Below are 72,089 nucleotides of genomic sequence, written 5' to 3' on the forward strand. Positions count from 1 at the left end.
ATTCTGTTAGCCATTGTTACAGCGAAACCAGAAGTAAAAGGTTGAATAGAGGACAAGAGAAAGTCTTAGCGTACCTGAGCAATCCGGACCGAGGAATTGTAGAACAAAATCGCTGATAAGTCGACAAAGCCTATGATTGAAGGAGCATTTCTGGTCAGAGTCCACAGCAGACGAAGGGAGGATTAAATCAGGGAGAAGAGTAATTACCTGTGCGCAGTTGCCGAAGTTGTTTACCCTATCACGTGTGTTCATAATCACCAACAACAGAACCAGTTTGTAAATCGAACAGAGGACAGAAGCAGTGAGAACAACAATAAGGGGAAAACAGAGATGGGAGATCACATTCAAGAGATTAACGACTAAATGGAACCGAGGGACTTACATCCAAGAAAGAGCTCGTGCACATACATCTCCAGAACCGAGACAAGTTCATGCCACAGAAGAAAACTACAGACAACCACACTGTCAAGCTCAGGAGACCAGCAGGCGTTTCCAACTATAACCGGAAAAGGAACAGAGACCGCCATGTACATTTGAGGAGGAACCATACAAACCCTCACCGCACTGCACAGAAGCAGGGAAGAGTCGCAAATGATCAAACCACCAAAACATTTTGGCAAAGAGTGAACGGAGGGAACCAAGCTCGAGGCTTGTAGCTGGGCAATAAATGTTGCATTAAAAACATTCCCATTACCAACGTAAAATATCAATTGCCACACTACATACAACCGGACAACAGACCGAATTAGCGACGTCATAAAATCAGAACCTAAGTCTAAAGCCAAGCTTAGGTGTAAAGTGCGGGCCCGTGTGGGCTGGGTCACATCAGTAAAATTGATTTGTTGATACAAAAGACAGGTAGCAATTTCAAATCTAAAACCCCAACTAAATTTTGATGGTTTTTACAATTTGAATGCGCATTTTTAATCATTAAAACGAAAATATATTGATAGACTATTAGAGAAAAAATGGACTGAATTTGACGGTCATATCATCCGGGCAATGCCCGTTAAATTCTATCCCTGAGGATACTGATCTAGAATTCAATTGGTATTTAAATCTTTTGCTGACAATGTACTGGCCACCGAGCGTGAGGCATTAAACGTGAATAACATAATGTGTGCAGCCGATCAAAGGAACATTCATAACTTTCTGACTTTCAAACATGCGAGGCAAACTTTTGTCGCCATATTCCATCTCGCAACAGTCCACGCCGTTTAATGGGTAATATTCTTGGAATCTTGGAACAAACGCAACACAAAAGGATACAATCTTCGACATGAGTTTGATATTGACAGCAATTAGCTTCTACATTTCTTAACAGGATAGTAAACTCCGAAACTTCTTGAATTTTTGTAAATAAGCAGAAGGCATTACCAGGTTTCCATAACAAGGATTGCCATTTTCGCCACGAGTCTAGAAATGAAACCTAGACATTTAGTGATATAGAGGGATGTCATTGGGATATTATTTTGATAAAAAATCGAGAAAATAGAAAGTTATATATTAACTTTAGTAATATAGAGGGATGCTATCTACAGCAATAAATGCAAGTTAGACGAAGTAAAATTCATGTAGAGGAGCGGAAGGGAGCTGAAGGTGGATCAATCCAGGACGTAGTAGTATCCTCCCAATACTATAAGTTCATTCGTCCAACTAAATGGTGGAAATTCTTTTCATATTCGAGGGGAGTAGGTGAAAATGGTTGGTTGGTTAGATTAGGGTTTATAGAGGGATGCTATCTACAGCAATAAATGCAAGTTAGACGAAGTAAAATTCATGTAGAGGAGCGGAAGGGAGCTGAAGGTGGATCAATCCAGGACGTAGTAGTATCCTCCCAATACTTAAGTTCATTCGTCCAACTAAATGGTGGAAATTCTTTTCATATTCGAGGGGAGTAGGTGAAAATGGTTGGTTGGTTAGATTAGGGTTTGCAGAATGTTTATTTTGTACCGCACGCAAAGCCTTCTCACGGCGTGGCACGGGTTTCCTTTGGAATTCAGATAGCTGTCGATTTGCAGTAGTCCCACCCGTGTATGCAAATTGCAGGGACAGAGATATCCACAATATTTGGAATATAATCAACTGTGTCGTTAGCTATTGACTGTGGCAGGGTATAGCAGGTAGAACCAAATTGTTGTCTTTGTCAGGAGTTAAGAAAGTCTAACTTTGCAGTATGAAAAACAAATACTGGAAAGCAAATGAAAGCATCTTCAAGCACGACCAGGATGTCCTCATACCAGGCCTGTGGTTTCATCCTTCAAAAAAAGATAATAAAAAAAATAAAAAATAAAAGTGGCCTTTTATCTTCGCAAAGAAGTGGAGGGGAAGCACTTCAACATTGAGCTGATTACAGCTATCTCAATATACGAATCTTCGGAGCTTCCAGGTTCTATATAGACGTACACCCACTACCTCTTTTTAATTCCTCCATATAAAATTTTAAGCTTTGACGTAGACCCATATGTTTAATTCCTTAGCATAAAATTTTAAGTTTTGCTTTCCTTTTGGTGCATGAATGAAACTTTCTTCTCCTTTTTATCTTAGTATTTATCTTAACTTCACAGTTGTGGCTTGTACTGGACAGAATGAGTGGTTATTTTACTTGCAGAGAGATAGAAAGTATAGGAGTAGACATGGAAATAATGGAGTTAGAACATCTGGGTGATGCAAAGCTTCATGCTCCAAAGATTTAGAAGTCTCTTGTTACATTGGCTTGAAGAAAGAGCTGGTGTTTTACAAAGGGAAGGCGCAAAGGGAAGAAGGCACTCTACATCATGAACAAATATGGGCTGCCACTACTCGAAACCCAAAGTATTTAGAAAGTATTTTTTCTAAATGAGTTTCTAGTTGAATTATTTTTAAGTTAATCAAATCTACTTTTATGGATCCTCTAAATGAGTGAGTTTCTAGTTTAGTTATTTTTATTTTAATCAAATCTATTTTTATGGAATCTAGTTGGTCATCTATATGTGTAACTATTGTCTCATCAATAAATATATGGTAAGATTTGTGTTTAGTGTGTAGATGAATAAATAGTTGGTCATCTATTCCTATATATGTAACTAATGTCCCATTAATATATATGGTAATATTTGTGTTTAGTGTGTAGATCAATAAATATACACTAAGATTTGTGTTTGCTATGTAATTATGTTTTATTCTCTCATTTTTTTAAGTTGGTATAAGAGCATGCTCTAGCTTAACTTTCTCATGAGAGAGCCAGGAAAATGCGAGAACTATGATAATTGATTATCTATGAATAAATGAGTGCGTGCTAGTAAATTTCTTTACATTAGAGTAGGTATCTTGCATTTGTGAATATTTTTTTGTACAGTTATGTGGTGTTGTACCCATTCTAAACTATTGAACTACTACTATTATGAATCGTTGTCATGTGAGTGAAACCCTAGCACATGACATTGTGAGAGCCACCATTGCAGTTAGGGTCAGGTGTTGCAGTTATCTTCATCGCTAATGAAGACAAATACGATCTTCATAGTATTGTTCATGAACTAGTAGTTTGCCTTATTGATATTACTATAGTTGATGGAGAATGGTGCGTTGGAGCTACCTATGTGTTAAGAAATTACCCCGTGATTGCTAAATTGCCATGATCTATTACCAAAGGAAAATTGATAGCGTGCAAGGAAGTTGCATGGAAACATGGTTGTTATTTGAGAAATTAGTACATGTGACCTATTGTTTGTTGTAAGTGACCATCTTATCCATTTATTTGTGCTATTACGAGTGACGCATGAGTGAATCTTATAAGAGAAAGATCTAAGTTGAAAATCCACACCGGGCTACTATGACATGTTCTACGAGCAATGCAAATCATTATGGATAACAATGTGCAAAGGAAACGGTTTCAACAAGGTCATGAAGGTGATGTTAATCTAATCGGATGGTTTGATGAGATATTAGTGCTTGTGCACGAAACCAAGTGAAGACGCATTACTACTCTCCTGGATCTATTCATTGTGTGAGTATGTGTAGGCATGATTAAGAAAGTTGTTGTAGCAGGTAATGATAATGGCAGATCATGATCAAGTTAGAGATGTGTGATATCATACATCCTAGGTCTTTTGACTCGATAAGTTTCTTTTGTATGTAGATATGAGTATAAGATAGTTGCGTGAAAGTTGAATTCGTCGCGAGTCATAGGATCACTCATAGAATCACAGCCCAACGAAAAAATTCATTTTGATAATGCTGGCACATGATATTGGGTTGTGTTATATTCTTTCCACGACTAACCTACATAGTGAACCAGGGGGTTAAAGGGGGGCGCGAAACCCCCCTTCGTTGCACCGATTGTGCAGCAAGGGGGTCACAGGTGGGGCGGGTAGCCCCCCTCTCGAGGTCCAGGGCAGCACCCCGGGAAAAAAAAATTTGGACCCTATATTAAGTTGGGCAAACCTACCTATGGTTTTCGGTCCATGGTTTTGGACGCAATGGTTTTTGGTCCATGGTGTTGGATGCTTCGAAATGTATAAATATGTATTGTAACATTGAAAGGAATATAATGAAAAATCAAGCTGGTAGTCGCGGTTTTGGGATCCAGGGGAAAATCTCTGTGTATATGTGTTTTATGTGTTATGCTCTCGCATTGTTTATTTTCTGTGTTTAAGAATTCATATGCAGGTAATTTCTGTACGCAGTTAAAACCTACACATGAGGCACACTTAGCAGATTTTGCAACATCTATTTCCAAATTTATTATGTGGTGTGGGTTTGACTTTTATTGAGTGTGTGCAGAGTTCATGATTGTTGTTATAATCTTTTTATTTGTAATGGATTACAAAGACCAAAATTATAGAACAAAGTAGCATAATTAAAATTGGTGGTTCTTGATGCATACTATGACACAAGAATGCACCATTGATTTGATTATGTTTACAGTTTGGTGTAAGTTGGTGGCATTGTGTGGAGCTAGGAACATAAGCTTACTGGTTATTTTATTGGTGTGTTTAAGAGGTCACATTATATGATTGAATTCTAAATACATTCGGTATCTAGATTATATTCCTATATAATTGGTGACTACAACTAAAGGCCATGTATTCAGTAGATGGAGGTATGTCCCTAGAGAGATTCAGTTACTTGAATGTTTTTCTTGCAAAAGCCTTGAAGAGCTGAGTATGTCAATATTTTCAATTCTACAAGTAAGTCAATGATGGTTAGAAATGGTTGTATCTTAAACGAATCCAGTTGTAAGCTCGAAGTTGTGGTAAATAAAGAACACAACCCTAAGACTTCTGTGTGGGTAGAAGCATTGATAAAGATTAGATCAGACAAATATAAGTGTTGTTATTACAGTATTGTAATTTGTGATTTTAATATTTGTAATGTAAGCATTAAGGGAGCGAGTTAGAATTAATGCCTACATATGTGTTATAAGTTGGTAATTATTGTAAGTTTGTAGATTAGTTAGTTTAATTAATCATATCCACTTCTATCAAATCTAGTTAATAATCTATTCCTATAAATGTAACCATTGCCTCATTAATAAATATATATGATATTTTTGTTGAATGTGTAACTATGTTTTGCTCTTCATTTTATGTCATGCTAACTTAACTTTCTTACTTGGTTTCACTCCCTAATTGTTAAAAACTAGATGCTCTTTTAAGATTAAACAAATTATAAAAATTGTTTTTAAATTTTTATTTTGATGTTATAAAGCAATAAAAATATCAAATCATAAAAAGTTTAGAATTTTTTGAAAAAACCCCATCTTATGAATGAATGTGGCTTTAGCAAATTAATGGGAGATTCAATCGTGAAATCCTCTCACAACCATAGATAGTATCGTGATGCCGAGTCGACCGCCCATGGGGCCTGATGTGTAAACATAATGACGAAATGTGAATCACCATACTCTGCAAATTCAAAACTCAAGAATTTCTCATATAAATATATATTAAAAAAAAATAAAAATCTTTTAAATAAAGAAAAGGAATTTCATTAGAATACAATTTTATTAAATAGTTTTTTTTTTAATCAATTAGCATAAGATAATTTTTTAATAAGAATTTTTTTTAACACAAGGGGGATTTGGATTGCCATCCATTAACATCCTGTTGTAGCAGCTACAACCACCCTCCAAAATTTTGCCTTAACTTCATTTTGGAGCCTCCCTACCAACCTTTCATAGAAGCATGTCTTGCTTCATCAAGTACACAAGCTTCAGTGATTTTCTTGCTGAAAGGCAACCTGTCTATCAAATTTTGATGCATTACCCTCATAGGTTGTTGCTTCGGACTTGGTCCAGCTACACGCTGAGCAACTCCCTCAAGAAATTGTGCAATTCTGGATCGCAACCAGCCTTCCCTCCAGAAATTACGCAATTCTATTTGGCTGCCTGCTAGGCTCCAGAATTGCGCAATTCTGCTAGTCAAGCTTCATTTAGAAAATTGTGTAATCCCTCCAAGCAAGGCTTCTCAGCCTAATAATTGCACAATCTTGGGCAACAATCAGCTACTCTACTTAGAAATTGTATAAATCTCCTGGGTAGTCAACCCAGCTCCCTTCTAGAAATGTTCATTTTCTCTGAGCAGTTAACCAGGCTCTTGCATGTGCAATTGGTTTAACCAGTTCCACCCAGGACCAAGGAAACTTGACTTGCATGCATGGGCTACTTTTTCCCGTAATAGAAAAAGCAACATGTAAAAAGCATTGCTAGATTTTAGGGAGCTGGTTTTAGTAGCTAGAGGTTACATGCAAAGATCATTTCAGAATCTTTCCTCCAAGTGTCTCTTTTTCCTAAATTTTATGGCATGTGCGTCATGAGCTCCAAACTTATTTATTTGATGCTTCAGAGATCATTTCTCCACATCGATCTTGGAGCTCTGACATCCCACTGCACATCTAGGACTCTTTGAGGCATCAAGCAAAGTTATTCACGGGTAAGTGGTCTCAACTTGTCTTTTACAACGTTTTTGTCACTTTTTATGTTTTTACTTGTGTGAATGTTGTTTTATTGATTTCTTTGAATGCTTTTTGTCATTTACATGCATACTATCTTATACTAGCATTGTTTCAATTTTCATAGCTATCTCACTGTTGTCGCATGCATGAAACTATTTTACACGAATGGTCGTCAATTCGGCAACTCGCTTCACCCACATGCATCTTGTTACATTTTCTAAATCTTCATTCATTGCTTGCATGCATGATCATTTGCTTCTACTTACACTCAGTATTGCTATGCAATTACTTTCACATTTTCATTCAGTTGCCCGTTAGCGGGTCTAGGCAACCTTGACCCAGACTCTGCCTCACTAAGAAAGCATTGCGCAATCCTGAGCAGGAAGGCTCTACCTTCCCCTTTAGAAATGTGCATTTCTGCATAGCAATTGTTCCCCAGACCTTCTTCGCACAATTCTGAGGGATAGTGGTTGTTAGCCCAGAAAATTACGCAATGCAGTCATTGAGCTTGCAGTCATTGCCAGTTGAAATTATGCATTGCGCAATTTCAGCAGTCAGTAGTCAGCTTGCATTGCGAATTGCGCAATTCTAGCAGTCAATCATGCCTCCTAGATAGCCTAGACTGCCTTTTGTGCATATCTAGCAGCCAGTCACCCAGCCTCCCAGAAGTAATTGCACAATATTTGCCTATCAATCCCCAGGTATGTGTTATGTCATTCCCAAATTTGTTTCAGTTTTCGCTGACAGATTTCTTATCATGCATGTCGCTTTGTCTCTAGATCTAGTAGGTGTTCGTCTGCCTCTTGATAGTTCAAGATCAATGGCCTCCAAGAGAGCACGATCAAAGGACACTAATGGAAGTGCAACTGGAGCAGCGGTTGAGCGAGTGTCCGCAAGTCTACCAATCTATGAAGATACCAAGTTGATTCTAGACAAGGACATCAAGCTGAAATGGCAAGAGGTGAATGATGCATTTACAAGCACATTTGGGGAAGACCTCAAAGACTGCTAGGTATACGTTAACATTCACAAGTCTAGTTTGTACCATATTTCATGGAGATACATTGTGTTCCCATGCGTTGACATGATACATTGGATCATCTCACACATTGATCCCGAGACGATGACCTTGATCATTGTCAGCAGGACGAAGATTGAAACCTTTAGGGAACGGGATTATGATGAGATGTATCAGATGTCGAAGCCCGTGACTACCATGGAGACTATTTTTATCTTACCAAGCAACAATGTCGACTCGAGAGACATTCTGAAGAATTAGGTGAAGGAGTCAACTAGATTTAGGATGACACCCAACTAGATCTACAAGAGGAAGAAACCGCGGAAGGCATATCAATACTTGGTCATCTTTGCATGTTGATTGTATGGCCAAGAAAGCATGAAAACCTTCCCAAAAAGTTGGGTGATCGCGCTGGACCAACTAGCCTGAGAGGGAAAACCATGCAATTGGTCCGACATGTTGCCTCATCAGCTAAAGGAACATGTAACAAGAGTTCAATAACCACCCAAAGGTATGCAAGTAGAAATATACATGTCTGCCTACATCTTGGATGCAATCTATTCCCGACCGGAGTTCCCGGGCTTGAAGTGGGCATGGTCACCAACGGAGACTGCTGTGAACACTTATTGTAAGATGTTGTCTGAATGCAGCTTCAGAGGTGTTACACAGTAATTTGTCACTGTCTCTCTGTCAGTCTCCCTACTGTGTCATGAAATCAAATCCATCATGCTCATGCTCTCTAATCTGGCCAAATGACCCACTTTGCCAAAGTTTTTTCCATCATCGCGACTGTTATTAAAATAACCGCGCTGACTGGCGCCTCATAGTGCAACTAATGCGCTGCCAGCACGGAAGCACACGGGTTTTCCGCGCTGGTCGAATTTCATGAGCCAGCGCATCCTATGTTTGTATTGAGTCGCGCTGACACAACCTTCTTCGTTATTCAGATGCGATGTCAGCGCTCCAGTGCAGTTATACACCCACGTTGATCCAGTTTGGGCGAGTTTGTTCTAACATCCAGCCTTCCAGATGACTCCAGACCTAGTTGTTGGCCTTGTGAATGTCACCCTCCCTTCTATGGCATGTCTGTTCGTCATTTGAGCCACCTTCCTTGGAGATAAGCTCATCCTCCCACCATCCATGGAGACTCCTTCTCCTATTTAAGCCTCTACCATGACCATGAGCAGCTAGTTTGGATAGTGTGGAATTCATAGTGCTTAGAGTGCTGCTGCTAGTAGGTAGTTGGCGTGACAAGTGTGGATTTGCTAGAGTGGGCTTAAGGAAGGTTTTGAAGTATTGCTTGTGTGAGAGAGAGTTTTTGTCTTGGGAGATCTACCTCCAAGGGTGAATGCTTAAGAGACTTGCCGGTTGGACCCTCTTGAGAAGGACTCAACGTCAGAACTTTGGTTGTACCTTTCTCTGTTATTGATTAATAATAGATGACTACTATTATGGTTCCATTCTCATTTGTCTTTGTAATGGTTAATGTGAATTACATCCTTTCTGACTGATGTATAATTGCATTTATTAGATTTCACGCTTGTGTTTGTGTTTCTCTTCGTGTGTGCAGGTATCTATCTACGGGGATTGTGGAAGATCGTGACCGGCCAAAGCGAAGGAGCGAGAACGACATCTCTTCATCAAACAATAGCGTTGGAATCCAAGTAGGTGTTCATTGCTTATCTTTTACTTGCAATTAGGAACCTGCATAGTAGCATTGACTGATTGTTGCTAGACCCATTCTGGGCTAGTAGGGATCGCCTCTATCCGTAGAGGGGATTTACCTCTCCAACAATTTGGCAACTCCACTGGGGAGCTGGCCTTTGTCTCTTTTTGTTCGTTCTTGTTTTGAGTTTGATTATTACTCTCTTTTCAAAGATTGGGGATTAGTTCTCTGCTTTTAGACTTCCTGGTTCAATCTGGGAGGTGTTTTAATTGTCTAAAAGGCTATTGCCTTGGTTTGGGAGCTTTTGGCTTGATTCTGCCTCTTTTTTAGCCTCAGCGCGGTTTATATCAAAATAGTCGCGCTGACAGTGCATAGTTGTTTCTTTGATTTCGTGGTCATCGCTATTGTTCGTTAAATAGTTGCGACGGTTCTGAAATCGAACCAGCGTGCTTAAGCCGTGTACTTCCGCGCTGACAGCGCTTTGTTGCTACGCTTGGTTTCTGGTCAGTACTTTGTTGTTGCGGGTCACCCGCGCTGATCCTGTAGAATTGAATTTGTTTCAATTTTGCCTCCTGAGCCTGTTGGTTTGACTATCTCCTACTCTTTCCACCTGGTTTATGACTTGATTTTTATTGTTTGAACTTTGAACCACTTGCTTGCGAAGTCTTGTCGGACGAATCTTGTTTTGTGTCCTATGACCTGGTGTTATCATCCCGTTTTTGCTGGATTGACTTTGTTTGATCACTCGTTCACAAAGATTCGTTACTACTTGCCTTTGCCTTTGCGAAAACCTTCCTCTTTTTGCTTTCTTTGCTTGGTTGTTTAGGTGATTGTCATTGAACCAGTCCTCGGATTGTTTCGATTACTTCTCACTACCCAGACACGGATCACAGTTGCTTGGGTTCAATCGGCTCTTTTCACGCTTGTTGTGTTTTTCATTGAGTGATTTGATTTCTCTTTACTTGGTGTTGCTGTCTCTCAAAATTCATTTTAAGTGCATTGTGCCATTGGAAAAAGAAATCGAACTAATATCTTTTGCATTCAATAGTTAATGGGAAAAAGAGCATTTCATTGATTTGTGTTCTCAAAGAAAAAGTTTCATTTCTTTGCCATTAGCTACATCAGATTGTTTGATTGATTGAGTTCATTTTGTTTGGTTGAAAACTCTTAACCCTCTCATAGTTAGAATTCATCGAACGAAATGGTATTCTTTGGCATGTAGTTTGCATCTAGGTAATTGTGAGAGATCACACGATAGGGCCTGAAACCGAAACTTAATTCAAGATCAACCATAAAATAAACTGAATAAACCTAAAAACGCATTGGAACTTAACGCAAATATCTAGAGGTCTAGGCTAGAGACGTGTTCCGGCGTCTTTAAACATAGTCACTATTGTTTCACATTACGGTTGGGTGATTCCTCCTTCTATGACTCGATAGTGGTCTAACACGGATTGTGCTCCCACGTACCGTCATGTATATAGGGAGACCCCACTAGGCTTTTATCCTTGATCCATAGGAAGCTGAGTCTGCCGTCTTGCGAACCGTAACGCACCGAACATAGCATTCGGGAAGATTGACTGCAGTACGGAAAGTCCTTGGTTCTCATACGATTGCCAAGGTGTATAAGCAGTTTTACGGATTGCCTGGTAAACCCTTTGCCTAGAGTCTCCAGAGTAGTCACTTTTGATCCTTTTCGGAATCCTTAAAAGAAAAGGTGCCAGTGAGCATCTTGTCACTTCGTGCTCATTAAACATTCGAAGGGGACTAGAGTCATCTTTTCGTCCTTTTCTCGACTCTTGAAACATGAAAAGGTCAAGTTTAGTTCCTGTGTCTTAAAAATTTATTCGGCCACGTTAACATCACCTGGTTAGATTTTGTGTGCGTTAGTTTGTGTAAGGTCTTTATCGTTAGATTCCTTTAGGTCTTGTTTGGGGTTTAGTCATCCTGGCTGACCCGTCAACTCCCGTTCCAAGTGATAAAGGTTCTCCATCTTCTGCTGCTCCTGAGGTACCAGTTGTAAGTGATACTCTTCATGTTATCCAAAGTATTCAACCTATCAAATCTCGTGCCCCGGGTGACGAAGATTACGAAGAAGATTGGAACCCTATCTGGGAGCCTGATGAGGACGATATTCCTGTTACTCCCCCTAGTGTCTCGACTCCGATGTCTACCTCCCACATGGATGAGACATATTCTAGCACAGGTGAGACACATGTGATGTCGAATGTTGACACTCCTATCCCAGCTACTTCTCCACTCCCCCCGCATTATTCATCGTTGAGGGATAGAGTAGCTGCCAGGATTCCTGCTACGACTATGTGGGATCCTCAGATCACTCCCACCACAGGACCTTTTGTTTCACGACCCCATACTACACCTGTTACCTCAGTTCCCACAAATCCAACTGTTTGTGTAGCGTACTCGACTCCGGTCGTTAGTGCCGTAACAGCGTCATCATCTTCGAACACTGGTGCTGGTTCCCCTCACGGTCAAGTGAGTAGTGGCCAGCCGGAACTCTCGCCTAGAGTCATCCACCCTGCACAAAGTGCTCCATCCTCTTCTGGTCCTTTTCCAGGAGGGGGGCCATATGATGCCTATGGGCAACCTGTTCAGGATCCGAACGCGCAAGGTCCACTCTTTTATTATGATTCTACTGGTCAATACCTCCAATACTCTCAAACCTTGCCGCTTCAACCTTTCGTTGAGGTTTCGGTACCGTTATCCATTGCTTGGGACTCTAGTACTCACTCTTTTCATGGGGGCCAAGCAATCCCTACGAAGCTTCAAGGACCGCCTAATCAAGGCCAGCCACCTTATGTGCAAGCCCCCCAAGGGCAGCCACTTTATGGTCAGTCTTACCCAGGACAATCTGGGGGGCCACAAGGACAACCCTATCCGGGACAACCTTCGGCCACTGGTGGTCCGTCGTTTACCTATCAGAGTCAACCTTCTGGTTATCTGGGACAACCCGGTACCCAGCAAGGTTACCCATCTGGACAACCAGGACAGCCTTACATCCAATAGGGCCAACTTGGTCTCCAGCAGGGTTATCCCTCTGGACAAGCTGGACAAACATCTATTCCGCAAGCTCAACCGGCAGTCCAACAGGGGTATCCTTCTGGGCAAGGGGGGCAGCCTTACGTACAGTAGGGCCAACCCACTGCTCAGTCTATGCATCCTTCCGGGCAAATGGGCCAGCTTTCTACGCAACAAGGCCAACCCACTGCCCGTCTTAATCATCCTTCTGGACAGGCTGGCCAACCTCAAGGTCAACCAACCATCCAGCCTGCTCGACCATCTGTTCCGCAAGGACAACCCTTGGTTTCTCAAGGACAACCTGGCACCCAGCAAGCACATCCTTCTGGGCAAACAGGTCCATCCCAAACCCAACCAGGCCATACATCCGGCCAGATGGTCCCAGCCCAACCTGTTCAAGGACATCTTTCTGGGCCCCAAACTCAAATAGGTTATCAAATGCAAGGTGGGCCAAGGCCTTAACCTTCTTACAAGGCGCAGCCTTCTTATCAGGCTCAGTATGGAGCTCAGCAAGTGTATGGCTACCAGCAACCCCAGGGGCAAACTCAGTTTACCCCGTATCAAAATTATCAACAGATGCAGGTCACTCCTTACCAAAATTATCAGTACGCTGCACCTGCAGGTCAAGTTTCTAATCCATGGGGTGCTGGGGGGCAGACCCAGGGTCAACTGTCTGCATATGGACAAAATCCATATGGACAAAATCCGTATGGATAGAATACATATGGACAGAACCCCTACGGGCAAAGTCCCTATGGGCCAGGCCCCTTTGGGCCGGGCCCATCTGGACAGAGTCCATGGGGGCAACCACCACCTGGTTGGAACCCCGGTACTGCCTCTCTTCCACAGCCACAAATGTCCTTTAACCCTCAGTTACCTTTCTTAGCGACGTTGGAACTTCCAGATGTGTCCAAGTTAACGAATGACCCCATTCTGCATAATCCGTATTGGCCACCAGTTCCAACTAAAATACCCGGTGATTGTCCAAAATTTGATGGCAAAGCTGGTGAAGATCCTCAAGCCCATGTCATGACATATCACCTCTGGTGTTCATCGAATTCATGGCTTGATGTCTCTATCCGGCTCCGCCTCTTTCAGAGAACTCTCACCGGCTCAGCCGCTAAGTGGTATATTGAGCTGAATCGCGGCACGTTTCAAGATTTCAACTCGCTGGCTATGGCATTCTTAACTCATTTTCAGTTACCCATTCGGTACGAGACAGGGACACATCTCCTTACGTCTCTCAAACAGGATACGGCTACGCATATATCTGATCATATACATGAATGGAGAAGGCGTCACCGCTTGATCAAATTCTGGATTCCTGATCAACTCCTGACCGATTGGTTCACAACTTCCTTTGTCCCTGCGATTGCGCGAGACATCACCATGGGAACTTGTGTAACTAAAGAGCAAGCTATCACGCGTGCTCAGTACCTTGACTTAGTGTACTCTCAGTCGGGTACTTTATATGATTATTTGCCAGACGCCCCGAGGCCTGGACAATCCAAGGCTCCGCCAAAACCATCTGTTGACGGAGTCATTGGCTCTGTAAACGCGTCATCAAAGAAATCGGTCGCGAACCCTGGGAAGCAAAAACAGAACGCTTCTAATGGAAATGCTTCTCAGGGCCAATCTAATTCTGGAAGTACCTCCGAGGTAAACGCCGTTCAGTCCACCGTGGCGGATAAATCCTCAAAAGGGAAAAAGAAAGGGAAAGCTAAAGATAGATCCGGACAGCCCAAGCAGGATTCCCCTAAACCTCCACCCGAGGAAGGAGCTAAGCGAAAACCTAAGTATCCTTGTCTCATCCGTGAGGAGGATCACTACACTAAGGACTGCCCAAGGTGATCCAAAGTTAGTCGATTATTGAAAGGTGCTCCTGGGACTCCTGCCGTGCTTAAAGAATCTTTCCCTTCCCAACAGACTCAAATGGTGGCAGACCTGTCTCAACCCTCTTCCTCGTTCGGCTCTCAAGTGTTCATGGCTGGAACGATTCCCATCCATGTCTCCACTCGAGCAAAAGAATATCCATCTCATGTCGGGAAAGAGCCGGAGGTCCCCTCCAACGCTCCTCCGTCCAGTTCTGGTCCTCTCCACATCAAAAGGCCCAGCGCTTAAACGATCCCCCGACCCCCTCCAAAAGGTGTACTCTGGAAGTTGTCTTACAACCCTAATGCTCGTGCTGCCCAGCATTATAGCATTGTTGAGGAATTAGCTCAGGCTCCGTCTGCTATGTCCGCTCTAGAAGTCCTCCAGAGCTGCCCCTCCCAGAGGAAGTCCTTGCTATCAGCTATTGGTGTCATCGACTCGGCTGATTCAGATTTGATTTCTTTTGATCTCGAGGGTTTTACACAGAGACTGCCTCACCAAGTCGCTTTCCTTATACAAGTCATTATCAATGGCAAAACGATTCATCATACGGTCATTGATGAAGGTGCCTCAACTTGCATCATGTCTGTTGCTTGCCGGAAGGCTATTGGTTCTCCTACTTTGAGTCAGTCTCCTACCACGTTAGAAGCCTTCGATGGAAGAGAGTCTCATCCTTACGGTATCCTCCAACGCTTACCCATCTCTTCGGAAGGGAAGACGGTAGAAGTGGAGGTCGAAGTTGTTGACGCCAATCTTACCTACAACCTCCTCCTCGGACGGAGCTGGACATACGCCATGCAAGCGGTGGCTTCCTCCCTGTTCTGTGTCATTCGTTTCCCTCATCAGGGGAAGATTGTCACGGTGGACCAGCTCTCCTTCTTCGCCTCTTCTTCTGAAGGTAATGTGCCATTCGTGGAGCATACCTCTAAGTCCTTCGAGAGCGTGGGTGCCGGACTTTTCAAAGATCCCACTTTAATGGGAGTCTTTCCCCTCCCACCTCCGAATCTCGCCCCTATTAACATGATCTCTGTACGCTCTGATCCGTGGGTTCTTCCTCCCCCTAATCAGGAAGACTCTTGGGGTGATATGATGCCGTTGAGTTCCGCTGAGCTCAACTACGTCGAAATCGTCGCTGCATCGGCTCCCCCTGCTGAACCTGCTCTCCCGAGCAGTGTTCCCGATTCATATGTTCATTTCCCTTGGCTAGGAGATGAGGCTACTTCGGATCCATTGAAGGAAATATTTCCTTCCGATGAAGCCATCATAGAGACAATGTCTCTCGAAGAGCTCCCTTGGTCAGATCACCACCACCGCTCTTCGTTTCTCCCTCCCCATCCAGAAATGATCGCATGTCTCGAGTGGTTTGCTTCATGTGTCCCATCCCTGCCCCTCCAAACACCTATTCAACTTTATCAAGTGTCTTCTGAGGGAAATATGGGAAACATCACGCAAACCCAACCTATCGACATCTCTGTGAAACCAGGGATTGTCGAGCACATTCATATCGGAGTCACTTGCACTCCAGAGGAAGTTCAACTCTACACTGCTCTATTTCGCGAATTTCGTGATGTCTTCGCATGGTCCTATGAGGAAATGCCCGGCATCGACCCTAGTATAGTGGTGCACGAAATACCTACATATCCAGGTGCTAAGCCTGTCCGTCAGCGCTTACGCCCTGTGCACCCCCGAAAGGCCGTAGCTATCAAAGCAGAAGTCGAAAAGCTTCTCAAGGTTGGTTTCATTTACCCCACTCCATTGACGGATTGGGTTTCTAATATAGTCCCTGTGAATAAAAAGCAGGGTACTATCCGAGTCTGTGTTGATTATCGCGATATCAATTGTGCTTGTCCAAAGGATAACTTCCCTACACCCTTCATCGATCAGCTTATTGATGAGTGTGCAGGAAGCGAAATTTACTCGTTTATGGACAGCTTCTCTGGCTATAACCAGATCAACATTGCACCAACAGATCAACATAAGACGGCTTTTATCTGTCCTTGGGGCACTTTTACCTATAAAAATCTCCCTTTCGGTCTCAAGAATGCTGGCGCCACGTTCTAGCGTGCAATGTCTTATGCTTTTCATGATATTTTTCACATTGTACAGCCATACCTGGATGACCTCCCAGCTCATTCAGCCAAGCGTCAGGACCATCCCTCTCATCTTCGCGAAATTTTTCTCCGCTGTCGACACTACCGTATTAGGCTTAATCCTCATAAGTGTGTCTTTTGCGTAGAATCAGGCCGACTACTCGGGTTCATCGTCTCCTGAGAAGGCATCCGTTTGGATCCCCTCAAAGTTGAGGCCATCCTGAATCTTCCTCCCCTTGCCTCTTTGCAGCAGTTGCAGAGCTTGCAGGGCAAAGCGAATTTTCTTAGACGATTCATTCCGAATTATGTCGAGGTGGCTAAGGGTTTCACACGGTTATTGAAGCGAGACACACCCTTCCATTGGGATGCCATCGCTCAGGAGTCTTTTGAGCGACTCAAGGACCTCCTTGTCTCGGCTCCACTCTTAAGACCTCCGAACTACCACCGTGATTATACTCTCTATCTAGCTGCCGCTGACACCACCATTGGCATGGTTCTGGTGCAGGATGATGATGACGGCAATGAGCATGTTATCTATTACCTTAGTCGCAACCTCTTGGATACGGAAACTCGTTACGCTTATGTCGAGAAGTTGGCATTGGCTGTTGTTTGCGCCATCCAACGTTTCCGGCACTATATCCTGTTGCACACCACGACCGTGATTTCTGACTGCAACCCAATGACGTACATCTTGTCGCGTCAGTTGCTGGGGGGAAAATACTCGAAATGGATCGTAATCCTCCAAGAGTTTGACTTGGAATTTACTCCTGCCAAGTCTAAGAAGTCTTTGGTCTTCGTAGAATTGCTCTGTTCTTTTCCATCTCCTTCTGCACCATCTCGTTCGGAAGAGCATATCCCGGATGAAACGTTGTTTCTAATCAGTACCCTCGACCCTTGGTATGGGGACATCATCGTATACTTGCAGACGTCTTCCTTCCGTCCCAATGTATCGAAAGACGCTCAACGAAGGATTCGCCATCAATCTCAACCTTATCACATCCTTGGCGATACCGTGTACCGCTTCGGCGTTGATTCTGTTCTCCGCCGATGTTTGAATCTCGAGGAGGCTGAGCGGGTGTTGAATGACTGCCACTCCAGTGCTTGTGGCGGCCACATGTCCGGATATGCCACCGCCCAGAAAATCCTCCGTGCTGGTTATTTCTGGCCTTCTATCTTCAAGGATTGCATCCTTGCCGTCCGTGCATGCCATGAGTGCCAGATCTACCACCGGAAAATGCGTGCACCTCCTGCACCACTGCACCCTGTTGTTACCGTAGGTCCGTTTGCCAAATGGGGCATCGATTATACATCCTGTAACCCTCGTTCGGCCGGGGGGCATGGGTATATTATCGTTGCCGTGGATTATTTCACCAAATGGGCCGAAGCGATGCCTACATTGAACGAAGACGGTCACACAGCGGCGCAGTTTTTGTTTAATCATGTCATTACTCGGTTTGGAGTCCCCCAGGCTATCGTCATGGATCACGGAAAACATTTCCGTAATCACATGATGACGGAACTAACAACCCAACTAGGCTTGCGTCAAGATAGTTCGATGCCGTACTACCCTCAATCCAATGGCCAAGTTGAAGCCATGAACAAAGTTTTGATCACAATGCTCCAACGTACCGTTGGTACACACAAGTCTAATTGGCATCTGATGTTGTTCCCCGCCTTGTGGGCTTATCGGACCTCTGTGAAGGACGCCACCGGTTTCACCCCTTTTCAGCTAGTTTATGGACTGGAGGCCACCCTTCCTATTGAATGTGAGATTCCTTCATTAAAGTTAGCTGTCGAGTTGCTTCCCAAACCACTCCGGTGGAGGAACGGCTTCTTTATTTAGAACGGCTAGACGAGACCCATCGCTTAGCTTCTCTAGCTATTGAAGCACAGAAGAAGAGAGTTAAGGCTCACTTCGACAATACCATTCAACCTCATTCCTTTGTTGAGGGAGATCTAGTACTGCTCTATGATCAAGCTAAGGATAAGCTAGGGGCAGGTAAACTCAAATCCATGTGGCTAGGCCCCTATATTGTGAAGAGAGTTTTGCAAAAGGGGGCATATGAGCTGATCGACTACGAAGGAAATCCTCTCGATAAGCCCCGTAACGGGCTTTATTTGAAAAAATACTATGCATGATTTCGTGCACCTAGTTTGTACATACATGTGTTTTTAGCAAGTGTGTTATGTGTGCATGATTTCGCGTTTTGCTTTGGTGTGAAGGCGTGTTTGCCTCTTATTGTGTTTTCTGCTCCTTGTGCAGATGTCCAGTGCACCTTATGTTGGTTTCGCTGATGGCGCCTGCCGTAGCACTTGCAATTTGTCTTCTGTGGCATGGACGATCTATGATCCTCACGGAGATTTGATAGACCTTCAAGGTGTGTGCTTGGGTCGTACCACTAACAATGTGGCCGAATACAGTGCTGTAATTGAATTATTAGCCGAAGCAGTTGATCTCGGCATCTGTGCATTGGTGGTGAACCTGGACTCTCAACTTGTCGTCCATCAACTCAACGGGCGATATTCCGTCAAAGACCAACACATTCTAAGGTTGTATTTACGTGTAAGACTGTTAGAAAGGAATTTTGATTACATCACATATCAACACATTCTGAGACGATTAAACACGTTAACTGATGCATTGGCAAACCATGTATTAGACAGACATTTGCGAAATAGATAAACATCATACATGAAGACATAGAAAGCATAATAAGACCATAGAATAAGCATATGTAAATAAATCATTTTCCAAGCATAGTTTGCATGTGTGTTGTGTGTGCTTTTAAGCTTGCATTAAAAAATTAAAATATGTGGGTCGTGTGTTATGCAACTGATACATGAGATTACATTTGTATTAAACATTTTCATAGCATATAAAAAACATCATCATATGTAAAAGATCCATCCAAAATCGGTATATGTATATATATTGTGTGGCGCACTAAGGCACTCAGAAATAAGTGTATATGTCTAGATAAGGCCGATGTCCTCAGTACATCTGAGACGCATGTCTCTCAAAAACATCAGTGGAAATAAACCCTAGATGTCTACTGTGGTGGGTTATGCTCTCTATAGCATACAACTGCCCATGCCACCCGCCTCAAAAGGCGGTGCATCCTGGGTTCTACCCCCACTGTGTGAATCTGAGATGCTATGGGGACCTCCTCTATCCCCTGGTAATCTGGAACCCCCACCAGTAACCCCTCGAGGTTCTGTATCATAGTCTCCGTTGTATTGACTCCTGGAGGAGCTAGGGCCAGGACTCCAGCGCCCTGTCCCTCTCTCCGTGCCTCTGGGGCTAGACCAAGGGGTCTTGTGGGTCCCACATATGCATACCAAGCATTCATCATAAAGACATGTACATGAAAAATTAAAAAACATTACAAAATTAAAAAAATTAAAAAAAGAGATCAAGTGGCTTACCACCATCGTCCCAATGCTCTCCCGCAGGCAGTGGCATGTCTGGATCACCGCGGAAGTCTATGCCAGCATATGGCCAGTCCTCTACAAAAATAACCTGTCGATCCAGCCACTCTCGAAAATATACTCCCCATGCCACTGGGCGTCCGCCACCTCCGCGCGGCATGACATGGCCCCATCGACTAGCCCTCGTCTCTCGGGGACCTCTGGGTGGATCCACGACCATGTCCTGTAGCTGTAATGCCAGCACCCGCTCCAGCATGAGCGGGACCAAAATGGACCCGTAGCCAAACTGTTTCGACTCACCGCGTCGACAGTTGCTCAGTTGTCTCTTCATGCTGATTGTTACTGCTGCTGCCCAGTTGAATATGGTGGGCTGTAGACACTCGAGAGCTAATAGTAGATGGGTCTTTGAGGCCTCGTGATTGGCCAAGCAACCCACTGCCCAGGTCACCAGGAAGAGTATGGATCGAAGGACGATGTCCTCCACCATGGGAATACCTACCTTCCCACTCTGTGTTTTGCGTGCCTGTGGGCACACCCGAGCCATCAGCATATCGAGGGTCTCACCACTGGGTCGTTGCCCCTCCAGAATGGGCATCTCACCTCGGCGTGATAACCCGGTCAAAAAATAAACGTCCATGGAATCAAACTCGATATCTACGGCCTCGAATCGTAAAATTTCCATCAACAGGATTCCAGGCTCTGATTAGGAACTCAAGCAGATCAGGTTGTGCTCGCAGGCGTGGAGTAAGGAAAAATTTGAGCAACCCACATGCCCGCATTGCATTGCGGCACCCAGCATCGGCATAAGCCGCTATATCTTCGTTATCGTGAGCTCTCTCTTGCCAAACAAATGCCATTGTGTCCTGCATGACCACAAAAAAAATTAGAGCCCTGACTGTTGAAGTTTATATGTTCAAAATAATAAAAATATAATTTCACGGCGTCAGTGCAGCTGTTTTTAAAACAGTTGCGCTGATCATGGCGCCCCTTTGTTTTTTTCCTTGGGTCAGCGCGGAAGCACACGTGTTTTCCGCGTTGATTCGGAGGTGGTGTGTGTAAAAATTAATCGATCAGCGCGGACCCGATGAGGAAATATGCGCTGACCGAGAGCGCATTGAAGCTCCAAAAATTTGCCCAAATGGCCACTTCCCGCCGCGGAAATGCTGCAAAAAGGACTCAAAGTGAAGCGGAGGGAAAGGAGAACCTACCTGGAACAAGTTGCAGGATGGATGGTGTCCGCACGGGATGGAATTCGCTCTGTCAACCTCGCAGCTCCACAACGTTCTCCACGGCTCAAAATGGTAACAATGGTAAAAAATGTCTTTTACCCCCCTATTTATGGTAAAAATTTATAATTGACTATGGTTTTTTATAAATGTGGGTTTTTGTCATGTTTTTACCATGTATTTAGTGCTAATGTCGCTATATTATGCTTTTATGCATGTTTTACTATGTTTTTTAACATGTCGAACAGGTTTACACGTGCAGTATTCTTGTGCAGATTCTAGTAACCAGCAGGGTCACGACGGTCCTATACACACTTGATCCCAAAACGTCGTCTTTAAGCTCTTTTTTCGACGTAAAGCAAGAAATGATGGCCGAGCTCCCTTTCGGCTCGTTAAAAGGAACGAGAGGCGGTCGTTTTTAAAGCTCTTTTTTCGACTGTTTAACTTAAAAAGATTGTCGGGTGTTTGTCGTTTCGCACTCGTTATTGGCTCCAAAACGACATACTTCTGACCACTTTTTACTTTTTCGGGTCGAAGTTACTATTTACGAAAATTACTCCTCGATCATACTGGTCAGGCAGTTCTTTCGAGCATTGTTTTATACTTTTTTGGGCTCGAGAGACACAACTTTACGAAAAAGGACCCCCCTGGAGTTTTCTTTTCTGCTGTATTTTCAGACTCTCTAAACAGGAAAAGACGCCGAGTTCTTCCTTTGTCAGAATAATTAAAACTTAATGACATCGGACACCGTCGAAATGACGCTTCCCAAGCATATGCTATCCCCGTCAAGCTTGTCACCCAAAAATAATTGGGGTACCTGCCAGAAATGGTGGGGAAAATGGAACTGTAATAATGGTCGTGTCGGCAGTATGTCGCTCTTGAACATAGCACTAGTCTGCATTCGTGTCTGGGTGGGGATTTCTCATCTTGTTTTACACTGGCCTCCGTGGGTTTGGGTTATTCTATTTGACCTCTCATCTACTCATTGCCTTGTCACCATGACCTCTGCTCATTTGATGTCAGATACTGCCAAATCCGCTGTCGTGCCGCCGATATGTTCAAGAGAAGTTTACCTCTGCAAACTTACCACCTCCCTCTGACGTCTCACACAAAATATTTTATCCTTCTTGGTCTCGTGTCGATGATGTGGGAAACATTATGGCCCACCTTCGATCAAGGTTACTTCCTTTCGACTTCCGCTCATTATCCAGGAAAGTGACTTAGAGACCCCCTTCAAGTGCCTTAGAGCCTGCATGACTCAATGGCAGGTTCTTCGTGTTCGACGCGAGGTTTTCATCATTGGCCTCTGATCGAATGATTCTGTGGGTGTTCGACACCAGCTCATTGATTCACACGCCGCGGATTGTACCTATAAGTACCTTGAGGACCATTGTCATTATTGGTGGTACCTCTCGCGTCTGTTAACAGTTTTCATTATTGGCTGGTAATCAGACGATGTTCATGCATGTTCGACTTCGGCTCATGTATTCACATGCTTGGACTTGTACTTTGTTCGGGTCGGGATGGAGCGCAAGACCCTGGTTTGTTGTCTATTGCAAACCAAGTTGCGATTTTGTGGATTATTATTACATGACTCATTGATGGATGGCTACGCCCATACCTGAGTCTTTTGGGATGGCTGCGACCATACCTTATTATCATCACGGTCTCTTCCGCTGCGTGGCTGTGTCCATACCACAGACCTTCTTCATATGTCTTTTGGATGGCTGCGCCCATGCCTAGACTACATGTAATAGAGATATCAGTTGTACATACATGCAGGTTCTTCCTGGTGGTGTTCCAGTTCAGTGAGTTTTGTAAAGAATTTCACCCCTCCCACTCTCTCGGGCTTCATGCTTTAGGGGGCATCTGTTACACAGTAATTTGTCACTGTCTCTCTGTTAGTCTCCCTACTGTGTCATGAAATCAAATCCATCATGCTCATGCTCTCTAATCTGGCCAAATGACCCACTTTGCTTAAGTTTTTTCCATCATCGCGACTCTTATTAAAATAACCGCGCTGACTGGCGCCTCATAGTGCAACTAATTCACTGCCAGCGCGGAAGCACACGGGTTTTCCGTGCTAGTCGAATTTCATGAGCCAACGCATCCTATGTTTGTATTGAGTCATGCTGACACAACCTTCTCCGTTATTCTGATGCGATGTCAGCGCTCCAGTGCAGTTATACACCCGCGCTGATCCAGTTTGGGCGAGTTTGTTCTAACAACCAGCCTTCCAGATGACTCCAGACCTGGTTGTTGGCCTTGTGAATGTCGCCCTCCCTTCTATGGCATGTATGTTCGTCATTTGAACCACCTTCCTTGGAGATAAGCTCATCCTCCCACCATCCATGGAGACTCCTTCTCCTATTTAAGCCTCTACCATGACCATGAGCAGCTAGTTTGGATAGTGTGGAATTCATAGTGCTTAGAGTGCTGCTGCTAGTAGGTAGTTGGTGTGACAAGTGTGGATTTGCTAGAGTGGGCTTAAGGAAGGTTGTGAAGTATTGCTTGTGTGAGAGAGAGTTTTTGTCTTGGGAGATCTACCTCCAAGGGTGAATGCTTAAGAGACTTGCTGGCTGGACCCCCTTGAGAAGGACTCAACGTCAGAACTTTGGTTGTACCTTTCTCTATTATTGATTAATAATAGATGACTACTATCATGGTTCCATTCTCATTTGTCTTTGTAATGGTTAATGTGACTTACATCCTTTCTGACTGATGTATAATTGCATTTATTAGATTTCACGCTTGTGTTTGTGTTTCTCTTCGTGTGTGCAGGTATCTATCTACGGGGATCGTGGAAGATGGTGACCGGCCAAAGCGAAGGAGCGAGAACGACATCTCTTCATCAAACAATAGCGTTGGAATCCAAGTAGGTGTTCATTGACTATCTTTTACTTGCAATTAGGAACCTGCATAGTAGCATTGACTGATTGTTGCTAGACCCATTCTGGGCTAGTAGGGATCGCCTCTATCCGTAGAGGGGATTTACCTCTCCAACAAGAGGAGTCATCACACAGTTGTCTGATCGATTTGTCACCTCAGTTTACAAGATGATATTCGAACAAGATCCACCCTGCATGTCGATGGTAGCAATGGAGGCACTTATAGACATATCTAATTTGTATGCCTCACCATCTAACACCTTCATAGGGATGTATAGTGTGGAGAAGCATCCACATGTTCTACCCAAGTTTTCCTTGGATGTGCTCATCATGCAGGAAGTAGCATATCACATCTCAGAAGGATTCACATCTAGTTTGCACCGGAAGAAGAAGGCACCTTGACCCACTCTTCTGCTGTGCATTAGGTTATATGAGATTCGACGTTTCAAGCATGTAGATGTTGAAGCAGAGGAGATGAAGAATCCATTAGACCTCCAAAGTTACAATCCATATGATCCACATTGTCTTGTGAAATATCACTGCACGAGAGTATAGTTAAACTGGATCCACGGGGAATTTCCTTGGGTGAAGGAGGACCCATGGAGATATTGCTATAGTTTCTATAGACCCAATGAATAGGTCAGCTTCATAGTGGAGTGGTCAGCGAAGCAACGTGAGGCAGCATCCCGAAAAGTACCAGAAGCAGTAGCAGCAATAGAGGTAAACATATCAGTGCACGACAAGGGAAAGAGAAATATTGTCAATCGCACGGAAGAAGATAAAAGCTGCAAGTTCCGAGCAGATCCACTTGTAGAGAAAGTAGCTATGGCTATAGAGGCGAAGAGGAAACAACAAGATAAGTGAATCGCGCAAAGGCAGAGGGAGAAATGAGGAATAGAGGAAGAAAAGAAGGAGTTGCGTGAGTTGAAGGAGCAACTCCGAAAGGAACAATAGCTGCGCAAACAGGAGAGGGAAACACAACAACAATAGGTACAACAGGTAGTGCAACATGTGCAGATAGATGAAAAAATGCCCGTACAGGTAGTGAACTCATCAGAACAGCTGGCATTAGGGGAGCAGGGTGAACCATCATAGTAGCAAGACTTCGCTTAGGAGTTAGAGCGAGCAATTGAACAAATGAATATGGACATGGAGTAGCAGGAGCTAGAGTAGGACATCGACCTCGTGCCTCACTACTAAGAGGCCGACCCACCAGCTTCAACGCATCCATAATATGAACAAGTCCCAAGTGACCATGGAGACACTAAGATCCTTGGAGATCAGCTGGAAGGAGAGATGCACAACATCTCATTCGATGAGTCTTAGCATAAAGTTGTGCAGTCTCGTAGATGTGTCAACTCAAGAGGATCATACATCTCCCTTGTAGTATGAGGAATGAATGATTGTGTCTGGCATACGCAACCATCCAGTGGCCTTGGTCGATGCCAATAGAGTATATGTCGAAGCCACTAGCTCAAGTGTTCACTTTCTCATAGCTGAGAATGAGCAAATGGCTAAAGAGCTACAGATGACCAAGCAAGGAGGAGAGTTTGTCACAGCGTCTGCTCGAGATGAACTAAAGAAGGAAATACTGGATGAAGTATTGTCCCTTCACACAGTTATGTGAGTGTTGTATTCCAAGTTTGGTATCGTGCATAAGGCAGTTGTCCATCTCAACGGATGGCAGCAGTGATGTGTTAGAAGAGCATGTATCTTTTCGAATGTGCATGTTGTTGTTGATTACATGAAAATGAGGATGATAATATACAAGCGAACCCTACTTCGCTTACCTAAGACGATGAAGCCCAGAGTGGTGGAGATGAAATCACGCATCTGGAGTCAAATCTGGACTATGAAGAGCTCCCGCAGCTCATCACTAGTCTACAAGCTTCCCATGCACATGTATTCAAGAGTATGGATGTTGTGGTGCGCACACATGTGATCCCATCTATTGTGACTCTCACCCAGGTGAAGACAAAGGCACAGGTTTGATGAGATCTTGACTCGTACTTTGACGAGTTGATGCGCATTTCCACCAGCCCAAACTTGCCCATCAGGGAAGAGATCATGCACAAGTATGTTGCTAGTCCAGCCACATTAAAGACAATGATGCACATGCTTTCATACGAGTTGGACAGAGGAGCCCGAGAAGTGTACCCGGATGCTATGGAGGCAAGAGTCAGGTTCCAAAAAGATGTCACCTTGGAGCACAAGGACACCATCGTGGACTACTGATCTTGGCATCAGTTCACTGTTGTCAATCATAATGAAGATGTCGAAGAGTTGGTCTTCCAACAGTTGTCTGAATCATAGTGATAGCAAGGCTTGCTCAAGCCATTTTGTCTCACATAGGTACATGTGCATTGTAATGTAACATCTTGTCAAGTGTAAGTTCAAGTGTTGATAGTAAACGTAACAGTCATAGAGTAGATGAAGAGTCATGAAGGTAGATGAACTGTCACAAAGGGAAATTTCAAGGGTCACCCCACCCTTTGCTATAAATATTCCCTCATAACTCATTGTAAAGGCTTTTGGTCAGCCAAGCTTCCGTTAGGACTATCTTAGAGAGAGTTTGGATAGTATTGTAACGAGCCTTGGCTTCTCCATTGTGAAGAGCTAGTACATCTCTTTGGAGGAGCGGGCAATTGTGGCTATAATTTTCTGTTGTCGGAACTAGTGGTTGGACATGGATGTATTGTATGACTAGAACTTACACTTCTTAATATAACAAAAGCCATCACATTTCATGCATATGTTGTATTGTATTTCAGCTATCTATTTACTCGAAATGATATATGTATTTGTTTATTTACGCATGCATTTATAGCTATTTAGGTGTATGTATGTATGAATCTTTCTGAAATGTGTTGTTAGCCTTCCATGTTGTGATGCATCTTTGCTCGTGTGTTCCCTTCTTAACTCCGTGCTATCACAGGTTTCCAAGGGGTGCACTCATCTCAACCCCTGTGTGTTAGAACCTCTCATGCACCTTCCTTGGCTCACTGCATATGTCACACCCTTGCTACCAACAGAGTTATCTTACTTACCTCTGTGCAAAATTGTGGTCAAGTCATTACCATATGACCCACTGCTGGGACTCATTCACCAAACGGTCTGAGGTCTAATTGGTACTTCTTACCGGGGAGAATCCCTTACATGTTGGCGGGTCCAGCACTGTCAACACATCCTTATATTAGTCTAAAAGAATGAGATAATATTATAAATTTACATTTATTAAATGTTTTAATTACAAAGGTAACTCTATTTTATATCAATCTTAAAGGAGCCAATCCTTCCAATATCAACCATTTTTCCTCAAATATTTTAATTTTAAGAAAAATATAAATTTAAAATTATAATAAATTTAATTAACTTTATTTATTTATTTATTTATTTATTGGTACAGGTAGAGAGAAGGGTTATATCTTAACTTCATGTAATCAATCAGAGGGATTATTTAAACAATTCATCGCATATCATTGAAATGTGTGTGTTCTATGTTGTCTATGTCATATAGATCTCATAACATATCATTGAAATGTTTGTATCCTATGTTGTTTATGGCATACAGATCTTATATAGGATCGACAAGTTTGATATTTTAATATTTTATTTATGGTTTATATTAAAAAGAACTAACATTAATAGTTTTTAAATGTTATTTGTTTTTGTTTTTCAAATTAAATTTTATTATATTAGAAAAAAGTATATTATATTAGACAATGATACATTGTATATAATTTTTTCATCCTTTTTAATATTAAACGTAAAAATTATTTAAGGATTTTTCTTTTCTTTTTCTTCTACGAATATATATCCACCCTATAGAGTTATCAGATACAATTGAGCATAAAGATAAAATCTTCTTTTCCTCAGAGAGCTCCATCGCAAGCAGCTTAGCTAAGCATGATATCTCTTTGTCACTGTTTGAATGGTGAGACTTGTGTGAGCGCTTCTTCCCATTAGTTGCAGACACAATTAAGGTTGAAACTCTTGCATTCACTTTTGCCGAGGGATTCTCCTTAATAGAAGGATGAAATGAAACCACAGGATGTTGCACTTGTTATTGAGAGGACGATGTGTCAGAAGTGCTCTTCTGCTTCTGTGAGAAGTCATTTTTGTGGCTTGGTCTGTTCTTTCCAATGTATGTTTCCTTCTATTCCCTCCATCCACAGTTGGGTTTTCTCTTCTCCTAGGCATCGACAACCCTTCTGAGGAAGGAAATGCATTTTGGAGATGTCTTGGTTGTTGACAAACTTTGCATCTAAAATTAATGGTTGAAGATACTCGTTTCCATCCCATTTAAGAATGATTTTGTTTGGGAGCCCCTCACTTAAATCCAATTCCACTCAAATGTAGATGAAAGAGATGAACCCATTTACCAATCCTCCACTGTCAATTTTGACGAAACAACCTAGTGTGTTTCCAATAGCTTCGAGGAAGCCTAGTTGAATCCATTGGAGGGGTAAGTTTGGGTGCCTTACCCATACTCGAGTAGAGAAATACCTGATGGACATGGGGTTGAACTCCATAAACCATGACTAAACTAAAATACCTACACAACCCAAAAACTAGGGTCCTTAGTCAAACACCCTCTATCGATCTACAAGGTCATTGAAAAGAACCACAAAATAACCTTTGGAGCAGAATAATAGTTCTAGATTTTGTCTCCAATTTCGATGGATCCAAGCCTTGAGCGTAGAAGTCGAGGGCTAGAGTATATTGAAATGACCAATAACCACACATCATTGATAATCAAGAACATTGATCTTAGTAGAGACCTTATACAATTGAAGTGAAGGATTAACCCATGAATTCTTTTCTATGAACTCTTTCCTGGAACAACCTTTGAAGTCTCAAAGCTCGAACCTGACATAAGGGTGTCTTTAAATGAAAAGGGATTAGAATTTGAGGTTTCCCCCTTTCCTTTGGCACCACCAAAAAATACTACAATGAGAAAAATCGTTGAATCCTTCTTAATTCATTATTATTTAAGAGACTTTTTCCAATTTAATTACTTCCAAACAAAATGTATTCACTTCACTCATACTGGGACTCTAGTCTTGGAGTGAATACTAGCTGAGAGAGAGGAAACAACATCTCCATCCCTGACCAAGAAGCACAGAGTCAACCTGGACAAAGCTTTAACAAAAATTGGGAAAGAATCAAGATTTGAAGAATTAGATTCTTCTTCAAAGGGCCAACAACACTAACCATGATGCAAAGTAGCCCTAATAATGGTGCTAGTTGAGGAGTTATGACAAAAGCTTACATGTAAACCCACAACCCTCATGAAAGACTTGGTTAGAGATTTCGACAAACAATTTGTTGGAAAACCACCTGCACAAATGCTCATCACACATTGTCACATCTCACAAAAAAATACCACCATTGAAATATAAGACCATGAGCACAAACCTTTTCTTCCAGTGTCAAATGAGTTGATATTTCTCAAATATATATCCTTTATATTTAATAATAATAAAATACTCATATTAAATAATAATAATAATAATAAATTATTACCTTCCACCTTATTTCCTTTTATAAATTTAAATATAGAATTATTTTACTTAAAATTTCAATTCCATATAAAAAAAATGGTTTATAAATTTAAAATTTTAATTCCATGCTACCTAGGGGTATAGAATAGACAGTGATAGGGTGTACTATTGAGGCACTATGTAATGTTAAAGGTCGCTAGTTCGAAACTCCATGTGTGGAAATCCATCCATACTAAGGTTGATGTGGCCCTGACCATGTGTGATCCTGTGGTGATTTTGACTAGGCCATGGCTACTCAAGCCACAAGTTAGTCATGCATCCATCTAGGGACTCAAATAAACTAGAAATAAATATAAAAAGGATACTATGAGAAAATATACATTTTTGCATTAATTAAAATAAAAACATCTTTAAACATTATTATATCTTTTAAAACTTTATTTTAAAAAATTAAATTATATTAACGTAACTAAAAAAAGTGAATTGGATCGATGGGGGTGAATGAACAGATGAACGAGGTCATCGATGAGGGTGCCACCCTCCCCACCAACTCACTTGGCTATTAAGGTTATGTGGCATGGCACAATTCCGTAATGCAAACTCACATGCATACTAAATCCATTTCAATGCAAGGTAAGTTTAATTTTCTCAGTTCAACAATGGAGGAAAAGCAAATGCAGGGTGTGAATCCCACGCGTCTAGTTTCTTTCTTTGGGGAGGGGGGTGAAGCTAAGTGACAATGCTCATTCTGGAAGTGAGGGCCTAGTTAACTAGAGGTCATGTGTTGAATCCTAGTGAGCTCTAAGTGATGCTAACACTTCTCAGTTGTAGTGCTTTTGGAAGCTCGGCTCAAGGGTTCCTCAAATTTCACAACAGTGGTTCGTTCCCCCAAATAAGTTGTTGGTGGCATTCTCCTATATAATTTATTGCTAACAGAGTTTGATCACAGGTTCACAGGCCGAGAATAATGTATGGTTAATGTTTCACCCATGTTGATTTTACCTCTCAGATGTTATTAGTCTCAATTCTAGTAATTCATTTTTCTAGGACCTTGCTGGAAAATTTGGGAGTTCTATAACATTGTCCCTTGTTTTGGAAGTTACGATTTCATTGCTTTGTGTGAGTTATTGGGGGTGTACCTAGTGAGGGAGGTGTCATCCCACTAACTCTCTAGGTGACCATCACTACTTTTGTTGTTGTCTAGTACATTGTCAACTTAATTTATAATTTTGTCATTCTCTTGGATTTTTTGGTGGATGTTTTAGTTATTTCCTAGTTTTAGTTTCAACGTTGGCTCTTAGAGTTTGTTAATTCTAGTTGAATTCATGGGTGCCCAGTTTGTGTGAAATTCTATCAGTCACCTTCTTTTTGAGTCAACCTCCTCATTCAGCTCATTTTAAGGAGGTCTCTATGTCTTTCCACTAGAGGGATGTGATCTACAAGCCAACCAAATCTTTACATTCGTTCCTAGGTATTGTCTATATCTGTTCAAGTGGAGGGTTATTCAAGAGTGACTTGGGGGTATGGACATCTCGGTGATTTTGGCTCCTTTGTTGGCTTTGTATCCTTTTGTCTCTAGTTCTTGTTGGTTTTCAATCTAGATCACAATGCCTCATTGACGTGGAAGAGTTAGAACGGGTATGGTTGATATAGTGAAACATGGAAGACTTTGATTGGAGGATTCAAGATAAGGCAAAGTCATTGAACCTATCCCATCCCATGCTCCTAATAATGAAGAGACTGTCCATACTTAGGATTTCTTTGGCAGTCAACTTAGAAACATCATTCTGTTTTTGGATTAAATTAGTAGAGATCAACACAATGAAAGGAGAAAGAGTATCACCTACATGAACGATCTATAGATAAAACAATTGCATATGAATATAGACTGGCTAACCTATAAAGGTTGTGGTGGCGCCTATTGTAGAAAGTGGGAAGATTTGAAGGAATATTAACCCACATGGAGAAACATGTGCATTGTTACTTCAAGCCTTTGTTATTATTAGGCTCTAAACTAAAGCATCCTACTCCAGTAATTTTATCACACTCATAATTGTTTCTATTTGTATATCGATCTTGAATATTTTCTAGTTTTATGTTCCCTTTTGTTTCTAGTTAACCATGTTTTTCTAGTAATTTGTAATCTATTTTGGTAACTACCTATTGGGCAATAAATCTGGTAAGAATGAGGTTGTAGGATTTTGAAAAATTGGAAGCATCGATGAAATCATTTGGCATAAATGAAACTATTAGATTAAAAAAAAAAAGAATTAATTTATCTTTTCTTAAATTTTTGAATAAAATTTTGTTTGCAAAAAGTAAACTATGCTAATATAAAATTTTAAAATAAAATTAATTAACATAAAATATTGTTAATATTTTCTAACTATTAAACTAACATGGCCATATAAATTAAATGGTTTGCTCCTTGGAACGCTAAGTTGCTTATGTAGTCCATTATGAATGGGAAGGTTTCTACTTGGGAGTTGTCATAAAGACATTTTTCCATTGGCCCAAGTTGCTACGTTTTAGTCCAAAAAGAGGATGAAACTATTGAACATCTCTTTTCAAATTACTCCTTTGGTCGATGTATATGGGAACAATGTAGATCTACTAAACCACAAATTGGGGAATGGTTGGTCACTCTATAGAATTTTCATGGCAACAATGGCATTCACTCTCATCCTCTTACACATTCAAGGACCTTACATTAATTATTTGTTGGGGCATATGGATTGCTCACAATAGATCTATTTCCTTGGATCTCTCCTCTTCCCCCAAGATGACTGATGTAGAGGTTATGCCTATTTTTAGTCATTACCCTCAAGAGAAGGAACCTCGCAGGGCTCATCAACTTATGGATGAACAACCAAATCGATCTTGACTATGGGCTTACTTTGATGAGGCATCAGTTGACTTGGGTGGGACCTATGAGGGTGGCTTTGTGTTACATCTTTTAACTGATATATTCTTTTAGGTATCTATTTGATTGGGTGCTCGTTCAAATAACTTTGTTGATCTTCTTGCATGTTGTTTCTTCTTAGCATTTAACATTGAACAAGGTGTCTCTCTATTACAATCTTTGGGGATTGAAAGTTAGTGATCAATTTGTTAAATGACATACAATCATGCAAGAATTATCTTTATATTCCATCCAAATATGCTCACTCAACTCTCATGTCAACATATTTTTCAAGGAATTAAACCAAATATTTTATGGTCTTTACAAAGCAACTTTGTCTCTCGAAAAGGATTTTTGGCGAATAACATAAATTCGTAGCGGCCTTCCTACTAATTTCATGATCTGTCAGGCTAGTGCATAGGCAGTCTGAAATCCTCTCTACAACCTCTATGATTTCCATGCAAGAACAATATGTTTTTTCATAGTTTTTAAGTTTATCTTATGTTCTACAAGACCGAACTCTATTTTGATATGTATATTGTAATAATCTAGACTCTATTGCTCTCCCGTTTGAGCTATTTTTTATTTTTTGTTATTTCGGGAAGCAGTGGTTATGAGCCCAAATAGATTAGTTTAATGATATTTATACATGATGATGAAGATACATTATGCATACATACTGATGTATATTTACCTAATGTAATTTTTATTAATTTATTTAATAAAAACAAAGGTTATTTTTCTGTGGGGAAAAACGTTTAAATGGTTTGTAAATATCTACCAACATGAATCCATAATAAACAACAAATCACTTATTTTATCATATATTTTAAATTATTTAAAAAAACATTAAAAAAAATTAATATATAAATTAAACATATATACATTTCAAAATGAAATATATAACATAATGCTTAGCTATAGAAATTCATCTCACTCTTTGTTATAATATTATATACCATTATCAAGATTTATCAATACAATATATATATATATATATATATATATCATTTTAAATAACACTTATTCTTATAATATTTTTTTTAATTAAAAATATATATAATTACCTTACAAATAAATCAAAATCTTTAATTTATATATTTAATAAAAATAATCTACCTAAATTACTATTCACAAAATAATCATTCATAACTAAATTAAAATTTCCAAAATAAAAATGCATCTCAACATAATTATAAAATTCTTCTCAAGTTAAATATGTTGTAAAGTCATCTAAAAAGTCTATCATATCATCTAAAGATGCAATGAGTCTGTGCCAAATCTATTTTGCGAGTACGATCTCTCTGTTTACAGTCTGTACAAGAAGATTCGAGGTAGGAAACCAACAAACAAAAGAACATGATAACATAAATGAACATCATGACATGACATGACATGAAGGATCTTATTTGGATGGTTAATTCTCTGAATATTTGGTAATTAGACTCACATGAACACGGTTAAATAATTAAGAGTCGTTTACAGAGGCAGAGCAAGTTTCAAAAAATCTTGTAAATACACTGTTTATTCAAAAAAATTTGTAAATGCAGTGTGAATGATGTTTTTGATGATGGAGTGATGCCAGTCTAAGCCGTGAATACCCAAAATATGCATATAAAATGCATAATCTCGTTTATTCCAAGGAACTTCATTTATCTTGCCTATTCAAACCTTCATTACTTAAGGTTTAAGACCCCTTAAAAAATTCTCATGCGGAAATGTTTCAAAAACTAATGAATGTTATAAACCTTAATTAATCACTCCAGTGTAAACTTGAATCAATCTTCATAAAATCTTGTTAATTCTTAAACCCGCGCATATTAACCATACCCTCTTACTCTGGTCTCAACACTAATCATACGATGGTTAATTTCCCTTAATCTGCTTTATTATAGAAATATACATAAATCACTTTTAACTTTACCTTTCCACTTTTTCCATGGCTTTGGCACATTTCCTGAGGCTCAGCTAAAAATGACACAAGATGACACAGGATTGAACAGCAATTGAACAACACCGATTGAACAGTAATTGAACACACCGATTGAACAACAATTGAACAACACTTGCAATTGAATAGCAATTGAACAGTGCCCAATTGAACAACAATTAAACAGCTTGCTCCCACGTTGACTTTCCACACAAATCTTATCAGATTAATTATCCACCATTTGATCAAGACACACTTGATCCGACACCTAGTAGTGATATCACATGGACTACTTGCACGAAAGTTAGTTACCTGATCATCTTCCAATGCATGTTGCAATTTCTTCCGCCCAAGGTTCATTCACTCATGAATGATGCAATGTTATATTAATACAATGGTCAGCATAGCAATGATCCAACAGTTTGCAACCCTTCAACTAACACACTGGTTAAAAAATGGTTAACCCCGGCAGTTGATTGTGACATTAGCAGTTGAAACCATGATCGACAACCAGGGTTTAATACGGTGCTTTAACCATGATCAAAACATTCGTCTTCTCTTATCCCCACACTTACTGATAACTCGATTTCATCACCAACTCACCATTCTATAACATCTTGTTATCAAGTTCAATTCTGCCAACTCATTTCTCTGCTTACAAACAACGCATCGAGACTTCTTTGATTACTCTACCTGCAACTTATACCTATGTTTCTTTAGCACCACTTTGAATTGGAATACATAATACACTCTGTATTATTTCCCTTCCTTCAGATTTCATAGTTACTTGACCTGTACATACATCTATTAAATCCGACTGGAATCACACGGAGTCTACCCAGATGATAGGTATTTTGTAACTCATAAAGACTTTCAGAAATTCAACTTGAATTCATTCATCATGGTATATCACACAAAACCATAAATTCCCAATTACGAATCACTCAGTACATAAAAGGAATGACACACATAGTCACAATGAATTCAATTTCCTCATTCATTAACAAATGTACAGATACAAATAAAACTCTATTTTTACAATCTAGCTTTGGCCTGATCTACCTTTACATGATCTGTATCAGAGGCCCTTTTTCGTTTGAATACCTGTAGCTCACAATCCAACCTTCCTATATTCTAACTCTCTCTCTAACTCTACTTGACTAACTAACTTGACTAACTCAACTAACTCTCCAACTCCCTCTTTTAAGCCTTCGAGGTTTACATTTATACAAAAGGATTATGTTTACCAATTTTGGTTCAGATCCTCAATCTTCCCAAGTAAACCCTAAGAATCCTCTAAGTCCTCAATTAGTTCCTAAAATATCTTCTTTATCCCTTAAGGATCTCAACTTTCAACTTGTCTTAAAGATCCTCCATAAATCATGAACTACTTTCTAAGATTAAAATATCTCAATCCATACTAATTCATCATCATCACTCATGTTCTCCTACATTCGGGAACATTTAAAAATATCCTCACAATACTTAATTAATTCATATTTTCATTAAAATCACTCAAAACCTAAGTAATTACATTAATTCAACACTTAGTAAACCAACTTCCTTAAAACACAAGACCCCCCTATGTCTACTAAAATAAAATGATTCTTCTGAACCAAATGCTCGTGCATCAGACTCCCAAAGTAGAAAATAATCATGATCTCCAGATCATGTGCTTCTAATATTTGTCCTCCTAGATCCCATACTTTGTTCTGTAATTTATCTTTGCCTATTTCTTTTCCTTTCAGCTGCTCTATTATCACGATTGTCTGCTACTGTTTTCCAGGTCTCCATATCTTATGCTGCAATGCTCCACTTGTTATGCTCTCACATTCTTCTGTTGTCTTCCTCTTGTTGTTGCTTCTTTCCTTTCTTGTGGTTGTCTTCCTTTGAGACAATTTCGTCACTATCCTTCTTATCAACTCAATCACTTTGTCCAATATATCCTCTATCTGTTGATTTCCTTCAACTCTTAATTGTTGAATTCTCATGTTTACTACTTTTATTGCCACCCTTGCATCCTTACCCTCTTGTTCATTATTCTATTTTATAGAATTTCACACCTTTTCAGTTTCTACCACATTGTCTTCCAAGACCATTTTATGCTTCCGTTTACTGTACCTGTCTACTTCTTCTTGATTGTCACTTATGACAATTTCTTTGTCATCATTCATCAACAATTTATCCTGAACGTTTATCCTCCGCTTTTCCAACTTTCTTGTTTGAAGATCTAATTTTCTATATGGTTCAATAACTTTAATTGGAGTAGAATTTGAAAACTTTACATGATTTTCAATACCTTCACTTGTTGTCGCCCATCATCAAATGATATTTCTTCTATTAAATCTAAATCATCATGCTTAAGTATTCCAAACTCATTAGGCACAGTAAATAACTTTTCTTTATCTTCATGTCTTAACTCATATATGTTATTCCAATCTTCACTATTACCGGCTCCAATATTCTGCTGCATGTTTCCATGAGAACTTCCTATCTCCTTTCGTCTCAAAGATCTTGCTATCTCAGTGTTAATCAGAACAGATTTTAGATTCTGCTCCTCCTTAACAAACTTTGAAGTTTTCTCATCACCCTGTGTTGTACCTGCAACCATACACAAATCATTAGTTTTAAAAATACAAGAGCTTTTGGTCTCAGTTAATGCTTCAAACATCAAGTCTTCTGTCTTCTCTGAATCATTCATATGATTCAACTCCTCTCCCTCTTCATCACTTTCAAAAAGTAATGGTCCCTGTTCTAGTTCGCATACCAAAACTTCAACACCTTCTCCAACATTTTCCTTTTTCTGTAGCTCAACTCTTTCGAGCTCCTCTGTCTCCAATATTTCACAATGGACTTTCTGGGTATCAGCAAATCCTTTTTTCTGTGACTCAACTCCTTTGAGTCTCTCCTTTTCCAACAAAGCAATATGTATTTGTTCAATTTTTCAAAACTCGTTTATCAGCTTGGAATTCCATTTCTTTTGCAATGGGTTCCATTTGACATGTTTCCTCATTCTCCATCCATGTCTTCGGTCTTCGTTCTCTTTCTCTTGTAGCCATCCCTATAGTATCTCCAACCGTACTCTCATCACTGCAAGATTTCTCTCTCACTCCTCATTACTCATCTTACCTATATTGCATTCTCTAGAACCTCTTCTATGACCTTCCATGGCCATCTTCCTTCATGAGCTCATCCATGTCTCATTGGTGATCTGCAACATAGCCTTTTTCTATAACATTATTCTCTTACTACTCAATACCCTATCAAGCTTCCTCTTTGAGCTTGATCTCTTCCTAGGTATTCTCTCTCTTGGACCACTCTCTCGAACATTTTAGAGTCTCACTGCTCCTTTGGTTGTTGCACTCAGTCACCTTTATCCTTTCTTCCAACCTATAGTTGGATAGGTTCGTTGCCATCATCATCAAAAACTGCTTATTCTTTGCTACAAGTATCAAACATCTTCATAGCATTTTTCAATCTGTTATCACTCGAGAAAAATTATTTTAAATTTTGAACATCAATTTTTTTTGTAAAGGTTTAATGTTAGTTCGAGTTTAGTTTTCTTTCAAGATTGGGATTTTGGGCTTATATTTCTCAAGATATGGACAAAATTAGTATGTGCTGGGACAAATGGCACCCCTTACAGATGACAGCTGGCAAATAAAATTGATCACCACCAAGCAGAGAGTGCAATAGATCGTATGGATTGGATTGAGAAAATAACAGGAGTAATGGCTTCACTTCTGTGTTCTCAAATGCTAGAGTAGAAGCTTCCTTGTAGTCAAATGAGTAGTGGACATCAACGCATAGCCAGTGAGAGCAGCTCATTGAGGGCAACTAATGATATAGAGTCCAAAACCAAAGACAATTCTTGGACAATAAGGGATGTACTGGAGAATGTGCAATTTACCTTAATTGTGGTGGCTGCAGCAATGCTGGTTCTTGCATTTCTTGGACTTTTATTTTCTATTCTTGGACTCAAGACTTTGGTTTACATTTTGGTACTTGGCGCATAGTTTCTTGTGGCAGGAACATTTATTCTTTGTGGAGTGGTGGATGCAATTCTATAACAGCGGCAAACCAATGCGGAAATAGAGGCAGACCTTTCTTCTAAACTTGCAGATGCTGAAAGTAAAGGAACTGAATCTCTGGTAGCACTATAGAGGAGTAAGGAGAAAGTGAAGGATCTGGAAGAAAAGCTAGCATCCACAAGAGAGGAGCTACAATTGACTAAAGAAGATGCTACTATCAAGGAGAACCATCTTTCAGCTGAAGTTGCAACAACTTCCAAACTTGCAGATTTATACATGCAGAGCTCTGAGGAGTGGTGTCAGAAGGCAAATGAGCTTGACGGTGTCATCAAAGCTTTAGAAACTCATTTAAATCAGGTTGAAGCTGATTATAAAGATAAGCTTCAGAAAGAATACTCAACACGAAAGGAGTCTGGCAAAGATTTATACCAAGTATCAAGAAGTTGTTGATGCATGGTGGCATGAGAGGCAAGCGTGAAAACATCCATGAGCTATTTTGGAATGGGTTTTTGTAATGGAACAGAAGCTGCACCAATCTATGACTAATCAAAGAAATCTAGAAAACTCTATAATGCATCTGAAGGCTGATTTCCGGAAGAGGGAGCGGGAATACAGTATCGCCCTAAAAGAAATCCAAGACCTTCAACCCCAGGTTGCAGTGCTTTTAAAAGAATGCGGAGACATTCAACTTCGATTTGATATTAGTGAAGGCGTTTCTAAATATGATGCTATGATTAATGCTGTTCCTCAGGACCACAATGAAACTGCAGTTGACAAAGTGATTGCTGGTAGGCTTTTAACATTCAAGGATATTCATGTTCGTTTTATTAAACAGTGCGGTTGGAGATGCCTGCATCGCCATGAAAGAGTGGGTTACACATCCTTATGAAGATACCGCCCTTGACCACATTCTGACTTGTGTAGATGTGGTAACAACTGAACAATCTTTAAATCGGGGCAAAATAGTAACCAATAAAGTGGTAACAGTTGTGAACAAGGTGCTAGGTACTATTGCTAATAGTAATTTTTTGTCAAATGCTGGCCCTCTCTATTATAATCAATCTGGTCCTCTAGTGCCTACACTTTGCAATCCTTACACTGGTCGGTTGGATGATCGGCAATGCAATACTGGAGAAGTTAATCTCACAAATACATCATAGGTCTGGAAAAACTATACATGCATTGTTTCATCACTTGGAATATGTGCAACAACTGGTCGGATAACCCCGGATATTTACAAACAGTTAGTACTAGCAGTTAATATCAGCTATGGTTTGTATCACTACACTCCTTTCCTCGTGAATTTGCAGGAGTCTACGTTTATGAGGGAAACATTTGGTACCATAACTGAGGATTATTGCCCTGGCCTTCCACAACATCTTTGCTAGGCCTACATTGGCTTAGCACTCGTCTCAACTGGTCTTGCCATGAAGTCTGAAACATTATACTGAAAAGGGCCCTGATATATTTTTCCTTAATTCTTAAAATCTGATATACTGGGGTGGACTACCAAGACAATGAACTTCATTTTAGCCTCTTATATCAAGCAGCTATTGAAGCTCCAAGGATTCTTAATCTCTCAAGCAGTGAACATTTTAGTAGATCTTATGGGGAGGATGTTGTCTTCATTGCCAATGATTGGCATACATCTCTTCTTCCTTGTTACTTGAAGATTCTTTCACAAATGTCAAGGTTGCATATTGCACACATACCTTGAAGAATAGGGTTCATATATATATTCAGTTTGAAAAGCTTCAGGGCACATGAAAAGAGACAACTCAAGAATAAAGACTCAAGTCAGTCGGATTTTGATGTTAAGCTGTGTTTTGTGATCACACAACAGTTTCGTAGCGCGCTACGAAACTGCTGGTAAATACACATAATACACAGCAGTTTCATAGCGCGCTACGAAACTACTGAAGCGGCATAAGTAACATTCAGTCAACCAAATTTTGAAGGACTTTCCAATGAGCATTAAAAAGTTTTTGTCAACACACATGTACATGGGAAAGGCTTACAACACATGAAGGACGTGGCACTCTGATGGATTGATTGACTAATTCAAGAAGATCAACATGGTTAATTACTTCCAAATATCTTTGAGGAAACCAAAAGCATAAAAACAGGGGTAGTTTCCTGTTTCTCAGCAGAGGTAAAGGGATACGACATTAAGGACCAACAAAGAGCTTTAAACATCCATCAAGGCTAAATCTGAAGGAAACCACTCATCAGAGAATGAATCTTGATTATAATAAATGCTATGTTCAGCATGATGTAGAATTAGAATCCTAATTGTTTTAGGTTTCTGGAGCTGTCAATTAGTAGTAAGTTGCTTTTAATAGTTAGTTGAAGATATCAATAGGTGTCATGATAAGAAGAATTCGAGCTCCCCTTAGGTTTGAGGAGGAATCTCAGTCAGGTAGAAGAACTCTATAAATAGGAGAAAGGGAAATGTAATAAAGGGGGAAGTTTATGTAAAAAAGCTTTGTTGTCAAGCTTATGTAAAGACTCTCTTTCTTTTGGTAATACAGAAAAAATGGCTTCTGCTGCTCAAGACTCATAGTGACTTCAATGTATGAATTCCTCTTGTTGTCTATCATGTTGTATACAGTATTATGAGTACTTGATTACTTAGAAATCACTTGCAGTGTTCTAATTTCCTTCATATGCTCAAATATTGTCCCTTTTGTGTCTTCTGTACTTTATCTATATTGAAGCCTGAATGCCTTGATTTTATTGCAAAGCCAATTCAATGTTGATTCTAAATCACATATGACTCCATGAGCCCAATGGATGCTTGTTAATTTAGATTTTACTAGCCTCATTCCTATTTGTTTTATAAAGAGTTAGCCATCTCAATTATAATCATAAACCTTAAATCCTTTGAGAGAGCCTTCTCAGGCTAAGGAGGCTAAGCCTTAGCTAAAAGATTGGTCTGAAACAGTTACTTGAAGTCTTCCTGGTTTGCAGCCTTCCAGGGCCTGATTTTGAGATAACATTTTAGTGCGTCTGCCAGGAGTGTGAAGATTATTCATTCCCAAAATCAAGAGACTGAACTTCTGAAGGTAGCAGGAGCTCAGAAGAATTTTCGAGGCTGCAAATCTACCTTGGTGACTCCATTGTTGGAGAATTCGAAATTCATAGATTCATGGTGATTCCACTGGAGTTATGAAGGACCCAGATGCTACCCTTCTTATTTCAAGGTATGCATGCATAAAGTTTTCAGGAATTCACGGTTTCCCAAATTATTTTCCCAAAGATGCATATTTTCTAAGGAATGGTCCAAAATTCAATGGAGAAGATTTGAGTTTAACTTTGAAGCATATATCAGATTTCTATGATTTTATAGAGCTTCTTAGAGTTAAACATGAGGATGTTTGCATTATGTTCTATGATTCATTTCAAGGGAAATGTAAACGGTGGATTGAAAGCTTTCCTGCCAAATACTTTTGGTTTATGTTTTTGGAGGAATGGATATATAGATCAGAGGTGGTGGCAAACTCTCCTTCAATTCAAGGTTTCAAAAAATGGAATGATGATCATATTAATGAAGAAATAGATGAAAATTTTTCTTTGTCCTTGTCTTCGTATCTAAAATCATTTGAGTGCAAGGTAGAGGATAAGATGAAATTTTTGGATGAAGTTGCTAAGGACATTGAAGGTCTACAAGGTCAAATTCAATCATATAGTCTTCATGGTTATGATCATTCTTTTCAGAAGGTTTCTATGTCAGAACACAAGGAGAGGGTGTTGCTTCCTATCTCTTTTGTGATTGAGGAAGAATACACTGTTATTGAAGATCAGTTTGCACAACTAGAAAGTTTCGAGAATCATCAAGCTGAACATGTATTCTAGGATCCTATAGCTAAATACATGGAAGAGTTTTACTCTCCAGTGTTTCAGTTCTTCTATGAAGATCAAAGGCAATTTCAGTGGCAGTGGTTATCACAATATCATAGTGGCTCTGAACTCCAATGCAGTCAAAGAAATCAAATATCAGATAAGACAAATGATTGGCTACATTGGAAATTTCACATTGATTGAGTTGAGAGAAGTTTGAAATTGATAGGGTAGGTAGGTAGGAAAATGTAAATAAGCTCATGGTTGACTGAGCATTTTTAAGTAGATGTAAATTTCTTTCTCCTACAGTGATCATCAAGCTTAAGCTAGAGGTGAAGGCTCAAGAAGCTGGAAAGGGATGTTTGTCAAGCAAATCTATGTTTGTCATAAAGCGGACAAAGCACTGGACCTGCATGTTCTTAGTGTACCACAGGGGCACACTATCCCAAGTGGAGCCACCTGTTATCACTCAAGAAAAAATATTTTAAATTCAGAACATCAATTGTTTTTGTAAAGGTTTAATGTTAGTCCGAGTTTAGTTTTCTTTCAAGATTGGGCTTTTGGGCTTATATTTCTCAAGATATGGACAAAATTAGTATGTGCTGGGACAAATGGAACCCCTTACAGATGATAGCTGGCAAATAAAATTGATCAGCGCCAAGCAGAGAGTGCAATAGATTGTATGGATTGGATTGAGAAAATAACAGGAGTAATGGCTTCACTTCTGTGTTCTCAAATGCCAGAGCAGAAGCTGCCTTGTAGTCCAATGAGCAGTGGACATCAACGCACAGCCAGTGAGAGCAGCTCATTGAGGGCAGCAAATGATCTGGAGTCCAAAACCAAAGACAATTCTCGGACAATAAGGGATGTACTGGAGAATGTGCGATTTACCTTAATTGTGGTGGCTGCAGCAATGCTGGTTCTAGCATTTCTTGGACTTTTATTTTCTATTCTTGGACTCAAGACTTTGGTTTACTTTTTGGTACTTGGCGCATAGTTTCTTGTGGCAGGAACATTTATTCTTTGTGGAGTGGTGGATGCAATTCTACAACAACGCCAAACTAGTGCGGAAATAGAGGCAGATCTTTCTGCTAAACTTGCAGATGCTGAAAGTAAAGGAACTGAATCTCTGGCAGCACTACAGAGGAGTAAAGAGAAAGTGAAGGATCTGGAAGAAAAGCTGGCATCCACAAGAGAGAAGCTGCAATTCACTAAAGAAGATGCTGCTATCAAGGAGAACCATCTTTCAGCGGAAGTTGCAACAGCTTCCAAACTTGCAGATTTATACAAGCAGAGCTCTAAGGAGTGGCGTCAGAAGGCAAATGAGCTCGACAGTGTCATCAAAGCTTTAGAAACTCATTTAAATCAGATTGAAGCTAATTATAAAGATAAGCTTCAAAAAGAATACTCAACACGAAAGGAGTCTGGCAAAGATTTATACCAAGTATCAAGAAGTTGTTGATGCATGGTGGCATGAGAGGCAAGCGTGCAAACATTCACGAGCTATTTTGGAACGGGTTTTTGTAATGGAACAGAAGCTACACCAATCTATGACAAATCAAAGAAATCTAGAAAACTCTATAATGCATCTGAAGGCTGATTTGTGGAAGAGGGAGCGGAAATACAGTATCGCCCTAAAAGAAATCCAGTACCTTCAACCCCAAGTTGCAATGCTTTTAAAATAATGCAGAGACATTCAACTTCGATTTGATATTTGTGAAAGCATTTCTAAAGATGATGCTATGATTAATGTTGTTCCTCAGGACCATAATGAAACTGCAGTTGACAAAGTGATTACTGGCAGGCTTTTAACATTCAAGGATATTCATGTTCGTTTTATTAAACAGTGCCGTTGGAGATGCCTGCATCGCCATGAAAGAGTGGGTTACACATCCTTATGAAGATACCGCCCTTGATTGCATTTTGACTTGTGTAGATGTGGTAACAGCTGAACAATCTTTAAATCAGGGAAAAACAGTAACCAGTAAAGTGGTAATAGTTGTGAACAAGGTGCTAGGTACTATTGCTAATAGTAATTTTCCGTCAATTGCTGGCCCTCTTTGTTATAATCAATCTGGTCCTCTAGTGCCTAGACTTTGCAATGCTTACACTGGTCGGCTGGATGGTCGGCAATGCAATACTGGAGAAGTTAATCTCACAAATATGATTGGAAATGCAATACTGGAGAAGTTAATCTCACAAATACATCACAGGTCTGGAAAAAATATACATGCACTGTTTCATCATCTGGAATATGTGCAACAACTGGTTGGATAACCCTGGATATTTACAAACAGTTAGTACTAACAGTTAATATCAGCTATGGTTTGTATCACTACACTCCTTTCCTCGTGAATTTGCAGGACTCTACATTTATGAGGGAAACTTTTGGTACCATAACTGAGGATTATTTCCCTAGCCTTCGACAACATCTTTGCTGGGCCTACATTAGCTTAGCACTCGTCTCAACTGGTCTTGCCATGAAGTCTGAAACATTATATTGAAAAGGGCCCTGATATATTTTTCCTTAATGCTTAAAATCTGATATACTGGGGTGGACTACCAAGACAATGAACTTCATTTTAGCCTCTTATATCAGGCAGCTATTGAAGCTCCAAGGATTCTTAATCTCTTAAGCAGTGAACATTTTAGTAGATCTTATGGGGAGGATGTTGTCTTCATTTCCAATGATTGGCATACATCTCTTCTTCCTTGTTACTTGAAGATTCTTTCACAAATGTCAAGGTTGCATATTGTACACATACCTTGAAGAATGGGGTTCATATATATATTCAGTTTGAAAAGGTTCAGGGCACATGAAAAGAGACACCTCAAGAATAAAGACTCAAGTCAGTCAGATTTTGATGTTAAGCTGTGTTTTGTGATCACACAGCAGTTTCTTAGCGCGCTACGAAACTGCTGGTAAATACACATAATACACAGCAGTTTCGTAGCATGCTACGAAACTGCTGAAGCGACATAATTAACGTTCAGTCAACCAAATTTTGAAGGACTTTCCAATCAGCATTAAAAAGTTTTTGTCAGCATACATGTAAATGGGGAAGGCTTACAACACACGAAGGACGTGTCACTCCAATGGATTGATTGACTAATTCAAGAAGATCAACATGGTTAATTACTTCTGAATATCTTTGAGGAAACCAAAAGCATAAAAACAGGGGCATTTTCCTGTTTCTCAGCAGAGGTAAAGGGATACGACATTAAGGACCAACAAAGAGCTTTAACCATCCATCAAGGCTAAAGCTGAAGGAAACCACTCATCAGAGAATGAATCTTGATTATAATAAATGCTATGTTCAGCATGATGTAGAATTAGAATCCTAATTGTTTTAGGTTTCTGGAGCTGTCAATTAGTAGTAAGTTGCTTTTAATAGTTAGTTGAAGATGTCAATAGGTGTCATGATAAGAAGAATTCGAGCTCCCCTCAGGTTTGAGGAGGAATCTCAGTCACGTAGAAGAACTCTATAAATAGGAGAAAGGGAAATGTAATAATGGGGGGAAGTTTATGTAAAAAAGCTCTATTGTCAAGCTTATGTAAAGACTCTGTTTCTTTTGGTAATACAGAAAAAATGGCTTCTGCTGCTCAAGACTCATAGTGACTTCAATGTATGAATTCCTCTTGTTGTCTATCATGTTGTATACAGTATTATGAGTACTTGATTACTTAGAAATCACTTGCAGTGTTCTAATTTCCTTCATATGCTCAAATATTGTCCCTTTTGTGTGTGCTGTACTTTATCTATATTGAAGTCTGAATGCCTTGATTTTAATGCAAAGCCAATTCATTGTTGATGCTAAATCACATATGACTCCATGAGCCCAATGGATTCTCGTTAATTTAGATTTTACCAGCCTCATTCCTATTTGTTTTATAAAGAGTTAGCCATCTCAATTATAATCATAAACCTTAAATCCTTTGAGAGAGCCCTCTCAGGCTAAGGAGGCTAAGCCTTAGCTAAAAGATTGGTCTGAAACAGTTACTTGAAGTCTTCCTAGTTTGCAGCCTTCCAGGGCCTGATTTTGAGATAACACAATCAATAATTCATCATTAATTAACTGAAATCATAAAGACCATACCTCATTGTCCAAATTTTCTGAATACATGTTGTTGTTGCAGTTTTTCCACTATCCCTTCATAAACAATTTTTCAATCTGTCCTTCCAATAATCTGATCTACTTTCTCCCAGAGTAGATTTTCTTCTATCTCTTTCAAAAATCAATTTATCAATCACCAATTTCAAAATCAAATACAAAAATCAATTTCTTTTTACCTCAATCAGATTAAGATCTGATTCTTCTCTTCGCTTTTTCCGTGCCACTTTGGTTTCCTAAAAATTCTTCCATTCTATCCTTTTCAAAGAAAACTCTTCAAAATCTATTCTTTATCCACAAATTTAATTATGAAATAAAATAACTCCATAAGTTCTGAGTTATCTTCAAAAAACAAACCCACTTTGATTTTCTCCCAAAAAAGCTTTTTCCTACTCTGATACCAAAATGATGGCAGCCTAAGCCGACAATACCCACAGTATGCATATAAAATGCATAATCTTGTTTATTCCCAAGAATTTCATTTACCTTCCTAGTCAAACCCTCACTAGCTAAGGTTTAAGACCCCTTAATAAATTCTCATCTGTAAAAGTTTCAAAAACTAATCAATGGTCTAAACCTTAATTAATCACTCCAGTAGAAACTTTACTCCATCCTCATAAACTCTCATTAATTCTTAAACCCGCGATTATTAACCATACCCTCTTACTCTGGTCTTAACACTAATCATACCATAGTTAATTGCCCTTAATCCGCTTTATTATAGAAATATACATAAATCGCTTTTGACTTTACCTTTCCACTTTTTCCACAACTTTGGCACATTTCCCAAGGCTCACCTAAAAATGACGCAAGATGACGTAGGATTGAACAGCAATTGAACACCACCAATTGAACAATAATTAAACAACACCGATTGAACAACACCGATTTTACAACAATTGAAAAACAACGATTGAACAACACTTTCAATTGAACAGCACTCTATTGAACAACAATTGAATAGTGCCCGATTGAATAACAATTGCTACCATGTTTACTTCCCACGTTGAATTTCCACACAAATCTTGTCAGATTAATTCTCCACCATTTGATCAAGACACACTTGATCCGACACCCAACAGTGATATCACATGGACTACTTGCATGACATTTAATTGCCCGATCATCTTACATCGCATGTCGCAATTTCTTCCACCTAGGGTCCATTCACTCATGAATGATGCGATGCGATATTAATCCAACAGTTAGCACAACAATTATCCAATGGTCTACAACCCTTCAACTAACACACTGATTAAATAATGGTTAACTCCCGCAGTTGACTGTGACGTCAGCGGTTGAAAACACAATCGACGGCTAGGGTTTAATACAGCGCTTTAACCATGATCAAAATGTTCATCCGCTCCTATCCCCACACCTACTGATAACTCGATTTCATTGCTAGCTCACCATTCCAGAACGTCCTGTTATCAAGTTCAATTCTGCTAACTCATTGCTCCGCTTAAGAACAGTGCATTGAGACTCCTTTGATTACTCTGCCTGCAACTTGTTTCTTTAACACCATTTTGAACTGGAATACATAATACACTCTGTATTATTTCCCTTCCTTCACATTTCGTAATTACTTGACCTGTACATACATCTATTAATTCCGACTGGAATCACATGGATTCTACCCAGATGATAAGTATTTTGTCACTCAGAAAGACATTCAAAAATTCAACTTGAATTCATTTATCATGGTTTATCACACAGAACCATAAATTCCCAATTACGGATCACTAAATACATAAAAGGAATGACACGCACAGTCACAACGAATTCAATTTCCTCATTCATTAACAAATGTATAGATACAAATAAAACTTTGCTTTTACAATCTAGTTTTGGCTTGATCTACCTTTACATGATCTGTATCAGCAGCCCTTTTTCGTTTCAATGCCCGTAGGCTCACAATCCAACCTTCCTATCTTCTAACTCTCTCTCTAACTCTAATTGACTAACTAACTCGATTAACTCGACTAACTCTCCAACTCTCTCTTTTAAGCCTTCATGGTTTACATTTATACAAAAGGATTATGTTTACCAATTTTGGTTCATATCCTCAATCTTCTCAACTAAACCCTAAGAATCCTCTAAGTCCTCAATTAGTTCCTAAAATATTTTCTTTATCCCTTAAAGATCTCAGCTTTCAACTACTCCTAAGGATTCTCTATAAATCATGAACTACTTTCTAAGATTACAATATCTCAATCCATACTAATTACTCATCATCATTCATGTTCTCCTACATTCGGGAACATTTACAAATATCCTCACAATACTTAATTAATTCCTATTTTCATTAAAATCACGCAAAACCCAAGTAATGACATTAATTCAACACTTAGGAAACCAACTTACTTAAAACACAAAACCCCTTATCTCTACTAAAATGCAATGATTCCTCTGAGCCAAATGCTCGTGCATCATGGAGGGAAATAGATTTAGCACCATCAAACCTGAAATTATGAATTTCGACAGTTTTTATTTGGATTTTAAAAAATCTCTACCGGATTTTTTCAAAATATAGTTGAAATTTCTAAAATTTTCAGAGAAACAACCTAACTACCTAAGGAACCATATCTTTTTGATTGCCAAATAATTAACAGCAATTAGCGATCAAAATATTTCGGAAATATAAAAATGCCGACGCACGACTCAGTCATGGAGTTTGATTTAACGATCCACGGAACGTTTTTTTGTTAATTAAACGTATTTTACAGCCAAAAAAAAAAATTGAAACGTCAGCAGGGGCAGGTTAAAAAATTAAAACCGTAATTTTGAGTCGAAGATATTTACGTTAATCGTCATAAATTTTAATCGTTGTTTGTAAATACGTATGTTTATCAAGTTGATTCAATCCTCTCTTCGCCTGAGCAAAGATTTGTTTCTTATTATGATAAGAGATCCTCCTCTGATGATGGCTCGCTATACTTTATTTCATCATGATTTCTTACTTTTGCAGAGTTCGAACTCTGGAATTTTTTGAAGATCAAAGTTAAGGGGGAAAAACAATATGAACATCTTTCATTTAGTCATAGTCAAGTTATGTTAAGTACTTAATGCTGTTATGATTAACTTGCAATATAACAAAAAATTTGGTGATTACTGAATGCTGTTATGTTTAACTTGCGATATAACATAAGGAAAAAAGATTGACACTTGTAAAATAGGAAAAGAAAAAAAATTGATAATGTGTATTAAAATTTAAACGGATGGATATAAAAAGAGGAATAATTGTTATTAAAGATGAATCATATTAATTGGTTCAGTTTGAAATGTCGATAGAGGAATAATTGTTATTAAGAATGAATCACATTAATTGGTTCAGTTTCAAATGTTGATCCAAGAATAATTATTATTAAAGATGAATTACATTAATTGATTCAATTTAAAATATCTTAAATAATGTGATTAATCCAAAAAAATTTCTTTCTAAATTATCATCAAATTTTCACTAATTTGAAATTCTAAGACTCTGCAGAAATGAGCTAGCATACACCAGTGTTAGACCTGTATGGCATCGAGCAATCCGACGACAATGGCAGAGTCTTGTAATTTCGAGATCTCGAGATCAGAGAGGGAAGTATAGATGAAATCGTTAAGGTCGAAGAATTTCCCACCCATAAAAAAACAACGCCCAAATCAGTAAGTGAGGAGGAAGGATACCCTACTCACATGGAGTACGTAGTACCAGATCAGTCGAAGAACATTCGGGAACGCATTTACAGCGCGGGGGTAGAAAGGTATGCTGTACAATAATGTTTGAATTATCTTTGAGTACCTGCTTAATGAGTTCAGTACCTGCTTAATCAGTACCTGCTTTATCTAATTTAAGTAGCTTTCCTACAAGGAGTTCTTTGCAGAATTTATGCGGACGGTCATTTCAACTATTTTCAAGGGAGAGCCATTGGAAGACCAATGGTCAAATCGAGCGGAGTGGATGGAGTTGTGATATGACTGAGTTAGAAACATTATCGATGAGAAAAAGGCGCTTTTAAGATTCCTAGAAGAAGATTTATTGTCTTTGCATACTACGAAGGAAATAACAAAACACTAAAGAATTTGCATTTCAAAACGATATTTTTCAAATTAACTTGGGAGGGAATGATGACAATAATGAAGTTCAAATTCTACAAACTAATAAGCACACTATCATATATGGAACTGATGAATATACTATCATAATAATAATAACATGTCAATCTAGTTTAAAAACATCAATTAAAAAAAAAAATAGTCTTGGCATACTACGAAGGAAATAACAAAACACTATAGAAATTGCATTTCAAAATGATATTTTTCAAATTAACTTAGGAGGGAATGAGAGAATAATGAAGTTCAAATTCTATAAACTAATAATCATATGAGTTTATAATAAGCACACTATTATATATGAAACTCAGGAATATATTATTATTATAATAATAATAATAAAATGGTGAGAAATATATTATTATAATAATAATAATAATAATAATATTTCAATTTAGTTTAAAAACATCAATTAAAAAAAAAATTATTTGTATTTTGAAAAATATCAATTAATATTTGGGAGTAAAAGTATAAATGTGTCAATTTAGTAGTGGTTAGTACCCACTTTATATCTCTTAGTAGATAATTAATTTTCCTACTCCATATATCAATTTGCAATTTTTCTAAAAGCTTAACATCAACTTAAGTGGCAGGACTATGCTTCCTATAACACTTGTTCCAAAAAAAAATTCTATGAATTGATCTCATTTGAATTCCACTTAAGTGGCAGCTACTACACTGCCCTATAACACTTGTTCCAAAAAGAATGTCTATGAATTAATCTCATTTGAATTGATGTCATTTGAGTCTAGTTCTACATAGATATCAAATATTTTAAGTAAGAAATGAAGTATTTATATTCAAGGATATTTTGTAGGAAATTAATCAATATTTTTCATTATCTAACCTAGAGAAAGAGAGTTGGCCTTTTAACCTTTTATAAGCAATATACTTTAGTAATAGAAACTCACCCAATTGAAATAACCATCCATACTAGCTATATATATCATAAAATTTAATATAATAAAGTTATGTATATATAAATAAAATTAAAAAAATAAAATAATAATCCAACCTATAAATTCATTAAAAATCAATTTATCTAATATTTAATTGACATATATTTTAATATTTTATAAAATAAATAATATATATTCTATGTAATACATTGAAAATTACATAAATTTAAATATATATTATTAAATTTAAGTTACTTTTATTTTGTCAACATATATAATATTAAATTTTGATGGTTTTTACAATTCGAATGCCCATTTTAATCATTAAATCAAAAAAATATTGATAGACTATTAAAGAAAAAAATGGACTGTATTTGATGGGCATATCAGCCGGGCAATGCCCGTCAAACTCCATGCCTCGACACTGATCTAGAATTCAATTCACATTTAAAGCTTTTGCTGACAATGTACTGGCCAACGACCAATAACATAATCTGTGCAGTCGGTCAAAGGAACATTCATAACTTTCTGACTTTCAAACATCCGAAGGCAAACTTTTTATTACCATATTCAATCTCGCGACAGTCGACGCCGTTCAATGGGTAATATCCATGGAATCTTGGATCAAATGGACCACAAAAGGACACAAGCTGCCCCATTGATTTTGATATTGACAGCAATTAGCATCTACATTTTTTAACTTGCGCACAGACTTTAACTGTCGAAACAGGAGAGGAAACTCGGAAAGTTCTTAAATTTTTGTAAATAAGCTTCATATATCTACTTACAGAAGACATTGCCAGGTTTCCATAACGAGGATTGTGATTTTCACCAAAAGTCTAGAAAATAAACCTAGATATTTAGTAATATAGAGGGGATGCATAATGCCATTAGGATTTTATTTTCATTAAAGATTGAGAAAATAGAAAGATATATATTAACTTTAGTAATATAGAGGGATGCTATCTACAGCAATAAATCCAACTTAGACAAAGTAAAATTCATGTAGAGGAGCAGATAGGAGCTGAAGGTGGATAATTCCAGTAGGTAGTAGTAGTTGCAGATCCTCCCAACCCTTAAGTTTATTCGTCCGGCTAAATGGCGGAATAATTTTGTAGGGTGATTTATTGTTTTCATATTTCTATGGAGTATAGCGAAATGAATTCAATAACTCCAGACGAGTGGGTGAAAATGGTAGTTAGGTTGGATTAGGGTTTATAGAATTCTTATTTTGTACCGCACGCAAAGCCGTCTGACGGAATGTCACGGGTTTCCTTTGGAATTCAGATGGCTGTCGATGTCGATCTATACAAATTGCAGCGATAGAGATATTCATAATATTTGGAATCTAATGAACTGTATCGTTAGCTGTTGACTGTGGCAGGGTATAGCAGGTAGAACCAAATTGTTGTCTTTGTCAGGAGTTAAGAAAGTCTAACTTTGCAGTATGAAAAACAAAGACTGGAAAGCAAATGAAAGCATCTTCAAGCACGACCGCGATGTCCTCATACCAGGTTTGTGATTTCATCCTGCAGAAAAGAGAGAAAAGAAAAGAAAGTAGGCTCTTATCTGCATTGAACCGATTACAGCGATCTCTATAGATACGAATCTTCGGAGCTTTCAGGTTCTATATCGACGTAGACCCACTACCCCTGTTCCATTCCTTCATATAAAATTTTATGTTTTGCTTTCCTTTTGGTGCATGAATAAAACTTGTTTCTCCTTTTAATCTTAGTTGATACCTTCAACTTCATTGATTCTCGATGAATAAATGGGTGTGTGATAGTAAATTTCTGTTTCTCCATGAATAAATGGGTGTGTGATAGTAAATTTCTTTAGATTAGAGCAGGTGTCTTGCATGTGTGAGTATTTTTGTGTACACTTATGCGCTGTTGTACATGGAACTGCTCTTATTGTGAATGTTGTCGTGTGAGATGTTTTTATCTTGAAGCATGTTTCATGCACATTCCACTAGAGTTCTATTTTTCTCTCAACAAATCCATTTTGTTGAGGTGTATGAGGCACTATAAATTGTTGCAGAATTCCATGACTTTTACAATATTGATTAAAAACTCTTGATTTGTATTCTCCCCCTTAATCAGATCTGAGAATTTTGATGTATTTCCCACTTTATTTTTGCACCATATTTATGAATTCCTTAAAGTACTCAAAAGCATCACTTTTCTATCTTATGAAATAGACCCAAGTGTATCTAGATCTATCATCAACAAAAATAAGAAAGTGCAATGCTCCTTCAAGAGATCTAGTTTGCATAGGTCCACATACATCAGTATGAACTAATTCAAGTATTTCTCTTTGCCTTTTTCTTCATGTACAGTAAACTCTTCTCTATGTTTCTTGCCAAGTGCACATGCTTCACATTCAACATGATTATTCTTGATAACAAGAATACCTTCAACCATTGCTTTTCTTTGAAGTAACATTAAATCATTGTGATTTAAATGCCCACACCTTTGATGCCATAACTTTTATGTTGACATTGTTGTATATGCCAATGCTTGATGCCACGTCTTGGTCACATCTAGCTTATACAAGCCTCCAACTTTGGTACCTCTGGCAATAACCTTGTAGTGATTCTGGATATCTTTAACAACACACTGTGATTTGACAATTTCGACCTTTAGATCTTGTTCAACATAGTAGAAACATAAATTAAATTCTTTTTTACACGAGGAACATACATCACATCACAGATCTGTCTCTCTTTTCCATTAGGTAACGTCACACCTATTACTCCATATCCTTGAACTTGAAGGGATCTATTATATCCTAGAAAAAAACATGTTCCATCAATTTTCTCATGATATTCATCAAACCAATCCTTATTACAAGACATATGGAGTGATGCACTAGAATCAATGAACCAAGCATTCACATCATCAGTCTCAACAGACAATCCAACATTAGAAACAAACAATTTGAGATTTTTAAATCCATCATTGATTGATGTGTGTTTGTGCTCAAAATTTCCATTATGCCTTCTGTTTCTCTGTTTAGACTCATTATACTTCATTTTATAGCAATCTTTAGTATGATGTCTAGGTTTGCCACAATAATAACAATAATCATTTCTTTAATCACGAACTTGAAATTTAGGTTGTGCCATACCCTTTTTCTTTGTTTGAAACTTTCCTCCCTTTCTTTTGTCCCATGGCTTTCCTTTGTATGGTTGCTTACCCTTGGCTACCAATGCCAAATCTAAATTGTTTGATCCCAAATTGAAGTTCTTCATCCTCTCTTCCTCTTGTACAAGAATACCTGTCAATTCATCAAAACTAGGAGGCTTCTCTCTAGCTGAAAGACTTAAAAATTTGATAATCTTGCACTAAGCCATTTAATGTGATGGTGAGCAAGTGTGTATTGGACACCTTTTCACCAACGTCTCCTAACTTATCACTTAGCTCTTTGACACGAGAAATTAAATTGTTTATACTTTCATTGGCCTCTATTTTAATTGACAAAAGCTTGGTCTTCAAGAACAAAATTTGGTTAGTATTAAATGTTTCATACAATAACTTGAGAGCATCCCATGTTTCTTTGGATGTTTTACAGTCCCTAATATTAGGAATGATGTTGTCCATAATTGGAATTCATAGAAACACCTTTTATTTTGTTTCCCTTTTTTCCCAATCTGGAATAGCTGTAGCAGTAGTGGGTTTGGGCTCTGCCCCACTCACTATGGGACACAAATTATTTCCCTTTAAAACTGTTAATACCTTGAATTTCCAATTTTCATAATTTCCTTCTCAAGCCTTGTGGACTCATTCAAATAATTTTTAGCAAAAGAAAATTGACATAATGACAAAACAATTGTCCCCAATCAACAAAATGCACCCAAACCACCATATCTAAACCCAAATTCACAAGCTCTGCATCCAAATGCATAGGATCTAAAAAAACAAGACTTAATCTTGCTTAAAATAAAAAATAAAGCCAAAATTACTTCTTATTTCTACTTTTTTTACCAAAGCCTCTTTCCAAAACTTTATTTTCCCTTTTTTAATCAAATACACCTTTTTATCAAAAAAATTAAACTTTCACCGAAAAAAAAGATATTTCACTCCTTATACCACTTAAATTCTTTTTCACCATGAAAAGCTGAATCCCATACAACTCCTTTAATCTATCGCACTATACTCTTCATATGAAAACAAATTCACTTTATGGATTGGAAAATTGTTTTCGAAGCATAATAATCAAACCAACGACTCACCATTGTGGAGAGAATACGAGTTGAATAATGGATACGACTCACCATTGTGGAGAGAATACGAGTTGAATAATGGATCCAACTACTTCTCACGCCTTCTGCTACATACTCATAGGTTTACAAATAACTTCACAAACTTCACGCAGCCCCTGGTTCAACAAACAAATCAAACTGTATACAATTTTATGCCGCAAATAACCACCTCTGCAACCACCACCTTGATTTTGTAAAATTTCGGCAAACCATTGATCTATGGCATTTAATATAACTGGCACAGATGAACCACAACCCTATGCCATGAAGTTTTGCACAGTTAGGGCCCTTACAACAACAATGTACTACACCAGTAAGATTTGTATACAATCTCAGCCAATGATCAAAAAAAAAAAAAAAAATTGGAGAATCACGTTTAACAATAAGATCTCACGGCCCTCGATCTCACAGCCCTCACAAATCTAGGCACTCTTGCTCTCATATCTGAATCCTCACTAGATCTCCCTCTCTGGCTCCAATACCATATTAAAAAGATAGAGAGATGGACAAGAATGAAATCAAATCTCATTGATCAAACTGCTTGGACAAATATTGCACTATATAGGCATGCATAGACAACTAGGACAATCTAGATCCAAATAATTTAGATCACCAACTCACAACAAAAACCATGAAGGCACAACTCATGGCAGATAGACTCAAACATTAACTACGATAATACAACTCATCAACTCTATCTGGACATATCATTTCTACATTATTCTAGCAAGGGTCAGGTGTTGCAGTTCTCATCATCGCTATTGAAACTAAATACGATATTCATAGTATTTTTCATAGACTAGTAATTTTCCAGATTGATATTGCTATAGTTGATGGAGAATGGTGCATTGGAGCTACCTATGTGTTAATAAATTACCCCATGTTTGCTAAATTTCCATGATCTATTACCAAAGGAAGATTGATAGCATGCAAGAAAGTTGCATGGAAACATGATTGTAGTTTGACAAATTACAGTGTGTGACCTATTGCTTGTTGCAAATGACTATCTTGTCCATTTGTTTGTGTTATTCTTAGTGACACATGAGTGAATCTTACAGGAGAGAGATGTGAGCTGAAAATCCACACCCATCTACTTTGACATGTTCTACGAGCAATGCAGATCATTAAGGAGAAAAGTGCGCAAAGGAAGCAGTTTTAACAAGGTCATGAAGGTGAAGTTAATTTAATCGAATGGTTTGATGAGTTAGTATCACTTGTGGAAGAACCCAAGTGAAGACGCATTGTTACTCTCCTGGATCTATTCATTGTGTGAGTATGCATAGGCCTGATTTAAGAAAGTTGTTGTAGTAAGAAATGATAATGTCTTTTTTCTTCACTAAAGCAAGAGACGGTCCTTCTATTATCTTAGGAAAAAGAATGATTTACACAGGTTACATCAAATGCATAGAGGTGTAGACTCCCACAAAGGGAGAGAGAAAATACTCAAAGTACTCAAACAACCCTCCAAAAAACAAACAGAAAAAATGACAAGACAACCCTGGAACCGAAAGCGGGCAAGTGGAATCAAAGTCCACTTCCCAAACCCACCATTGATTTGACTCCTAACAAACCAACAGTCAAAAATCAACCCGCGCAGAGGCGAAGCTGCCTAATCAACACTGGCCATTGATCTCTTCATTTTGATCCAATGGCTGGTGTCCATATCATGCGACTTAAAAGCCCACTTATTACCACGCGATGAGGTCAAGTTATTTTTTGATAGTCAAAGTGCAATTCACTTGGCTAAAAATCCAGCCTATCATAGTAAATCAAAGCATATACCTATCAAGTACCATTTTGTAAGACAAGTTATCGCTGAGATTTTCTGTTAATTAAATTTGGAGAAAATCTCATGAATGTGACAACAATAGGATTTGTTGCTAAATTAACTCCATTTATTCTTGATGAAGAGTTATTGCATCCTATATTTGTTGTGAGTGAATTTATGATTCAGTTTTCTACTCCCAGCTATAAAAATGTAAGCCCATAGAGGATATGTGTGATGAGAAGGTGTGAGGAAAAAGAATTCTAGATGTGCAAATCTGTTGTTGTAATCTCCTGTTGAGTAATAAGATTGGCGATTCTTCTGTTTGGTGGACGTAGCCCAGATTGGTTGGGTGAACCACGTTAAAAATCTCTGTTTTTCATGGTTGAATGCTGTGTGTGTCTTATTTGCTTTAAATTTTTCGCTGTGTTAACTCTAACACCTCTGACGATGGCTCGTTATACTTTATTTCATTATGATTTCTTACTTTTGCAGAGTTTGAACTCTGGAATTTTTTGAAGATCAAAGTTAAGGGGGAAAACGATATGAACATCTTTCACTTAGTCATAGTCAAGTTATGTTAAGTACTTAATGCTGTTATGATTAACTTGCAATATAACAAAAAAAATGGTGATTACTAAATGCTGTTATGTTTAACTTTCGATATAACATATGGAAAAAAGATTGACACTTGTAAAATAAGAAAAGAAAAAAATTGATAATGTGTATTAAACTTTAAGCTGATGGATATAAAAAGAGGAATAATTGTTATTAAGGATGAATCACATTAACTGGTTCAGTTCGAAATGTCGATCGAGGAATAATTGTTATTAAGAATGAATCACATTAATTGGTTCAGTTCAAAATGTCCATCCAAGAATGATTGTTATTAAGGATGAATCACATTAATTGGTTCAATTTAAAATATCGATAAATCTTAAATAATGTGATTCATCCTAAAAATTTCTTTCTACATTATTATCAATTTTAACTAAATTGAGATTCTAGGACTCTGCAGAAATGAGCTAGCATACAACAGTGTCAGACCTGCATGGCATCGAGAAATCCTAGGACAATGGCAGAGTCTTGTAATTTCGAGATCTCGAGATCAAAGAGGGAAGTACAGATGAAATCGTTAAGGTCGAAGAATTTCCCACCCATATAAAACAACGCCCAAATCAGTAAGTGAGGAGGAAGGATACCCTACTCACATGGAGTACGTAGTACCAGATCAGTCGGAGAACATTCGGGAACGCATTTACAGCGCGGGGGTATAAATGTATGGTGTACGATAATGTTTGAATTATCTTTGAGTACCTGCTTAATGTGTTCAGTACCTGCTTAATGACTACCTGCTTTATCTAATTTAAGTAGCTTTCCTACAAGGAGTTATTTGCAGAATTTATGCGGACGGTCATTTCAACTATTTTCAAGGGAGAGCCATTGGAAGACCAATGGTCAAATCGAGCGGAGTGGATGGAGTTGTGATATGACTCAGTTAGAAACATTATCGATGAGAAAAAGGCGCTTTTAAGATTCCTAGAAGAAGATTTATTGTCTTTGCATGCTACGAAGGAAATAACAAAACACTAAAGAATTTGCATTTCAAAATGATATTTTTGAAATTAACTTGGGAGGGAATGATGAGAATAATGAAGTTCAAATTCTATAAACTAATATGCACACTATCATATATGGAACTGATGAATATATTATCATAATAATAATAACATGTCAATCTAGTTTAAAAACAACAATTGAAAAAAAATAGTCTTTGCATACTACGAAGGAAATTACAAAACACTATAGAATTTGCATTTCAAAATGATATTTTTCAAAATTATCTTGGGAGGGAATGAGGGAATAATGAAGTTCAAATTCTATAAACTAATAAGCACAGTATTATATATGGAACTAATGAATATATTATTATAATAATTATAATAATATGTCAATTTAGTTTAAAAACATCAATTAAAAAAATAAATTATTTGTATTTTGAGAAACATTAATTAATATTTGGGAGTAAAAGTATAAATGTGCCATTTAGTAGTGATTACTACCCACTTTATATCTTTTAATAGACAATTAATTTTGCTACTCTTAACATCCACTTAATTGGCAGGGCTAGGCTTCCTATAACACTTGTTCCAAAAAAATTCTATGAATTGATCTCATTTGAATTCCACTTAAGTGGCAGCTACTAAGCTACCCTATAACACTTGTTCCAAAAAAAAGTCTATGAATTAATCTCATTTGAATTGATGTCATTTGAGTCTAGTTCTACATAGATATCAAATATTTTAAGTAAGAAATGAAGTATTTATATTCAAGGATATTTTGTAGGAAATTAATCAATATTTTTCATTATCTAACCTAGAGAAAGAGAATTGGCCCTTTAACCTTTTATTAGCAATATACTTTAGTAATAGAAACTCAACCAATTGAAATAACCATCCATACTAACTATATATATCATAAAATTTAATATAATAAAATTATGTATGTATAAATAAAATTTAAAAACAAAAAAATAATAATCAAACTTATAAATTCATTAAAAATCAATTTATCTAATATTTAATTGATATATATTTTAATATTTTATAAAATAAATAATATATATTCTACTATAATACATTGAAAATTACATAAATTTAAATATATATTATTAAATTTAAGTTATATATATTTTGTCAACATATATAATATTAAATTTTCATGGTTTTTACAATTCGAATGCCCATTTTAATCATTAAATCAAAAATTGATAGACTATTAAAGAAAAAAATGGCCTGTATTTGATGGGCATATCAGCCGGGCAATGCCCGTCAAACTCCATCCCTCGACACTAATCTAGAATTCAATTTACATTTAAAGCTTTTGCTGACAATGTACTGGCCAACGAGCGTGAGGCATTAAAACAGCAATAACATAATGTGTGCAGTCGGTCAAAGGAACATTCATAACTTACTTTCAAACATCCGAAGGCAAACTTTTTATTACCATATTCAATATGTAATATGGTAATATCCATGGGCTCTTGGATCAAATGGACCACAAAAGGACACAAGCTGCCCCATTGATTTTGATATTGACAGCAATTAGCATCTACATTTTTTAACTTGCGGACAGACTTTAACTGTCGAAACAGGAGAGGAAACTCGGAAAGTTCTTAAATTTTTGTAAATAAGCTTCATATATCTACTTACAGAAGACATTGCCAGGTTTCCATAACGAGGATTGCGATTTTCACCAAAAGTCTAGAAAATAAACCTAGATATTTAGTAATATAGAGGGGATGCATAATGCCATTAGGATTTTATTTTCATTAAAGATTGAGAAAATAGAAAGATATATATTAACTTTAGTAATATAGAGGGATGCTATCTACAGCAGTAAATCCAACTTAGACAAAGTAAAATTCATGTAGAGGAGCAGATAGGAGCTGAAGGTGGATAATTCTAGTAGGTAGTAGTAGTTGCAGATCCTCCCAACCCTTAAGTTTATTCGTCCGGCTAAATGGCGGAATAATTTTGTAGGGTGATTTATTGTTTTCATATTTCTATGGTGTATAGCGAAATGAATTCAATAACTCGAGACGAGTGGGTGAAAATGGTAGTTAGGTTAGATTAGGGTTTATAGAATTCTTATTTTGTACCGCACGCAAAGCCGTCTGACGGAATGTCACGGGTTTCCTTTGGAATTCAGATGGCTGTCGATGTCGATCTATACAAATTGCAGCGATAGAGATATCCATAATATTTGGAATCTAATGAACTGTATCGTTAGCTGTTGACTGTGGCAGGGTATAACAGGTAGAACCAAATTATTGTCTTTGTCAGGAGTTAAGAAAGTCTAACTTTGCAGTATGAAAAACAAAGACTGGAAAGCAAATGAAAGCATCTTCAAGCACGACCGCGATGTCCTCATACCAGGTTTGTGATTTCATCCTGCAGAAAAGAAAGTAGGCTCTTATCTGCATTGAACCGATTACAGCGATCTCTATAGATACGAATCTTCGGAGCTTTCAGGTTCTATATCGACGTAGACCCACTACCTCTGTTTCATTCCTTCATATAAAATTTTATGTTTTGCTTTCCTTTTGGTGCATGAATAAAACTTTTCTCTCTTTTTAAGCTTAGTTGATATCTTCAACTTCATTGATTCTCCATGAATAAATGGGTGTGTGATAGTAAATTTCTGATTCTCCATGAATAAATGGGTGTGTGATAGTAAATTTCTGATTCTCCATGAATAAATGGGTGTGTGATAGTAAATTTCTGATTCTCCATGAATAAATGGGTGTGTGATAGTAAATTTCTTTAGATTAGAGCAGGTATCTTGCATGTGTGAGTATTTTTGTGTACACTTATGCGCTGTTGTACATGGAACTGCTCTTATTGTGAATGTTGTCGTGTGAGATGTTTTTATCTCGAAGCATGTTTCATGCACATTCCACTAGAGTTCTATTTTCCTCTCAACAAATCTATTTTGTTGAGGTGTATGAGGCACTATAAATTGTTGCAGAATCTCATGACTTTTACAATATTGATTAAAAACTCTTGATTTGTATTCTCCCCACTAATCAGATCTGAGAAATTTTGATGTATTTCCCAATTTATTTTTGCACCATGTTTATGAATTCCTTAAAGTACTCAAAAACATCACTTTTCTCTCTTATGAAATAGACCCAAGTGTATCTAGATCTATCATCAACAAAAATAAGAAAGTGCAATGCTCCTCCAAGAGATCTAGTTTGCATAGGTCCACATACATCAGTATGAACTAATTCAAGTATTTCTCTTTGCCTTTTTCTTCATGTACAGTAAACTCTTCTCTATGTTTCGTGAAAAGTGCACATGCTTCACATTCAACATGATTATTCTTGATAACAAGAATGCCTTCAACCATTGCTTTTCTTTGAAGTAACATTAAATCATTGTGATTTAAATGCCCACACCTTTGATGCCATAACTTTTATGTTGACATTGTTGTAAATGTCAATGCTTGATGCCATGTCCTCGTCACATCTAGCTTATACAAGCCTGCAACTTTGGTACTGTGGCAATAACTATGTAGCGATTCTGGATATCTTTAACAACACACTATGATTTGACAATTTCGACCTTTAGATCTTGTTCAACATAGTAGAAACATAAATTAAATTCTTTTTTATACGAGGAACATACATCACATCATGGATCTGTCTCTCTTTTCCATTAGGTAACGTCACACCTATTACTCCATATCCTTGAACTTGAAGGGATCTATTATATCCTAGAAAAAAACATGTTCCATCAATTTTCTCATGATATTCATCAAACCAATCCTTATTACAAGACATATGGAGTGATGCACTAGAATCAATGAACCAAGCATTCACATCATCAGTCTCAACAGACAATCCAACATCAGAAACACACAATTTGATATTTTTAAATCCATCATTGATTGATGTGTGTTTGTGCACAAAATTCCCATTATGCCTTTTGTTTCTCTGTTTAGACTCATTATACTTCCTTTTATAGCAATCTTTAGCATGATGTCTAGGTTTGCCACAATAATAACAATAATCATTTCTTTTATCATGAACTTGAAATTTAGGTTTTGCCATACCCTTTTTCTTTGTTTGAAACTTTCCTCCCTTTCTTTTGTCCCATGGCTTTCCTTTGTATGGTTGCTTACCCTTGGCTACCAATGCCAAATCTAAATTGTTTGATCCCAAATTGAAGTTCTTCATCAACTCTTCCTCTTGTACAAGAATACCTATCAATTCATCAAAACTAGGAGGCTTCTCTCTAGCTAAAAGACTTGAAACAAAAATTTGATAATCTTGCACTAAGCCATTTAATGTTATGGTGAGCAAGTGTGTATTGGACACCTTTTCACCAATGTCTCCTAACTTATCACTTAGCTCTTTGACACGAGAAATTAAATTGTTTATACTTTCATTGGCCTCCATTTTAATTGATAAAAGCTTGGTCTTCAAGAACAAAATTTGGTTAGTATTAAATGTTTCATACAATATTTTGAGAACATCCCATGTTTCTTTGGATGTTTTATAGTCCCTAATATTAGGAATGATGTTGTCCATAATGGAAATTCATAGAAACACCTTTTATTTTGTTTCCCTTTTTTCCCAATCTAGAATAGTTGCAGCAGTAGTGGGTTTGGGCTCCGCCCCACTCACTATGGGACACAAATTATTTCCCTTTAAAACTGTTAATACCTTGAATTTCCAATTTTCATAATTTCCTCCATCAAGCCTTGTGGACTCATTCAAATAAGTTTCAGCCAAAAGAAATTGACATAATGACAAAACAATTGTCCCCAATCAAAAAAATGCACCCAAACCACCATATCTAAACCCAAATTCACAAGACCTACATCCAAATGCATAGGATCTAAAAAAACAAGACTTAATATTGCTTAAAATAAAAAACAAAGCCAAAATTACTTCTTATTTCTCCTTTTTTTACCCCATCTTTCCAAAACTTTATTTTCCCTTTTTTAATCAAATACACCTTTTTATCAAAAAGATTAAACTTTCACCAAAAAAAAGATATTTAACTCCTTATACCACGAAAATTCTTTTTCACCATGAAAAACCGAATCCCATACAACTCCTTTAATCTACGGCACTATACTCTTCATATGAAAACAAATTCACTTTATGGATTGGAAAATCATTTTCGAACCATAATAATCAAACCAACGACTCACCATTGTGGAGAGAATACGAGTTGAATAAAGGATCCAACTACTTCTCATGCCTTCCGCTACATACTCATAGGTTTACAAATAACTTCACAAACGTCACGCAGCCCCTGGTTCAATGAACAGATCAAATTGTATACAATTTTATGCCGCAAATAACCACCTCTACAACCATCACCTTGATTTTGTAAAATTTCAGCAAATCATTGATCTGTGGCATTTAATATAACTGGCATAAATGAACCACAACCCTATGCCATGAAGTTTTGCACAGTTAGGGCCCTTACAACAACAATGTACTACACCAGTAAGATCTATATACAATCTCAACCAATGATATTAAAAAAAAAAAATAAAAAAAAAAATGGAGAATCACGTTTAACAATAAGATCTCACGGCCCTCGATCTCACAGCCCTCACAGATCTAGGCACTCTTGCTCTCATATCTGAATCCTCACTAGTTCTCCCTCTCTGGCTCCAATACCATATTAAAAAGATAGAGAGATGGACAAGAATGAAATCAAATCTCATTGATCAAACTGCTTGGACAAATATTGCACTATATAGGCATGCATAGACAACTTCTAGGACAATCTAGGTCCAAATAATTTAGATCACCAACTCACAACAAAAACTATCAAGGCACAACTCATGGCAGATAGACTCAAACATTAACTACGATAATACAACTCATCAACTCTATCTGGACATATCATTTCTACATTATTCCAGCAAGGGTCAGGTGTTGCAGTTCTCATCATCGTTATTGAAACTAAATACGATATTCATAGTATTTTTCATAGACTAGTAATTTTCCAGATTGATATTGCTATAGTTGATGGAGAATAGTGCATTGGAGCTACCTGTGTGTTAATAAATTACCCCATGATTGCTAAATTTCCATGATCTATTACCAAAGGAAGATTGATAGCATGCAAGAAAGTTGCATGGAAAGATGATTGTAGTTTGAGAAATTACAGTGTGTGACCTATTGCTTGTTGCAAATGACTATCTTGTCCATTTGTTTGTGTTATTATTAGTGACGCATGAGTGAATCTTACAGGAGAGAGATGTGAGCTGAAAATCCACACCCGTCTACTTTGACATGTTCTACGAGCAATGCAGATCATTATGGAGAAAAGTATGCAAAGGAAGCAATTTTAACAAGGTCGTGAAGGTGAAGTTAATTTAATCGAATGGTTTGATGAGTTAGTATCACTTGTGGAAGAACCCAAGTGAAGGCACATTGTTACTCTCCTGGATCTATTCGTTGTGTGAGTATGCGTAGGCCTGATTTAAGAAAGTTGTTGTAGTAAGAAATGATAATGTCTTTTTTCTTCATTAAAGCAAGAGACGGTCCTTCTATTATCTTAGGAAAAAGAATGATTTACATAGGTTACATCAAACGCATAGAGGTGCAGACTCCCACAAAGGGAGAGAGAAAAAACTCAAAGTACTCAAACAACCCTCCAAAAAACAAACAAAAAAATGACAAGACAACCCTGGAACCGTAAGCGGGCAAGTGGAATCAAAGTCCGCTTCCCAAACCCACCGTTGATTTGACTCCTAACAAACCAGTAGTCAAAAATAACCCACGCAGAGGCGAAGCTGCCTGATCAACACTGGCCATTGATCTCTTCATTTTGATCCAATGGCTGGTGTCCATATCATGCAACTTAAAAGCCCACTTATTACCACACGATGAGGGCAGTTTGTTTCTTCGTTCCTCTGCCACATGGTGCTTCCTGAGTAGAATTGCCGGCTTTTCATAAAAACCACCTTTGGTTTGGATGGCCCCCGATGAAGGTGGTAAACCATTAGTGGTTTTATCCTTTTGGGCCCACCAACTAGCCCGCCAAATGTTGGTCATTGATCTTCCTCCTCTAGATCTGACGGCCGCAGAACTAATCGGACCGCACATCTGCTCACTGCTTACCCAAATATGAAGGTGGTTATCACTGTTTATCCTCTTCCCTACACCACTAGTTGAATGACATCGCTTGTCATCCGAGGCCATCTCAAGTAGTGTTTTCCCTTGGTAATTTCTTCCTATGGCCTTCCCCGCATTACACGAGGAAGACATAGTCGGAAGGGTGGCCCCTTGCCTGGCATGCATTATGAGTGGAGTTGGCATACATGTAATCCCTTCTCTTGTGCATAGAAATCTATTCTCTCGATATCTACATTTGTTTCTAGAAGAACCCTCAGAGAACCAACCATGCCTTCCCTCTGATAAACTGCTTGAGGTGAACTTATTCATCGTTAACATGAAGTAAGATTTTGATACTGCTGTCTGTCACTAAGGGCTTGGGAAGAGCATTCCTCCTTCATCCTACCATCTGCTACCTCCTCCCACCTGCAGCATAAGTCGATATTCATGTTTCAAACTCCCTCATTGGCAAGCTAGTCCGCCACTTTGTTGGCTTCCCTGCGAACATGCACCAACCTAAGTGTTCTCAGAACTCTTAGGTGTGATTGGATTCTTTGGTAGACTTACAGAAGCTGCCAGTGTCCTGAGATTTTCTTAGGTGCAGCACCAGCATTTATCCTCTTCACTGAATTAATGACTAATTCCAAGTCAACCTCTATGATGACATTGTGAATGTTGTACTTGAGCAGTATCTCCAAGCACAATTCCATCGCCATGAGCTCAGCCATTGTTGAGCTAATTTATGTTCTTAAATTAACACAAGTATTTACTATCAATCCGGGTTGTTTTATTCTTGGAGGCAAACCACTATTTGTGAAGATCTAATATAATCAATGCTTGAAAGATAAATGATTAAAAACTAAGAAGAAATATATCTTAAAACTCTTGATTCAATCAGCTTTAAAAGAGGGAACATTGGAAGAGTCCTTGACTCAAGAAATCTACTTCCACCTCAAGTATTACTTCAATGAATTAGAGATTACAATCAAAGACTCAAGATGCATAAATCATACATGAAAAAGGCTCTTAACTTAAGAGACACTCAAAGCTTTCCATAGTAACTCATTCATCTCAAGATATAAATCTAAATGAAAACAAACCACTTGCATGTAAATGAAAGAGACCAATTCTAATTCACCATTTCATAGAGAGAATGCCCAACTTGAACATTTGTTTCCCAACTCAATTAGATGATGAATAAACCATTAACAAATGAAATCAATCACTATTCATAACCATGATACAATCTGAAATAAGACTTTGAAAAACTAAAGCTATCATCAACCAGATTTGCAATGAAATAAAACTAGTCTAACTTGGAAGTGTACTTAGCTTGGAGTGGGGGCCCTCCACCCTTGCCTTGCACACTTATGAAGATGATATCAGAAGCTTTAGATCAGCAAAACATCCATGTATTGATCAGCAAAATGAAAGTAACATAAGTCTCCAACTCAAGTCTTCAAACCAAAAATATTACAGCATAATAGTATCATATGTCAAGTGTGTTGAGCCATCAAAGTGTGGCTCTTAAATAATGAGTTCATGAAACCAACTGATCTAAAATCACTCTAACAATCATATCTGCTTTAGTCCACCTATTCAAGTCGAATCCAACTCCATCATCCCAAGAAATATGACTAATATCATGGAATCCCAAAACAGCCCTATTTAGATGGGATTTCTGGATGACTAGTCATGATTGACTAGCTCCAAAAAGGCATAAGAAAACTCGTTTTGTTGGAACCAAGCATAGGTGGCTTGGTCCTAGTTCCCAAGCTTCCTATTCATGCATCCCATTCGTGCTGAAGTGGCCTGCATCCATATCCAACATGAAGTGATTACGGGAATTTCTGAAATTGCCAAAATTGCACTTAAAATCAAACTTTAATAAAAACTTTAGAAATTGATAAATTAAAGCTAAATACCTGATTAGACATCAAATATTCATTAAAATGAGATGGATGAAGTGAAAATGAGGGATAAATGGATAACTAGATAAGTTTATCAAAGCAAAATGAGATCAAAACTGAAGCCCAACATCTCTCCCATGCTTATGATCAAGCATGTCCCCATGCTTGCTTGCTCCTCTTGGACCTTCTGCCCTCTGAAGTAGATGCTGTACCTGTATCTGTTTCCCTGTTCACACAATCAAATTCTGATTCCTGTTTGGCCTTTAACATTGCTGCTTTAACCTTCTGCTTTTCATATTTAGCTTTCCACATGTTTTTATCTTTTAACCACTGGAATGCCTGTTTGGAAAGCAAATCATTTCTCTTTTGCAACCTGCTTATTTCTTCTTGTAATTGTTCATTTTTTTTCATTAACTTTGCATTATCCTTTTTCTGTGCCTTATTCTCTGATTTTAATTGCCTCTCAACAATTTTACTTATTCCTAGCTGATCTGTTAAGTCTTGGATCTTGGCCAAATTCAGTTCCTTTTCAAAATCCTGGGTGGTTTTCATCAATGATTCTCCTGCATCATTATCAAATATGGAATCTCTCTCAAGGGGTTCTTGTGCTATATCCTGTTCTTCTGGTTTTCTAGGAGAATATGCTTCTACCTCCTGTTCAAAATCAATAGAATTCCTAGTCCTAGGAACAGACATAACAGATGTATCAATCTCATGCATGGCCATATTTCTAGCTCTGGTTCTAGGATAGAAGGGAGAGTTCATTATGCTTTTATCTTCTTGCTCTACTTTGTCTTGTATATCAACAAATTGTTCAATGAAATGATTTTTATGCATAAATTCCTTCCATTCTAACCCCTTTGATTTCACCTGATATTCTACCAAGATTTTAATTAACCCCTGATGATATACCTATGTTGCCTTTGGCTTGTGCTCCTGTTTCACTGTTTCAACCATTTTGACAAGACTTTTATATAGAAAATATGGCAAGTTTATTCTACCATCTCCTTTTATGTGCTGCAGCAATCTAACATGGTATAGATGAGAAATGCTATACTGTCGGTCACAAGTCAAAAATTTCTGAATAACCATAACTAGTTCTCCCCATGGTTCATTGAACCATTCCCGGGGTATCCCCTTAGCTCTATTAAAGGTGCCTTTCCTGTTCTTTTCAAGGAAGAAAGTCCATGCTTTCTCCTTGAAATGCAAACCCTTATGATATTTTTCTCCTATCATAGGCAACTCTAAGGCTTTGGATAAGAACTCCTGAGTTACGGGGATACTGAGTTCACCTACTTGAGTTTTGTCTTGACTGAAATTATTGATAAACTCCTTAGTTATCTGTTCTGAATGACCATTAAACTTCTGTAGAAATCCTATCATTCCTGACTGATATAATTTTTCTACAGTTTCTTTGCTCCAACTCTCTATTTGTAATCTTGGTTCTACCCGGTTTGTCATGATTTCTGTGAACCAATAAATATAATCTTCTGCTGTTACTAACTTCATTTTGACAAGGATAATGATGATTGTTTTTAAATGAAATTGTAGAAGCAATGAGGCTTACCTGCCCTCTCTGATTCAACTTTACATCTCTGTTGTCTTTCCTCTGTATAAACCTGTTTCAAACCCCTGTTTCAAGGCACACCACACCTGAATATCTATTATCAATATACTGCCCTCTGTATGTTTTTAAAAAGTAAATACACATATAGAATTAACCATGTTTTCCCAATCATGTGTTACTGTGTATTTAAATAAAAACATAAGAAAAATTTTTGCTCTCGGCTTCCTCAAACATTCTCTGTGTATTTACAATGGAAATTTTTGCTCTCGGCCTCTTAACAGTTCCTCAAAACATTCCTTGTTTATTCACAATGAAAAAAAAAACATGACTGTATAATGCAAAAATTACTCTCGGCCTCTAAAAAATTCACAAATATTGACTGTGTTTAATGCGCAAATTGCACTGGCCTTTCAAAATTTTAAAAACATGACTGTGTATACAAGCAACTTTTGCTCTCGGCCTAAACCCTCTCATCATTTCACAAAAATATCAAAAGATTGCAGACAACGTTTTGAGCCTAGAGGGCTATTCACATGCGCTCGGCCTCATATTCTTACTGCTCAAAACAAATGGCAAACAAATTTTTTTAAAGAAACACAGTCAATGAAACCCTCGGCCTTAAGGCACAAAATAATGCAAAGTCGATTTCAATTAGGATTTGCAGTCAATGCAACAAATTTGCAGACAATCCTATGCATTTTAATGGCACAAATATATGAATATATGCGCACAGTGAAACATGAACACGGTTGAAGACTCGTTTTGACATGCACCCCTACAGCATTCCTCTGTTCTTTTTGACAATACCCACGGCATATATTAATGCGTTACAACTCATATATACACACAACAACACTTTTAAAATCTCAATTTAATGCATATGTCGACATTCTGTTCAGTGCAACCATGTATTCACAAACCCTCATGACTTGTTTGACAGCCGATGACAATGGCGCATATTGAAAACATATACATATGCATTTGAATACTTGGCGGCTCTTGGCAAACTATAGTTCAACAAACAGTGGTTATAAATACAACAACCCTCATGCTTAGTCATTTAAACCACCTCACCATGTTGGATGCATTTGATTTCTCATTTCCCTCTGTCGTGTAATGCATGCAACCAGTGATTTTAAATGCTTGGCCGATTATTATTGTTTTCACGCCACAGTCTATGCATTAACATTTAATCAATCCTTCCCTACGTGCTGTATACAAAGAGTTATCCCGGATTTTTAGGGTTACCTGGCTGTCACTGGCCGCGTGGGACGCAAACAAACCTTTGAATCCCTTCTTTCTTGGACAGTCGCACTGGTGTCAAACAATGAAACTGTGTGAGTAATGGCGGACTCAATCTTATCTATAGTCGCCGAGCGAAAAGCACTCAAGTTCTCACCTTGTTTGTTTGCCAAACTCGGCTTCTTCGCCTCAGAATTTCCCTTTAAAATTCCTCTCAACTCACTCCTTCCGCCTTTTGCTTTGTTTTTGGCACAAACCCGACTCTCTGAGCTCTCGGCAATGAGGAAATGGTGGTTTGAATCAACGCAGGGATGGTTATTTCATGACCGTTTTCTCCGTATACCCTGCGGTTCATTGTTGGTAGACGTTGGTAGCTGGCCATTTGAATTACTCATGGTCCGCCGTTTCCATCAACCAATACCCTCTGACTGGTGTAACACCGTGTCACCTACCGTATTCTGTGTTGAGTTGTTGGGCTGCGTGGTGAATATGGGTCTTTATTCCATTCACTACTGCTGCATTGGCCGCTTCCATACCTTTCACGATAATGATATAACGTGATTATTATCATTCATATTACCTGGCTGTAGCACCACTGTGTGATCATTATCATATGGCGTGTGCAATTATGCCGTAAACTCATTTCCTCCATTCCATACGATGTATTCATAAGATTTACGACTTAACTATATAACCTTTGCATGCGCACTGTTATATCATAGTTTTGGTCATATCTTTGTTTATGTCTTATTGCTCCTTTACTATCGTATGGAAATGTTACGGTTTGGTGCATTTGATATATGTTGCAATATATATATACGCCATAGTTCACTTACCACTGCCGTTGAATGCATACGGCCTCACTTATATCACCTTTATATTGCATGTTCACGGCCTCATTTCTATCACCATTACATTGCCCGCGGTCCTTATATTACTATGTTATATGCTGTTGATTATTTGGATATGCGCTTTAGGGTATATAAATATGTCTTTATATTATTTGCGCAATACACTTATAACCATTGTCTTTAATATATGCGCTTTCTCTATGTCTTTTGAAACATTATTAGGTTATGCTCATTTGAAATCACTTTAGCACCTTATAACCTATAATGTTTATGTTCAATGCTTTAATAACTTTAGCGCATATTCTTATAACATAGTTTTTATAATTTTAAAATGACCATGGGGTCATGTTTAAAATTATAAT

The 72,089-nt window shown here is 38.2% G+C and overlaps 1 long non-coding RNA gene and 2 pseudogenes across 1 annotated transcript in view; 2 read left to right on the forward strand and 1 right to left on the reverse strand.

The window, feature by feature from the left end:
- The window catches only part of LOC149184905 (uncharacterized), a 1,019-nt gene extending 415 nt beyond the window's left edge, over nt 1–604 (reverse strand). The window contains exon 1 of the long non-coding RNA XR_016257806.1: nt 75–604. This is a non-coding gene — a long non-coding RNA (uncharacterized LOC149184905). The remainder of the gene's footprint in view (nt 1–74) is intronic.
- Nucleotides 605–38,414: 37,810 nt separating this feature from the next.
- On the forward strand, nt 38,415–39,979 carry LOC149184906 (uncharacterized; annotated as a pseudogene).
- A 3,210-nt stretch (nt 39,980–43,189) lies between these two features.
- Nucleotides 43,190–44,872, forward strand: LOC149184907 (uncharacterized; annotated as a pseudogene).
- Nucleotides 44,873–72,089: the final 27,217 nt, after the last annotated feature.

This window comes from Pinus tabuliformis, chromosome 3_2 (genome assembly GCF_031772625.1).
Source record: "Pinus tabuliformis cultivar Carrire ecotype Pingquan chromosome 3_2, CPIR1, whole genome shotgun sequence".
Classification (NCBI taxonomy): domain Eukaryota; kingdom Viridiplantae; phylum Streptophyta; class Pinopsida; order Pinales; family Pinaceae; genus Pinus; species Pinus tabuliformis.